At 46.8% G+C, this 56,931-nt stretch overlaps 9 protein-coding genes across 9 annotated transcripts; 4 read left to right on the top strand and 5 right to left on the bottom strand.

Moving 5' to 3' along the window:
- Positions 1–12,273: 12,273 nt before the first annotated feature.
- Positions 12,274–13,398, bottom strand: KVR01_003114 (uncharacterized protein; the record flags this gene model as incomplete). The annotated part of the gene is made up of 1 exon (XM_044782802.1): positions 12,274–13,398. The coding sequence occupies one exon, from the start codon at positions 13,396–13,398 to the stop codon at positions 12,274–12,276; it is 1,125 nt and encodes a 374-aa protein (XP_044648129.1).
- A 331-nt stretch (positions 13,399–13,729) lies between these two features.
- Positions 13,730–22,603, bottom strand: KVR01_002022 (uncharacterized protein). Its single transcript, XM_044789156.1, has 8 exons — positions 21,878–22,603; positions 21,672–21,816; positions 21,352–21,620; positions 20,495–21,284; positions 19,964–20,440; positions 16,506–19,895; positions 14,765–16,401; positions 13,730–14,714 (listed from the first exon to the last, which is right to left on the bottom strand). Exons 1-8 carry the CDS (start codon positions 22,049–22,051, stop codon positions 13,857–13,859), a joined length of 7,740 nt encoding a protein of 2,579 aa, XP_044647037.1. The 5' UTR covers positions 22,052–22,603; the 3' UTR covers positions 13,730–13,856.
- A 1,792-nt stretch (positions 22,604–24,395) lies between these two features.
- KVR01_003343 (uncharacterized protein) lies at positions 24,396–26,333 on the top strand (the record flags this gene model as incomplete). The annotated part of the gene is made up of 7 exons (XM_044789088.1): positions 24,396–24,679; positions 24,823–24,905; positions 24,996–25,021; positions 25,106–25,124; positions 25,459–25,602; positions 25,822–26,122; positions 26,183–26,333. 7 exons carry the CDS (start codon positions 24,396–24,398, stop codon positions 26,331–26,333), a joined length of 1,008 nt encoding a protein of 335 aa, XP_044648358.1.
- A 696-nt stretch (positions 26,334–27,029) lies between these two features.
- KVR01_002187 (uncharacterized protein) lies at positions 27,030–27,791 on the top strand (the record flags this gene model as incomplete). The annotated part of the gene is made up of 1 exon (XM_044783890.1): positions 27,030–27,791. One exon carries the CDS (start codon positions 27,030–27,032, stop codon positions 27,789–27,791), a length of 762 nt encoding a protein of 253 aa, XP_044647202.1.
- Positions 27,792–29,424: 1,633 nt separating this feature from the next.
- Positions 29,425–31,712, bottom strand: KVR01_003555 (uncharacterized protein). The gene is made up of 2 exons (XM_044786237.1): positions 31,210–31,712; positions 29,425–31,146 (listed from the first exon to the last, which is right to left on the bottom strand). The coding sequence occupies exons 1-2, from the start codon at positions 31,211–31,213 to the stop codon at positions 29,642–29,644; spliced, it is 1,509 nt and encodes a 502-aa protein (XP_044648570.1). The 5' UTR covers positions 31,214–31,712; the 3' UTR covers positions 29,425–29,641.
- A 2,120-nt stretch (positions 31,713–33,832) lies between these two features.
- KVR01_002391 (uncharacterized protein) lies at positions 33,833–39,358 on the bottom strand. The gene is made up of 2 exons (XM_044783463.1): positions 37,540–39,358; positions 33,833–37,435 (listed from the first exon to the last, which is right to left on the bottom strand). The coding sequence occupies exons 1-2, from the start codon at positions 37,580–37,582 to the stop codon at positions 34,701–34,703; spliced, it is 2,778 nt and encodes a 925-aa protein (XP_044647406.1). The 5' UTR covers positions 37,583–39,358; the 3' UTR covers positions 33,833–34,700.
- A 2,056-nt stretch (positions 39,359–41,414) lies between these two features.
- KVR01_003549 (uncharacterized protein) lies at positions 41,415–42,518 on the top strand (the record flags this gene model as incomplete). Its single annotated transcript, XM_044789754.1, has 3 exons — positions 41,415–41,561; positions 41,987–42,107; positions 42,181–42,518. 3 exons carry the CDS (start codon positions 41,415–41,417, stop codon positions 42,516–42,518), a joined length of 606 nt encoding a protein of 201 aa, XP_044648564.1.
- Positions 42,519–44,102: 1,584 nt separating this feature from the next.
- KVR01_002883 (uncharacterized protein) lies at positions 44,103–44,414 on the bottom strand (the record flags this gene model as incomplete). The annotated part of the gene is made up of 1 exon (XM_044788201.1): positions 44,103–44,414. The coding sequence occupies one exon, from the start codon at positions 44,412–44,414 to the stop codon at positions 44,103–44,105; it is 312 nt and encodes a 103-aa protein (XP_044647898.1).
- A 1,929-nt stretch (positions 44,415–46,343) lies between these two features.
- On the top strand, positions 46,344–50,693 carry KVR01_002558 (uncharacterized protein). Its single transcript, XM_044783352.1, has 2 exons — positions 46,344–49,371; positions 50,117–50,693. Exons 1-2 carry the CDS (start codon positions 47,033–47,035, stop codon positions 50,286–50,288), a joined length of 2,511 nt encoding a protein of 836 aa, XP_044647573.1. The 5' UTR covers positions 46,344–47,032; the 3' UTR covers positions 50,289–50,693.
- Positions 50,694–56,931: the final 6,238 nt, after the last annotated feature.

The raw sequence follows: 56,931 nt of genomic DNA, 5'->3' as shown, positions 1-56,931 counted from the left end.
GGTAAAACTATTATAAATAATAATAGACTTAGTAATAAAAGAGAAGTTAACTAATTAAAACTTTAAAAAGGTTAAAGGAATAATTAAAAATAAGGGCTATTACTTACTTAATACTATAACTTTAAATTATTAACTTATTAGTTTAAAAGAAGTATTCTATATATAATTAAACTTTATTTATTTATTACTTTAATTTAATTATTAATTTCATTTCTAAAATTAGGTATAAAAATATAATAATTAAAATATTAAATATATTTCCTTAACCTTTAGTTTTTAAAATTATAAATAAACTATTTTAAAGTTTATACTTATTAATTAATTATTTAATAATTAATAATAACTTATCTTATTAAAATAATATAATATATAAATAGTTATTAATAAATATTATATATTTTATTAATATATAATAAATAAAGTATAATATAATATATAATTAAGTTAATACTTAGTTATATATTATAAATAAAAGAGGTTAATATCTTTTATAAAGACTTTTAAATAAGTAAATAAAGTAAATAACCTTATATAATTTTAGTTAATATATATATTATTATAGTTTTTATAAAAATTAGTTTTATAATTTTAAACTTAATTCTATTTATTTAATAATTAGTTAAAGGTTCTTATATATTAAATTATATAATAAAACTATATTTTAATATAATTTAAAAGATATATTATAAAATAATTTATTCTTATAAAGGAAGTTCTTATTAATAAGTAAATTAAAGATTAAAAATAGTAATTACTTTATTTAATAATAAATAGTATAGCTTTAATAATAAAAATTATAATATATTATTAACTTTAATATATTACTACTTTATATAATTATAAATAACTCTCCTATTAAAAAAGATATTTATTTTAAAAGTTATTAATATTACTATAAAATATATAAAGATATTATAACTTTATTAAATATTATAATAAATTATTATTTAAATATTAGGATAATACTATTACTATCCTTATAATAAATATTATATTTAAAAATAACCTATAATTTAATAAGATTTAAATTATTCTTTATAAGCCTTTAGTTTAAACCATACTTATATTATTTTATTTACTATCTTATAATATATAGTAGCTAAAAACATTATTTTCCTTCCTTTAAAATCTAATAAATAAAGACTTTATAATAGAACTTAAAGATATATATATAACTATTTTATAACTTTAATAATAAAGTATAACTCTATTTATATAACCTTTTAATAAAATAATAAAATATAAATAAAGTATATAAGAATATAAATAAAAATATTTTTATAATAAAATAATACTTAATATATAAATTAATAGCTTATTAATTAATATTAATTAAATTTTATAAAGATATTAATTAAATATTATATATATATTTAAGGAAATAATAACTTTTATTATTTTAAAAGATAAAAATAAGTATAATAATAAATAAATCTATTTTTTTAATATAGTATTTAAGTAAATCTAGTAATATATACCTTTATAATCTCTCTCTTTTACTCTATTAATATTTAATTATCTCTTATTATTATAATAGGAATTTATTTTACTATATAAATAATAGAAAATACTAGTTAAATTTATTATTAATAGCTAAATTAAAGGGTGTAATAGCTATTAATATATTATATTTTTACTAATAACTTTTAAAGTATATAACTTATTTTAATATATTAATCTTTAAATAATAGTTAATATATTATATTTAATTACTTTACTATTAACTATATAATTTATATAAATAATATTAAATAAAGCCTTTATTATAGATTTATTTAATTAATATTTATTAATATAATAGTTAATTTAATTATTATATTTATTTATATACCTTTTATATTTAATTAACTTAAGTAGTAACTAACTATTTATATAAGTAAAATAATTAGGTTTTTAATATATTTAAATGCTTTATTATTTAATTACTACTTTTAATTTATATACTTTTCTTATTTAATATAAACTTATATATAATAAAGAGATTAAATTAAAATATTATTAACTTATATATAATATAAATAAGGGAGGATAAACTTATTAACTATATAACTTTTAAATTAATTAAGTATATATTATTTAAATAATAAACTTATAATATTAAATAAATTATATAAATAGCCTTTTATATAAAATTAAGGATAATAGAAACATTTAATTATATATAAGCCTTATAATTATTAATAATAAAGTAATAGTAATTAATAAAACTTATAGTTAAAAGGTTAACTATTTTAGTATAAAATTAGAAATAAAGGTTTATAATATTATAGAGATTTAAAATATTTAGTTTTATAAGGAAGGTAAATCTCTTTAATATATTAGTTTAATTATTAAGTATTAATTTAAGTTTTAAAATTATAAAAGTTATATTAAAGTTTTAAAATATAATATATAATTAAATAAATTAATAATTAAGTTTTAATAAATATTATAATAAAGTTATATTTAATATAAAAGTCTTTTATATAATATAATAAATTATTAATATTATAAACCTTTATATTATATATTTATACTTTATAGTAAATAATAAGGTATAATATAAATATTAAAGAAAGAGGTTAACTTAAATAATAAGTTTAAAAGTAATAAAGTTTTATTTATAGTATAATATTAAATATATAAATATTTTAATTAAAGGGCTAGTAGGGGTTAAAATTATATTAAGGTTATATAATATAATATAATATATTATAGATAGGATTTTATATATAAATAGGGTTACTTATAAATTAATTAAAAGTAAATAATAATTATAGTATTTAAACTATTAGATAGAAATAAAGTAAGTAAAAAGTTAATATTTATTTTATATTATAGACTTTTATTTTATTTTAATAGGGAGTTTATTATTTAAACTTATTATATTAATATTATTTTTAGGTATTTAATTATTAGAATAATAAGAAGTAAGGGTTATAAATTTTTAAAAGTAAAATAAAAGTACTTTATTTAAAATTTAAACTTAAAGCTTTAAAGTTATTAAATTAATATATAAAAATAAGCTATATAACTAACTATTAATAACTTAATTTTATAAAGTAAGATTTAATTTAAAAGAATAGGAAAATTATTAAGTATTATAAATAGTAAAAGTATAAATTAGAGTATAAATTAAGGATAAAGTATATTATTATAAATATTTAATTTAATTTATAATTAATAGTTATAAATATAAGGATTTAAAAGTTTTATTATTTAAGGAATTATAAGATTTAAATTATTAAATATTAGTTATAAATATAAGTTAAATATATAAACTTTACTTTATAATAGTAAGGAGTTTATAAATAAAGATACTATTAATATAGTAAGTTTTTTAATTTAATTAATATATAGTTAAAAGGCTTAAAGAAAGGGTTTGCCTTAAAGGAATGAAAATTTTTAATAAAAGGATAATAAGTTATTAAATCTATTATAAAATTAAGTATTAGTTATTTAAAGAAAGTTAATATTATTAAAAGGATAGGTTAGAAAGGATAAAGAAAGAATAAATTAAAAAAGTAGGTTAAAAGTATTATATAATAAATAAACTAACTAAAAATACTTTTAATAAGTAATTAATATAGATAAATAAATAATATTTAAATAAAGTTTAATTATTAGTTTAATTAAATTATTTACTTAAATAATATAAACTCTTTATTTTAATATAATAAAAGTCTATACTTTATAATATTATAATTTAAAATATTAAAAGTATTATTTATAAGTTTAATATTTTTAAAATAGTTATTAATAATAATAATAATAATAATAATAATAGAAATAATAATTATAATAATAATAATATATTTATATAGTTTTTCCTTTTATAATTTATTTTATAAATTTATAATTAATATTTTTAAATAATATTTAATAATTTTAAAATTATAAAGAGGATAATAATAAAAGAAATAATAAAGTAGGTAGTAATAATTTTAATATATAACTCTTTATAATATATAATATTAAAATTAATTAGTAAACTTTTATTTATTAATAATAAACAATTTATTAATTAAAGTATAAAATATATATTATATTAATTTTTATTTCTATTAATTTTACTAACTTTATTTATAATATTTATATAAAATTATATTAAAATATATATTTTTATTATTAAGAAATATTATTTTATAATAAAGTTAAATAATTAATAAGTTAAAAACTATTAAATTTATTAATAGTTAATATATTTATTAATAATAATTATTATTATATAAAGAGTATAACTTTTATATTAAATAATACCTTTAATATATTACTTATTAATAAAAACTTAATTATAACTTTTATTTAAATTATTAATAATATATTTAACTTAATATATAGTAAATATTAGTTTTAATATAGTTTTTAATAAAGTTATATAGGATTTTAATTATTAAAACTATTTTTAATAGTAAAATATTTATATAAACTATATATATAATAGTTATAATAAAATTTATTTAATTAATATATAATTAACTATTTTATTATTAATATTTTAATTTATTTAATTTATTTAACTTTTATTTTAAATTAAAAGTATTTAATATAGAGAGAAATAAAGAAAAAGTAATATAGTTATAAGTATTAATAATAAGTTTATTAAGTAAATATTATTTTTATTTTCTTTTTTAGTTTTAATAACTTATTATCTTTAAATAATAAAGGTTAAAAGTTTTATTAAATATAAATAGTAAAGAAGTTATAAATATAAATAAGAATAAAAGTTATTTAAACTTAATATTTTAATATTTATAAGGAAGAGGAGTTTCTTTTTTCTTTAGGAAGTAAGTAAAACTTAATAGGTAGGCTACCTATTTTATTAAATATTATAATTTTTAATATATTAAAAGTATAAAAATTATTAATAGATTATAAATAATTATTATTTTTATTATTAAATAAAACTTTAAGTATATATATAGAATATATAGTAACCTATTTTATTTATTTTATTAATAATTTATTATTTTATAAAGTTAAATAAATAAGAAAGTATTAAGTTAATAAATAAATTACTTTTTTTTAAGTAAGATTAAAGCTTTATATTTTAATTTTATATTAAATACTTATATATTATTTTATTATTTTAATATTAAAGAGTTAAAGTATTTAGTATTATATATAGATAGTTTAGTTTTATTAAGTAGTAGTAGTTATTTAAAAGGAGGATTTAATTAGAATTTTATTAAATAATTATAGTTATTTTAATATTTAGTTTATTAAATATATAAAGACTATATAGGGATATATATTATAAAAAAGGTTAATAGTTAAGTTTTTAAGATTATATTTATATAATTATAAAATATAAGTAGTTAAAAATTAAATAATAAACCTTTTATTATAAATAAATAAGAAGTTTATAATATAAATTAATTTAAACTATATAGTTTAAGATTAGAATAATATTAATATAGAAAGTTATAAAAACCTTTAAGTTAATAAAGTATAGTTTCCTTATTATATAAACTTATTTATTATTATTTATATATATAAAAGAAAGGAGATTTTATTATATAGTAATTAATAACTTACTATACTATAAGAATTTTTATAATACTTTAATCTTATAAAATTTTTCCTTTTAATATATTTAATATAATATAACTTTATTCTATCTAGACTATCCTTAAAGATATAAGGGATTAAAATTAATATTTTATAGTAAGTAATATTTACTTAATTAATAAACTTCCTTTTAATATATTTATATATATTACTTTTATAAATACTTTTTTAGTTATAAAAATATCTTTTTATTTATTATATTAATTCTAATAAAGTGAGTAATATAGTTAAGTTTTATTAAAATCTCTTTTATATATAGAATAACTTTAATATTAATAAACTTTTATATATTAAATTTAAATAGGTATACTTAAAACTTTATAAAGTAGAATATCTACTTTTAATTATTTATATAATAAAACTTAAAGGTATAGAAATTTTATTTTTAATTTATAACTCTTTATTTACTTATATACCTTTTATTTAAATTATTTTTAAAGGTATATTTTACTTTTAATATATTATATCTATCTTTCTCTATTGTTTTTATTATTAACTACCTTTTATATCTTTAATAATACTCTTTATATTAATTATTTATATATAAGAGTTTTTATATAATAATAAATAAAATATTAAATAACTATAAAATTATAATAATAATAATAGTAATAACCTTTATTATTTAAACTAAATTAATAAGTAAGTATAGTATTAAAGTATACTTAATTATAAAAACTTTAACTATTAAGGCTTTAATAATTAATAAGTTTTTAATCCTTTTAGGTAATTAAAATTAAAGTAGTAGTTTATAATAGTATAGCTAATCTTTAAGTAGTTATAAAATTTAAAGTAATAACTTAAAGTATAGTAGTTTTTATTATAAAATTATTTTAACTTTAATAATAATAGTTATTTTAAATTTAACTCTAATAGTTATTTAAAGTTAGATATTAATAATTATTAAGTCTTTAAGGTTAGTATTTAATATAGTTTTAATAATAATAATTATTCTAACTTTAACTTTAATAATAATAGTTAAAGAGATTTTTAAATTTAAATTAATTAAAGTTATTTTATAAATATTTAAAGATTAGTGTAAATATTACTTTTATATAATTATAATTATAAAGTTAGTTTTATTTAAATATTTATATTAATAATTTAAAACTTTTTTAATATATACTAGCTAAAAGTAAGTAGTTATCAATAGTTTATTTTATTTAAGTCTTTTAAATTTAATAGTTTTAAGATTTTTAATAAAGTATTATTTATTTTTAATATAATTAACCTTTTTAAATTTAATTAATAAAGTATAAAACGTTTTTAAAAGGATTATATACTTTAATTATAGTAGTTTATAAAGGTTTAGAGTAATTAATAAATAGTTTTATATTTTAAATATTAAAGTATAATATACTATATTAAAAGTTAACTCTATTTAGTAATTTTAATTAATATTATAAAATAAATAGTAACTTTAATAAGTCTATTTATATTAAAATTAATATAAAATATATATTAATAAAAATAGAAATTATTAAATTTTAAAAGTTATATATCCTTAATAACTTAAAGTATCTTTATAAGTTATTTTTATAAAAGCTATTTATTTTATAATAGTTAAAGTAATAATAGTATAAATAAAAGTAGTTATAATAACTAATATAATACTATATAAGTTAAAATATAGAAACTTATTATCTTAAATATTTACTTTAAGTAATAAACTATAATATATAATATAATAATATATATTCTTTAAATTAAATAATAAAATATTTTTAAAATATTATTTTATAAAAACTTTAAAATAATCCTTAATATATATAAGTTTATATATATATTATATAAAGGATTTTAAAGGGAAAATTAATTAAACTATTTTTACTTAATTTAATAAAATCCTTTATTAGTAGTAGTAATATATTAGTATAAATAATAATTAATATAAAAGGTATTAAAGGAGTTACTAAAAGGGTTATAGGTACTTAAATACTTATTTTAATACTTATTAACTATAAAGGTGTTTATATAATATTTATTCATATACTTTTAAGTTTTATACTTAAAATTTTATATTAATTTCCTTTATATATAAAAGAAAAATTAAAAACTTTAATATTAAAATAAAAGTAATATTATAAGTGTAATATATTATAAGAAAGTTTATAATATATATTATTATTATAATTTAATATTATAAACTAATATAAAATTATTAAAAGATAATTATAAAATATATTATAGTTAAATAAATAGACTAAATTTACTTTAATTAGTTATAAATAATAAATTATACTTTTAATAATATAATAAAATATACTTTTAATAATATAATAGTTTTAAAAATTAATAAAGTTTTATTTTATAAATAATTATAGTTTATATTATTTATATAATTACTATAATTACCTTTATACCTTATAAAATATAAGGTATTTAGGGATATTAGCTAATAAATTAAATAGTTATATAATAAATATTATTAAAATAACTATTATAATATAGTAATTAAGTTCTATATAATAAAATTATTAAGTCTTTAATTATAGCTTATAACCTAAAAGTTATAAGTTAAAATAATATTTTAAAAAAAATTAATTAAACTTTTATAGCTTCTTTTTTACTTTATAGTTATTTAAATAGAATAATTATAATATTATTATAATTAAAATAAGTTTCTCTTTTTTTTAATAAACTTTAAAAGTATATTAAATTATAATTCTATAATAATATTATTTTAAGTATTAACCTCTAATTAAGTTATAGTTAAAATAACTTATTAATAACCCTAAAAAGATTTAAACTTATATAGAATATAGTGTTTAGGTCGCTTAGGTGTGGATGGTAGGGTATGCTTACGAAAGTGAGGTTATAAGGTGTGAATCATAGGGTGTGCTCCCGAACGGGTTAGACAAATAGCTCCCAGGGCCCCGAAGGGGCTTCCCACCTGGTTTATTTACAAGGGAATAGCGGGCCTGGTGCCTGACATCAATTGACTCGAGGGCTCGTGGTTGGCTGGCCTCCCGAGGTCCCACCTGGCCTCACTGGTGCATCCCGGGGTTGATAGTGAGCCATAAATGCTTATATGGCGACTTGACCGAGCGAGGGTTCCCAACCTGGATCAACGAGCGGCAACACAGCCAGGCTCGCGATTACTTCTCGTCGATCCGAGACTAGATCACATCGGGCTGGGAGAGAATCGAAACGCGTGCTTCAAGTTGTCTCGCTTAACAGCATGGGAACAAGTGTATGGCCATGGAGGAACGGCTTCCGGTGTCCAAAAGGGAGCAATCATGTCCATATCCGTGACTTTCCTTCTCTTATACCTGGTAGCATGTAAATGATGGATCCAATGTACTCATGGAGGCCAGCGTGACAAAAGGAAACAGAAGCAACTACGATGGCCTAATACCTAGGTATGTTTGAGTTGTGACTAAAGTTTTGGTGCTATGCCTGGCTAATCTCGAGGTCTGGCTCTGGTGAAGAAGGAAAGAGACTAGGGACCGTCGCAGTCCGATTGACTGTTGGCAAGTGGTTGCCATTCGGAATCAATTCGGAATGAACATTTGGGCTGGAGACCGGGCGTGCTGCGGAAGACTCCTCGCTCTGCGGCAACAAGATGGGCGACGGCTGCGACCTTCGGACGAAGCGCGCCCGAAGGCAGAGTCACCATTCCCGCGGTACGATGCCGGAGATTACATCGCACTGGCGGGTTTTGCTTTCCGTGCGAACATGATCAAAAAGATTTTCAGTGACTTCGGTTGGAAATATTCTCGAATAAGAAACTTTGCAGTTCTCTCAGATCACTAAGTATTATTGTCTAACATAAATTACCTGGGTACATAATACATTTCCTTGGCCCCAGCATTGGTCAGAAGTATCAGAATAGGCGGGGTACGAAAATAATAGTGTTCATCAGAAGTTGGCAAGACACTCCTTGATGCGAGTTTTCCAACTTCCACGCAGCAAGTCGTGCTTCGCTTATTCAGGAGGCGACCACACGAAGGCTTCCTAAGTCCACATCGAAAACATATTCAGCCCACCTAGGCACGCCATGCATCATGGCTCACATGACGTGCTCTTCAAAGATTATCCCGATAGAAAATACCCGGCACTGGCTGCAAAAAAGGCTCGGATACCTTGAAGAGATTAGCCCCGGCAACAAGTCCCCAATGCGGTCCTGACAAACCTCCGCTCACCTTAAAATGCCCGGCAATTGCACTTTCTAGAAACCTTAGACCCCAGACTCAAATACACCCCCTGAACGGCATTGGGTTAAGACTTCGCGAAATGAGACTCCTGGGCAGGCTGCAAACTGCAAGTCATGCACAGCAGACACCCCGACCTTTCCTCGACCAGGATCAACGATGTTCATATACGAGAACGAGAACTACCCTTCAGCTGAATGCCTAGGTACTCGACTTCGTATTGAGCTTTGAAAGGTGGAATATCAAACCCAACGCTTATATTGTTTTTGATAACTTGAGTTATTCGGACGCGAGCCGTATTGAAAACAATGTTATTTCCCGTAGTCAATTGCCCATGATGCTACCGTCTTCTTGTATAATATGGATGTCTTGCCACCTCCTTGTCACCGATATCCACTCGGAACCACGAGTCAGAGGATCGACACCCACCGCGCGAAAATCAACATATCCTCCGGACCGTTACGGGGCACACTGGGATCGAATAAACATGTCCCTGGGCTTATGGATCAGAAAGTTCAATTCCGCCCTGTCGTTTCAAGTCACTGACAGAAGCGTGGGGCCGCCAAGTCGGAGATAGATGCTATGCTTGCAGCCGCTCAGACCGCACCTCTACGCGAGCGGCATTCGAACAGTCTCTTTAGAAGGGGAAGATTCTTCCTATAACCCTCCCTCCTGCGGTTCTGCCGCTGCTTCCGATCATACAGCTGGTCTGATGTTTCGCTCGTTTGTCACTCCGCGTGCCAGGTAGTATCATCACCATGGGCGTCAACTTTCCTCTTGAGCGGGCTGAGCAAATAACTGTATTTGCAGTTGCCGTGGCATTTGCTGTGCTATCTGTGGCCGTGGTTGCTCTTCGGCTACTCAGCCGTCAAAAGCTGGGGCGATGGTTGGACGCCAGCGATTACTTGATGATTGCTTCATGTGTAAGCCACAAAATGCTCAGGCAATAGTACGCCCAGACCAAGATATTTGTTCTCTGACGTTCAGCAGGCAGCAACCGTTGGTCTCTCGGTGGTTATTGTCCTCGGTGGGCTCCTCCCAGGATGTTCAAAACGCGCCAGGCAGAGCACTGATATTCCGCATTCCAGCTACACTATACGCAGGCTTAGGCTTCCATGTCTCAGAGATAATAGAAAGGTTCGGTCTCCAAAGTGGACCAGAAACATTTTTGATTGTAAGTTGTACCATACGTTTCCAGGTCGCATCTTTAATACTTTGCCTGGGCAACCAATACTCACTGAGTATGAACTTAGCATCTAGTAGCAGCTCGCATAATGGCCACCTTGAGCCTCGCTCTAAGCAAACTCTCCATCCTCGCTTTGTGCTGCAGAGTCTTCACAGTCAGATGGTTCCGTACAGCAGCATATTGGACAATGGCTCTTATTGTGCTATGGTGAGTCATATACATGGCACCGATGGCAGCCACAGCACCTGATAAATCAAATTCAATAGGACCATTGGAAACCTTTGCATCATATTCCTCGTTTGCCAGCCCCTATCATTTACCTGGGATAAAAATCAAAATGGTAAAGACATGCTACTCTTGTTCGGCCCCCGAGCAAACATACTTATGTTTTACAACGCGCCTCCGGCCAATACGACTTCAGTTGGTTGGAGTAGCGCAGAACATGATGGGGATTGGCCTCCTTGTTGCAATGTACTTTGTGCCCTCAGCTAACCTTGGAACCTTTTCTCTCAAGGTCATTGCGGCCCAAGTACAGAGCTTTGGATTGCAGCTGGATCTTTGAACATTGTCACCGATTTCATTGTTCTCGTCCTGCCCATGCCTTACCTCGTAAAATTGGAGATGGAGATATACAAAAAGGTCACTTTGATGATAACTTTCGGTATGCACTCCCTTCCCCAACACCCGATTCGCTAGGAAGATGGCTAATACATTCCAGGTCTTGGGCTGGTGTAAGTTGAAAGCAGTCGCCTTCGGGATCAATCAGCCTCTGACTCGTTTCTAGGGTCTGCATCATCAGCGCAGTCAAAGTCGCCCTGTTACCCTCTGTCGACACCAGCGATATCACGTTTTCGATTCAACATGCGATGATCCTGACTGTTCTTGAAGCATCACTCGCTATAATTCTTGCTTGTATCCCGGTTCTGCGTCCCCTATTCAGGAGTGCAATCTCTACGCTTCGAACAAAGAGCGCCCTGGGCATCTACGGCACTACGACGAACCGGAAGAGCCAGAAGCCGAAAGGATTTTCAGTAATCGAGGAACAGCCACTGTCTCCAGAAGCTCCTCAGCCCATGCCAAAGCGACCCAATGTCGCTTATTTCAGCGCCGAAGCCGCGAGAGCTAGTTGCGGCGACCACAGAGGAATTGGAAATGGTAGGAATGGGAAGGACGGGGAGGAATTGGAAATGGGAGTTATCACAGTTACCACGGAATTCGTTGCAAGGTATAGCCATGTCAGTTCTCTGCCATAGTATATGGATCATCGGGCATGATTGTGTGAGGAGTTTTGGAAGGACAGGCGGGGATATATTGTACTTCAACAAATCGTTGGGATTGGTCGGCCCATTCATTGCGTCTGAGGCAAGAGAGCTCCATTCGAGGCTACGATGTGACGAGTAATGGCTTCAGTATCTTATGGTTCTTCAAATCATCCAGTGCCAATGCCAGGTCCTCCAGTTTGTAACGCGACAGCAACTGGTCAAAAGGAAATTGTCCGGATCTCCAAAGCTTGATCAGATGAGGTATGAAAGTTTGAGACACGGAGTCGCCTTGATGTGTTCCTCGGTAGGTCAACCCCTTGACGAGCATTTCGGTCACATACAGTGATGCCCGCGTAGGCCCACCACCGACAGAGACCACCGTTCCTCGTTTCTTGGCAGCAACACAACCTTCTGCAACAAGCACGCCGTTTCCAGCACAGTCGAGAGCATAATCAACACCCTCATTATCAGTGATTGCCTTTATCTGCGCAGCGACTGACCCTCGTTCCAACCCCAGCGAGCATATGGTATGAGTAGCAAGTCCCGGAGGTATCAAGCCGAGCTTCTCTTCTGAAATGTCCACGATGATGATCCGAGAAGCTGAACATAGTCGGGCTGCCAGAGCTGCGGCCAGACCAACCGCTCCCGCGCCAAACACCGCGAAAGCAGCACCTGGTGAGGGTTTGCAGACGTTGAGCACCGCGCCGGCTCCAGTCTGAATCCCACAACTGAGGGAAGCGAAGAGTTTCAGTTCTTCGTCCGTAGCATCCACCTTCACTGCGCTGGTCTCCCTGGCAAGGGCAAACTGGCCCATAGAGCTCTGGCCGAAGAAGAAGCAGTTCAGTTGCTGGCCATCCGCCGTCGTGGCGATCCGACCGGAGCCGTCATCTTCGCGTAGGCCTCCAAAGTTCAGCTGCTCCATTTTCTCGCAGTAAGGATCACCGTCTGCGTTACACGCGTCGCAAGACCTGCAGCTGCTGTAGTGCAGAACGACTTTGTCCCCTCTTTTGAATGCCGTAACCTTTGCTCCGACCTCCTCCACAATTCCGGCACCTTCATGGCCAAGTATCATGGGCGGCTTCATGAAGAAAGCGCCCTCTACTGCTTTGACATCCGAAGCGCATAATGAAGTTGCAACCATCTGGACGAGGATTTCGTGGTCGCCTATCCGGTCGTAGTGTATAGTTTCAAGCTTTATTGGCCCGCCCGGCGAGCGGACAATGTAAGATTGGCTAGTCAGAGACATTATCACGGTTAACAATTGATTAGGATGACCACCAGGTGAAAAGAGATAGAGAGAAACTTTTATGAAGCAACCAATTGAGCAAGCTCTGGCTTTGGGGGCGTTTTTATCTGGAATTGCGTTGGCCGACAGTGCGGAGAAACCCGATCGGTTGACACTTTTGGGGAGAACCGGCTATTGTGTCGGCTTTGCAAGATGGCACAAACCCGCAGGTCTGGCGACATGATGAAAAGACGCTGACAATGAGGACATAGAGGCACGGCTTTTGGCTACTTGACACATCTTCCGTTGCCCAATGGGCAAGTACACCTCTATAGCAGAAGAAACCGAAGAGTAGGAATTATCTTTGTTTCATTGACGTCTTCATAACATGTCCCTAATATAAATAAAATCTAGAGGAAAGCTTTCTCAGTCAGTCGCTGAACGCGGAAAACAGAATGCGTTGTATCATCCGTTCATAATTAATCTCCACCGCCCTTCACAACCAGCTTACTCTTCTCCGCCGCCGTTGTAGCCACCTGCGAAATGCTCGACGCGTTAGTCATGTCGAAAACCGAAACATCCGCCTTGAGCTCCTTCGCTATCCACGACCGCAGCTCAACTGCCACCAGCGAGTCGACTCCGTATGCATGCAGCGGCTTCCCTGAATCCAAGTTGGATACGTCGACGCTCAGCACGCGGGATAGTTTGAGGAGGAGCGCCTCTAGAGCCACCTTCTCGGCCTCCTCTAGCGACCCGGCAGCCGAAAGAAGCGCCATGTGGTTGACAGCCTTCTTCGTGTCGGCCGTGCCGCCATCTACGGTCGTGGTAGAGGAACTTGACACGGCGAGGTGGCTGAACAAGGGGTCGAGCCTCCAGGTCGGCAGCTCGTGGCCATCCGATGCGGTCTGCTGCGGGAGCCAGAACCGGGGCAGCACCTGCGCCCGGACGAGGGGTACGGCCCCGTCCACAAGTCGACAGTGGTAGTCCAGCGTGGAATGGAACTCATGCTCCTCCATGAAAGCCCAGCCCGTTGCGCGGAGGTGGTCGAGCAATCCCGGCCGCTCCTCTACGTATCCAACTCCGCGGATGATGGGAAGGTCTATTGAAACGGCATGTCCGCCCCGAGAAGCCAGGTGACGGGCAAGCGCATCTTGGAAGGTGTTTCCTGCGGCATAGTTGGCTTGTTCTGGTCCACCTGTAATGCCAACAGTTGACGAGAGCATGATGAAGAAGTCTAATTTGCCGCCCAGGACATCGTGAAGGTTCCAAGATGCGTTGGCTTTGGGACGGACAGCATCATTCCACTCGTCGAGCGTCATGTTTTCAAGTCGATTATCCTGGTTCGAGTCAGCATGCGTTCAGGCAGTGGATCCAGAAAAGACCTTACCTTGAGAACCATGGAGCCTTGTATGCACCCTCTGACGGGTGGCATCGTTTCCAAGCATTTCTCCATGGCATCCCGAAGTGCTTCGCTATCTGTCACGTCACAAGCCGGCGTTGCTATCCTGTCACAGGTTACTTCGAGCTCCTGAACGAGTTGCTTGGCGGCATCTTGAACGGGGCCACGCCTAGAAAGCAGAATCAAGTTCTTGGCTCCACGCGCAGCCAACCATCGCGCTACAGATCTTCCGAGTCCACCGAGGCCACCAGCAATCACATAAGTCGCCTCGGGCTCAAGGCGGCAATCGGGTGTGCGTCTTGACAAGACAGGAACGACGTCGTGATCGTGCGGTTCCAAGACCACTTTCTCGACTCGATGCCCAGACTGCATCTGATGGAACGCCTCCGGAAGCTGAGAGAACGCATAGTTAGAGATTGACATTCGCTGGATGGTCGACCCTGGGCCCCTTAGGAAAAGCTGCTCAGCCATTCCCTGGAAGCTACGCTGTGTCCGGACGGGATCATGTAGTGCTCGGTATCTGAGATCGTAAGTCTCGTAGCGAATGTTCTTCTTTTGGAGCTCACTCAGAGAGATGCGTGCGTTGGCATTGTTGCCACTTGGAACGAGGTCCACAAGCCGGCTGAACGAGGCGGCACAACCCACCAGCTCCGGAAGTGAATCGCTCCCAACAGTATTCAGCACAATATCAACACCACGACCTTCGGTCATCTGATAAACAAGAGTCTTGAAGGATCCAACCTGGGCAGAGAGAATGTGGTCTTGTGGAACAGCGCACCGTTTCGCAAAGAAAGAATGCGTAAGTTCACCATCAACTGTGACAAACACTTCGGCACCAGCAAGTTGAGCAAGCTGAACGGCAGCTTGGGCTAGGCTGTCTGCACCTGCGTGTACAAGTACCTTGTCTCCCTTACGGACACTGCCCATCTCGTGAAGGACGGAATAGGCCGTAGTGTAAGCGACCGGGATGGAGGCAGCCTCAGTCCATGATACACAATCAGGGAGTTTGGCCAACCAGCCGTCCGAAGACCTGACGTGTGTCTTGAGTGCACCAGTAAGTGCCAGACCGAAGACTCGATCTCCGATCTGGAATTTTGAGGCCGGCCCAGTCCTGGACACAATGCCAGATGCCTCGAGGCCCAAGGGGACGTCTCCCATTTGCCCCCTCACAGATGTTAGGTCCAGGGAGTTAATGCCGCAGACCCGAGTCTGGAACTCGACCTCATCGGCAGACAGCGGTGTGTCATGCACGGGATCATCTTCAAATCTCATGGAGTCAATCTGGCCTGGAGTACCGGGCTTTAGAATAAGAGACCGAGAAGACTCTTTGCCAAGGGTGTTCTGAACCACACCCAGAGCAGCGGTTTGAGATCGTACGTGATCCTCGAGATACTTAGCCCTCACAAGCCGTGGAACATGCGGAACACCGCCAATGATCCTGAAAGAATTCTCTGTACCGTTTGCTAAGCCACGGAGCGCCCGCACGCATTGCTCCACAATGACACCCGGGGCCTCATTTTGCTCGAACGAAAGCGTCACAAACTGGAAATCGGGTCTCTCAGACCGAGCGACTCTGGCCAGTCCAGTGACCAGTTCCATGTCAGGCGCGGGTGCAAGGGAATCTCCTGGTGGTGAGGTTAGTCCTGCTCCGGGTCCTAAAGTATTGTATTCTAGAACATTCTAAAAAATGAAAGACGGGGATTCGTAACAAGTGAGATGTGATGCTTACCACCTTTGGTCACCCATATCAGCGAACTGCATTGACTCGCCATTCGCTTGATAGACGCGAAGATGGAGGCCGTCATGTCTTGAAACAGTGAGGACTTGAGTTCTGCAAGAACCACGCAGGTCGCCCTATTCAGGTCCTTGTCACCCAAGGTCATCAAAGATGTGACATCGCAGGCCGGGCCATTGGCGCCCATAGCCTTTATTATACGTCTAGCGACGTCAACTTGCTGCGCTGACAAGCCATCGGTCACGATGTACGTTGTCCCATCGGTTTGGGTTGCTGCAGTGTCCGGAGGCACGCTTGACACAAGGATGGAACTCATCTGGTGGGCGGAACCGGGAAAGTCCTGGAAGACCGCGTCAAGCCCAGTGAAGCCGCTTTGCGAGAGGTGGTGTCGCCAGCTCTCGGTAGACATCAAAGGCCCCCATCTCCGGTCCTTGTCTTCTGATAGCCACCAGCCTGGGAGTGTACCAAAGCAGAAATGGCTAAGGAGGACCTCGATGTTGGTAATCTCAAAGAGCAGGAGCTTTCCGCCTGGCTTAAGCAACGACCTCGCGTTCGAAAGCGACACATCGATTTTCTTCGTCGCATGCAGCACGTTGGCAGCCACGATAAGGTCGTATCGGCCAGCCTCGAAGCCTTGCTCGACCGGATCATTCTCGACGTTGAGCACGCGGAAGTCCGCGCGTTCCAGCTGGTCCTTGAAAATGGTATCTTTCGCTTGCTCGAAGAACGATGGTGAAATATCGGTGAAGCAGTAGTTCTCATATCGCCTACCCTGAGCCGTCAGTGTCTCCATGACAGGCCTAGTCGCACCACCGGTGCCGGCACCGATTTCCAGAATCTGCATGGCTGGGTTCTTATGTGCCAGGGTATCAACATAGCCGCACAGCTGCTCGTAACATCTCTGTGATCCCAAGCCGTAGCGGTAGACATTCTCAGCGATCTTGTCCTTGAAAATAATATCGAGCGGGTTCAAAGGCCCTCCGATCATCTCATCTAGTGCTTGGCCCACGGCGATGATGAGAACACCTTCTGGCGTGGCTCTTGACCGGACTCTGTCCTCTAGGTCCTCGATGTTGGGCACCGTCCTGTCAGTCGTCTGGCGAGAGATGTGTTGCATCCACGAAACGTACTTCAGGTGGTGCTCTGCCATCCGGCCGATACGGTCCTCTGTAACGGAAACCAGGAATCTCCGGATATACGCCAGACACAAGGCCTCACAATCTTCCATCCAATCTGACGGATTATCATCGGCCTTCATCGGCGCGCCGAAAACCTTGGAGGCTTGTTTGTCGCTCAGGAGCGACGGGTCGGGCTTCCACTCAATATTGAATGCGTCATGAAGCGAATCGGCGGCATCTCGGGACGCTCCTCCAGGGAGCGTCTTGAAAACCAAACCAGATGCATAGACTGAAGGGAGATTCGTCTTTGGGCTGACTGCTGTAAAGGATGATTCAATCTCATTGTCCCCACGAGGAGAGGGCTGACCCGTCATCACCAGATAGGCGTCGTGGGATTCCGGGCTGGCGGATACCCAGAGACTCTCGGCGTAGACTGGCACTCTGGGTTGATCAGAGACCGCGGAGTCCGATACCAGCGGTGCAATGTTGGCATGCACAACACCATCCAGTAGTGTCGGATGGACCAAATGCGGCTGCAAGTAGTGACTCGGCATGACCTCTCGGACCTTTGACAGCGGCGAGTTGACATCTGCCAGCAGTGTGCGGTCTTGACCGAGACGGATATTGTTCAATGTCTGGAAAGTAGGTCCAAAGTCGAGTCCAGACTGCTTGAGCTTCCGATACACTTTGTCAACTGCGATGCCAGCCGTGCACGCTTGCTGAGCATCGCGAACTGCTCTCTTGCATTGATCCTGTATCAAACGCTCATTCTTGATCTCATCCTCCTCGTACTGGCTGTTTACCAGTCCGCGACAATGCTCTCTCCACTCGCCATCGTTGAAGGACCAGAGTTGAAACTCGTTCCAGGCCGAAGAGGAGGGCAAGCTGGTCTCTCGATACGGCCTCAGGTAGAAGTGGGTTTCAACGCCCTCAGCGTCGTCAGGTACACGTAATGCCAGATGGAATGAAACATCCTTGAATCTAAAGCCCTTCAAGGCTTTGCTGCCATCTGCGATTTGTCGACTGGCCTCGATGGCCATGACGAGCATTCCCGCGGCAGGGTACAGTACATCTCCAGAAACCTTGTGATCCTCGATCCAGGGATTCTCTGATAGTCGAATGTAGTTTCGCCAGGTCGCGTTACTCTTATTCCAGTCTGCTATGGGCACGCCAAGAAGATCATGGCGGCCGGTTGGCCGGTGGCGGAAGCTCTTACTCAGACGGCTCTCAAGCCAATATTCCTTCGAATGGTTGAATGGATAACTCGGTAGATCAATTAGCATCAGCGGCTTGCGACCGTCCGATCCACCGGCCTCGTTGACCTCATGTAGGTCGACCTCATAGCCTTGACAAAACAAGGACCCAGCTGCCTCCAGAGCAGTCTGAACAGCAGACGATTTGCGTTTGAGCAGGGAATGGTAATTGATTGCATCCCTGCCAGAGATTTGCTTGGAAATGTTGGCCAAGGGACCCTTAAGGGCAGCGTGCGGGCCAATCTCGAGTATGTCTGTGATGAGTGCCGAAGGAGCAGACGCCGCCCTCTTGGATCCATCGTTCTCTGGCTTGTCGACAGAGTGTTTGAGAAGCTCTGTCACGGATTCGCAGAATCGGACGGGGGAGACGAGGTTGGCGACCCAGTAGGATGGCTTTCGGAGTTCGGCCGATGAGATAGAGGATCCACGGGTCGAGGAGAAGAAAGTCGCCCTGGGCTGTTTCAGACGTGTCCCAGCTTCCAGATTCCCCATGGATTCAAGGTACTCGTCTGCAATGGCCTTCATATATTGGGAATGATAGGCTATCTCGACGTTGAGCTTCCGGGCGAAGACCTTGTCCTGGCTGAGCATCTCCACGAGCGTGTTGATCTTCCTGGCATCGCCACTGACAGTATGGCTCTGCCAACTGTTCATACAGGCGATTTCCAAGGTCCCTTGGCCACCCATCTGGTTCACGCGTTCGATTGCAGCCCAAGTGGCTCTGGTGTCCAAGCCCACTGCGGCCATGCCTGTCTGAGGCAGGGACCCGGACCGAATCAGCTTAGAGCTCAGCTTCCCCCTGAAGTGGGCGACCTTCCAGGCTGCCTCCCTCGATATCGCCCCGGCAGCATAAGCACCTGCCACCTCACCTGAAGAATGGCCAGTGATTGCATGGGGGAATATGCCCCAGCTAGCCAGAAGATCCACGAGGGCGATCTGGAGGGCGGTGCAGATTGGCTGACAGAACTCAGGATCATCCACGCGTGACGAGCCCGCCTGCTTGCAAAGCTCGACTGTGATGAGTTAGTTTAGACAAACTCTCGATGAGCAGAGAAAGTGGGCTTGTGTTCTCTTGACGTACAGGACAGCGACCAGGAACATCCCAAGTCGTTCAAGTATCTGTCAGCGGCCAGGATGCTTTCCTGGAACACCGGATATTGCATGAGCTCGACGCCCATCGCTGGCCACTGCGCGCCTTGTCCCGTGAAGACGAATGCCAAACGAGGCTGGGACTTGGCCCTTGTCGCGCTTGGCAGGTTCCTCAGCGTGTCCTGTAAAGCGCTTGGGCAGTCTGCAATTGCGAAAGCTCGCCACGCATGGTGGGTTCTCTTGGAAGCTAGCGTGTAACCGAGGTCTCTGAGTAACCGATCATCATCCGCGACCGAGTTCGTGCGAGACTTTGACGTCAAGTATCCCTCGAGGGCATCTCGCATACGGAGAACGCCTTGCTGGTCGTTGGTGGATAAGACGAGTAATTGACTGGGGGCTGCGTCGGCGTCCCCATTCACGCCCATGTCTACCCCACTGTCCGCACGACGATGGCTACCATTTGTGTGCCCTGGATTGTTTAACATCAGCGGTGCTTGGAAGGGTGGTTGTGGGGAAGGCATACCGTTTGCGTGCGGTTGGTATGGGAGGCCCTGGGATGTTCCAGGAGTGGCAATAGTCCGGTGGTCACCGACTAGCCGGTACTGCTGTAGGAAATGCAACGCATCATCCATAACTACATGGGCGTTACTGCCGCCAATGCCAAATGAATTTATCGACATGCGGCGGAGGCCGGGCTGGGGCCAGGGTGTTGCCTCAGTGGGGAACTTCAGATGCCATGAGTCTTTGATCTTGGGATTGACCTTTTCCAACCAAATGTTTGGTGGGATGATGCCCTTCTCAAGTGTGAAGACTCCTTTGATGATTGCAGCAACTCCGGCAGCACCTTCAAGGTGTCCCACATTGCTCTTCAAAGCGCCCACATAGAGTGGCTCATCTGGCGACCGGTGCGGCGCGAAGATCTCGGCGATCGCACTGGCTTCGATAGGATCGCCTACTTGTGTCCCCGTGCCGTGTGCCTCAAAGAACCGTGTAACAGAGGGGTCGAGTCCGGCTCTCTCATATACATGCTTGATTAGAGCAGCCTGGCCAGCTTTGGTTGGCTGTGTGATGCCGGGGGACTTGCCGTCCTGGTTCGTTGAGGAATTCCGGATGACGGCACGGATAACGTCGCCATCACGGATTGCATCAGAGACGCGTTTCAGCACCAGAGTGCCGAACCCCTCACCGCGAGCATATCCGTTACCTCTGTGGTCGAAGCTGTAAGACTTCCCATCAGGCCCGAGGACGCCGGCGGCGTCCAGCTTCAGGGTCATCTCGGGCGAGAGCATGAGATTGCAGCCCCCAACAACGGCCTGCAGTGGTTTAGCACATATCACAAAAGCCCTTGGTGGGTATCTCCTCGGCCACGGGCTCACTTACCATATTGATCTCACGGAGCTTCAGGCTCATGCACGCCTCGTGGGCTGCTACCAGACTACTTGAGCAGGCCGTATCGACGGTGATACTCGGGCCACGAAAGTCAAAGAACCATGACACCCTGTTGCTGAGCATGCTCGCGACGGTGCCGGTGGCGGCGTACTTGGAGGGGAGGTCCAAGTCCTTCACTATTATATCATTATAATCATATGCAAAACAACCGACGTAGACGCCGGTTTGGGACCCCGCGGCCTTGGGGATAGGAATGCCAGCTGAATGTTGTTAGGATCACACAAATAGCAACGAGTTGTCAGGCGACGAACCATTCTCGAGTGCCTTGTATACAGATTCCAGCATCCCTCTCTGCTGGGGATCCATCCCATTGGCCTCAGCGGGCGTGATAGAGAAGAAGGGCGCATCGAAGGCCGCAATACTGCCCGTGAGAAAATGTGCATGTCTTGCTCGGGTCTGTGACGTGCTGGCATATTAACACTAGTGACAAGGCCAAGCGCCACGGAAGGGAACTCACCGAGCCGCTCCTCTCGGCGTCAGGGTGCCAGAACGAGTCGACGGCGAACCTCTCCTTGGGGATCTCAGACCTGGCCGACCTCCCTGCCAGCAGCGACTGGTAGAAGCCCTCGGCCGTGTCGCCGTCACCGGGCAGCCTGGCGTCCACGCCGATGATAGCGATGGGCTCATCCATGGTCGATACGCCTTGGTCACTAGAGTATCCGAAGCACGTTGAAGTCTATCGGGTGGATGTGGCGATACGAGGGATGCGGAGGATGCCGTGGCTGATGGACAATTTGTAGAGGAGGGATGGGTGATGATGTATGAGGTCTCTCAAGGGCTTCGCACGAGCACCTGGTCGTCGGCGTCCAGGGCCCCATCAGCCCACCCCGTTCGCTCTCGTGGAGCAGTGCCCCATCGTGCATCAGTGTCGGCGACGGGCTGGCGAGTCCTGGGTAGGCCGTCGGAGTCCTAATCACGCGCCTCACTTGTCCTGTATGTAGGAGGGCGGAGACACCACAGTCTGGCCGTGGCCGCAGACACAGTACACTATACCGCGACTCGATGGAGCGCCGGAGAGCGTCTGGCTCAGGGCCAATGGCAGGACCGCAATGGGTCTGTTGGTGCTTGTGCTTCCAACAGATTGGGACCGAAGCCCACAGGACCCTCCATATTGCAGTAGGTGGTAACGCTATTGAAAGTGTCTGTCGAGCCGATCAGTCGAGCCGATCAGTCGAGCCGATCAATGACTCTGGGCCAGCCTGGAGAGGTTGGAAATCCAGGCGAGGTTTTGCAGGTTGGCCTCGTTGGCCTCGTTGGCCTTGTTGGCTGCATGAGGTGCGCATGACGACCACCGATGTACTGCAGTGTACTGCATGTGGTTCGGTATCGGTCCGCGGTTTCCGTGTCATGTAATAAGCGACCCTGGGACTGGGGCAACCCGTTTTGCCCGTCTACTACTAGTAATACTATGTAGTACTATGTAGTGTAGTGTGGCTCGGTACGTACCGGTACGCCCGTTGGCCCGGACTGCTGGACGCGTGGCTGTTTTGATTTGCGCTTGCGCTTCGGCTGGGGCCAGCTCAGGGGGGAAAGGGTACACTGCACTACTGTCGTACTACTCCGTAAGTGCAAACCGACCTGTCAGTTTGTGAGGGTGGACGTCTTGGATTGGATTCGGGACCAGTTTCAGTGGGTGAACAAGGTGGACTGACGTCAAAGCCATGCTGGGAGTGGGGTGGTGGGGCCGCAAACCCACGTGTCGAGGTCCAACAATATGTCCAGGGCAGCTGGGGACATCTGGGACCCCCCCCCTAAACATTTGAAGGTGGAGCAGGCGGGGCGCCCTCTCCCCTTTCCCAAGCCAATCGGGTCGTGCGGCCTGGTCCGGGCTCGTGTCGTCAGCAACTCTGTCCAGACTTAAGTTCTCACTGCAGGACAAAAGTACGGAGTGCCGAGTCTTGGTATGTAGGCAGGTACTTAAAGGTGTACTATACTTTCTCCCGTGTGGCTGGGCCGTGGACAAGTACACTGCATACGCCACATGCATTGCATATGAGCGGCTGGGCATCACCTGACGCGGGCGTGAACTTGCATGGAACCTTTCTGCGTCAGTCAGTGATAGATAATAGGGTTCCATTTCGCAATATTGCGGCCACCGCAGTACTATGCATTGCGCATAACTGCCGGAAGCTTGCGGTTCTCCTCTTCGGGACAAACAACCGACTGCAGGCCGACCTGAGGCGGCCTTGACCACCCGGATCCTGCTACCGACTTGCACGCTTGCCAAAGAAACCCGGCCCTGGCACACATGGACTACACAGTAGTAGCACTATGATAGACCCGCCCGAAGGTGGGGACCGGTGTGCCAGTGTGCCAGTGTGCCTGAAGGTCGGGCTGGGCCGTCATGGGCTGGCTGGCACGACTGCGAGCGTAACTACACCCAGGTAGCCCAGCCAGCCACGGTCCATCGAATCCGAGGCGGCCGATGTGTCACCCAAGCACACTCCCGCCATGGCCCGGGGCCTGACAGCCACAAAGTCCCGCACACTGCCAGGCTCCCTGCCAGGCTCCTGCTATTACCTGTTACCTATTGCCTATCACCTCATTACCAGGTGGCCGGTTGGCCTGGTGTGGCTTGCAGGCCCGGCCAGGGCGGCCAGGGTGGCAGTGTACACAGTAGTCCAGCGTCCAGTACTCCGTGCTCCGTACTATGGGACGCCTGGACGCGTGGGCGGTAATGGCCGGGGAGCCGGGGGTGTGTGTTAGTTTTGGATTGCCTTGCCCTCCGAAATGAGGCCTGGCCCAGGTCCTGGGTTTTGGGGACCCTGGAATCTCTCGAGGTACTCCGTACTCCGTGCTCCGTACGAGATCCCAAACAATCGAGGCCCGTCCAGCCATCCTGCCGGTGGTTTAAAAACCAAGGAGTACCCAGACTCAGGATGGCCTCGACTATGAGTCCTGTCCCCGATCCCGAGTTCTCAGACCCGACTTAGAGTTTCACGACCCATCAGCCTCTCGGAGCGGCCCGTCGGCCCATGGATTTGAACAAGACTCGCGGCCGTCCAACAAGCGGCAGCGAGGCCAACTCTTCATCGACAAATATGGGACGGCCCTCGACCAACGCCTCCAGCACAAGCAGGAATTCCACCTCGCTCAAGTCGCCCCTCACCGCTACTTCGTCCTCCAACCGGACCTACCCCCACAGCGGCACTGTCGACGATGGCGAGCCGGCCCTGTCCAATGACAATGATATCTGGTCGCGGTCCGACTCTGACGATTCCAACGACGACGCAGAGTCCGCTCCTGCAGCCTCGGAACGGTGAGCCTCGTGCCCCCAGGCCCCTTCACCCCCTATTACGCGCGAGTGGCGCCGCCGCCTGCGTGCCTGATCTCTGGGGGCCAACTGCCGAGTCATGTCAATGCGCCTGTGCTGCAAAATGAAGGCTGACTGGGCCCAATCAGCTCCAGTGCCAAAGGAAGTGGGTCGCGCGCAACAGGATTCTTCCGCTCCCTCGTCCACAGGATCAGCAAGTCCGTCTACAAGCGTCAGTCTCCCGACCCCGTCACCCCTCCCGGGTCTGCATCGATGCAGCAAGATGTGGCTGACTGACTGACTGACCGACTCCTCTCCGCAGGCTACGGCTTCATCCCAAATAACCAGGTGCGACTGTTTGTTCCGACCAGGAAAAGAAAACCCTCGCAACACATGCCGGATTTAGTGGCTGACTTTAAGGTTTGGAACTAGCAAGAACAAGACAGAAACGGTATGCATTCCCGGAAGCATCCCTATTACACCCTATTACACCTCATTAAATCAGAACCGCCACTGACCAACCCATCGCCAAATAGTGCTGCAGCATGAGATAATAAAAGAACTTTTTGACGGAAGATTCCATCTTGCCCCGGCAAGACGGCCAAAAACCGTCCTGGACATTGGCACCGGTCCTGGCATATGGGCTCTAGTACGTCTGGCCACCCACCTTTCCCCCCTTCTGATCTGTCGCATAACGCTAACCAGTTGCAGGAATTTGGCATGTCTCTCTCTGCGCAGACCACCCACCCTGTGTCTCTGGCAGTCTGGCTAACAATGTGACGCAGCCCAGCAAAACCCTCGGAGCTCAGTCTTGGGCATCGATCTCGAGCCGGTCAAGCCACCATATTTAGTGTCAAATTGCCATTTCCAGATAAGAGACGCCACTGAGGACTGGGACCTGAACACGACTTTTGATTTTGTGCACGCCCGCATGCTGGGTGACCTCCCACAAAAGGAACGCCTCGTGCAGGCCGTATACGACAACCTCAACCCGGGAGGATGGGCTGAATTTACCGAGTGGATCGTCTTGCTTCAGTCGCCCAATCACTCCTTTGAAAACACATCTTTCCACAAATGGAACAAGCTCATGTCCCGAGGAAAGTTACTGCCCCAGGCCATCCTTAGCTTTGCTAATTCTGACTCTACAGGCCTCAAAGATCTTGGTAGTTCTTTGTACTATCCGACCCAGTACAAGCCGCTTCTTGAGAAACACGGGTTCGAGAACATCACGGTGACCAAATATGGCGCCCCCACCAATGCCTGCTACCCAGGCAAGAAATTACAAAAGATCGGGACCATGATGACCAAAAACTGGACCAGCATCATTGAGCCGCTCACCCTTTCGGTCTTCATAGACGGGCTGGGCTGGTCAGCAGAGGATGTGAAGAAGTTTCTGATGAACGTGAAGAGGGAGATCCCAGACACCAGATACCACTCCTTTATGACATTGTGAGCGCCTCGCGATGCACGTTGGAAGCGACCACGGCTTGCTAACCCAACACGTCCTAGAATGACAGTCTATTGCAGGAAACCGCGCATCGGCTCAGCTTCTACATCGGTCTCCTCGTTCCAGAGCACGCCTGTTCCGGAACATGCGACGAGGCGGTCCAACGACCAATTGACCCACATAGCCGAGGGTTCGGAGCCGTCTTCGGCATGATTTCTTGTTTACTTTTGAGATACCCCTCAATTTTATGAATACACATCACATCGCCTGAGCATCCGTCGTCAAGAACTGGCCAATGACTCGAGTGGATCTGTCCCTTGCATACCAAGAGCCAATGCCAGGGTGGGGTGGGGGGAGCCATGTCAACGTCGAACCGTAGAGCCCCAGGCGGCTCCATCTACGTGCATAGTGCGGGCACGTCCCTGGTGTGCTGACCTGCGAGCTCTGCGAGCTCTGCCGGAGGGGAGGAGCTGCGATTATGCCGGATATGCAAACTGTATGTATGGATGCACAGTGCGGAAACCTTACCCACTTTCTAATGCAAGGCGGACACTAGGCCGATGCGCACCAACTGACCAGTGAAGACGAGACACGATGGATGCTAATGGAGAATGGGACCAACATGAGAACCAACATGAGAACCAACCTGAAAATAATAGTCATAATAAGAGCCATTATAGGACCAAGATAACATCTCCCTGGGAGCCAGAAACGATTTTCGCCTTTGCGTTGCCGACTGCCAACTTCCTTGAATTCATGCGCCACTTCAAACGAGACAGGCCCACGGACAAGAACTCCCACACCCTGAGATATTGCCAAGCCTGTTGGCAGTAATCCCAGTCCGTCACCAACAGCAACAGCGACACAACCTACTCACTCTGCTGCAAGTCCTCGCCCGGCTCCCACACAATGGCTGACTACGAAACCAACGCCCTGTTCCGCACAGGCAAGGATGCCAACGCCACGGTGTACACCCGCTCCGCCCTGTCCGTCTGGTATGACACCTACGTCCTTGGTTTCAACATGCGCTGCATCTGGGGTTGCCCAACCCCGTCGATCCTGCTGCCCTTCTTCGCCGAGAACTTTTCCCGGCGCCACCTCGACATCGGCGTCGCGACGGGGTACCTGCCCGCCGCCGCGCTGAGCAAGATCTGGCGCAAGGACAGCAGTCACCAGATCACGCTCATGGACCTCAACCCAAACCCGCTGAGGGCCGCCAGGGCGAGAATCATGTCGATGGCCCCGAGGGCCGAGGTCGACCTGGTCGAGGCGGACGCCACCGAGCCGCCAACCAACGAGCTCGCGTCCCGCAGGTACGACTCCATCTCCATGTTCAACCTGTTCCACTGCATGCCCGGTGGGAGGGACAAGTTCAGGGCCATCGGCGCGATGGCGAAGCTCGTGAGCGACGGCGGCGTGCTGTATGGGTGTACCGTCCTGGGGATCAGGCAAACGAAATGGTACCAGTTTCTGACGCGGTTCTACCTGAAATGGTATAACCACTGGTGGGGGATCTTCCGCAACTGGGACGATACCAAAGAGGACGTGGATGCGGCCCTGAGCGAGCACTTTGAGAATGTCGAGACGTGGGTGGTCGGCCAGACGCTGTTGTTCAGGGCGACTGGACCGCGCAGAGGGGAGTCATCCGCAGTGCTGATTGATTTGCCGTAGCCGAATACCACACAGGGAAATCGAATGAAAAGAAATTTAACTTGGCTACAAATGCATCCAAAACTTGCGCGTTTGCAGGTGCACATGTGCAGAACATGATCGCCCATCAGTTTTTTGGCCCAAGTGACCACCTAGGATATTTCATGAAGTATTAACCTCGATTACCGAGAAGGCCCTATCGCCTCAGACTTCGTAGAGTCATTGCCAGTGTTCGGTATCTTCTCAGGCTCTTCCCAGCGACAAGTGGTAGCTCCCAGGATGACCTCCAGGTGTACAGGTGGCTTGGAGGACGCTCGAACGAACCATCGATACACTGCTCAGGGACTTGTAAGAGGCCTTGGCGTGCCCGTCACACTTAGTTACAGAAAGACTGACTGCGCAAAAAGACCGAGCCACGAGACAAAGCAAAAAGACTTTAGAATTGATTCCCCCCCCCCTTTTGTTTTCTCTCAAGCCACTTATATCCCATGGAAGCTTAAATGGCCCTATCCAAGTGTGATGTATGGGGCTTTATCAAGTCGTGCTCGAGACTACGGATATTGAAGCCTCAGGCGTAGGAACGCCGTCAAAACGGTGCCCCTTAGCCTTGTCTGTGTGTCGCAAGGCTAAGGCCACAAGCGCGAACCCATCGTATTTTAACCATAGTTATCAACACTGTATCTTTTTCAAGCGCTGGGTCTTGAGCGTTTACCACCATATGAAGGCGCCATATATGTCCTCGGACGTATACGGAATAGAAGCGAAACCACGCAAACTCCTCTAAGGAAAAGCTGGGCCCCATAGCGAAATGATGTATCTCTAGCTGTGGCAATACTCTAGAGCATGCATTAGTGCCTTCAATGTTGTATTGTTAGGTCAGACTATAACTGCTACCTCTCGCTTCCAAGGGGACAACGTCAGCAAGCTCAGGATAGTGCTAGTATCTCCATTAGCTTCAGAAACATACTTGAGATGGACAAAGTGCAAGCGCGAGTAATGAGTCCCGTTTGGCGCCAATGCCGTAACTACTGTAGTGGAAGCCGATGGGGTCTGCCAACCGTAGCCAATAAAAGATACAGTAACATACGGACTAACTGTAAGATCTGGCCTAACCGTAAGATCTTCCCCTTATAGTATTTTGCTACGGGATTGATTCTGGCCGTTAGAGAATGCTTTTCTCTCTAGATCGTCTATACTATCTACTCTTCTCTCTCTCTCTCTCTTAATTCAAGGTAAGAAGATTACTTAGGTACTGAGTCCTGGCCCTTCCGAGTCCTGGCCCTTCTGAGTCTTGGCCCTTCCGAGTCCTGGCCCTTCCGCTAAGTATATATATGGCCCTTCTCTATTAAGAAGGGAAGGAAGGTATATCTGGCTGGCTTTATAGAGGCTAGCTAATAAGAATCCCTTATTAAAGTGTAAGACTAGATCTAACTGTAAGACATTCTATTATGGTATCTTTTTTGCTAAGGGTTACCAGTCCCCATGGTGATCTAGTACAGTAGTTTCGCTTCTATTCCGAATACGTCTGAGGATATACATGGCGCCTTCACACGAGCGGTGCCGATGCCGTAAAGACCAGGATAAGACTCGGATGATGCCGAGCGGTCCACGACTCATTGCTGCCCGACAATTTGCTTTGAAGAATATACAGCCACACAAGAATAGGATGAGCCTTATTCTACAAATCCATCACCATGATAACACGTTCTGTAGCAGCCTTGTTTCAATACCTAGGTAGCTTTCAGTTTTATGTATCCAAGTAACCATTTGTATCATACCATACATGTGATCTTGCAGGTCATCCAATCATGTATGATACCAATGCTTCCTCATCCCTAAAGTATTTTAAATGCTAGAAAACCGAGACGTGATCACCGCTTTCGCCCGAAAATAGTCCCAAACACCTCACTCTTCTGTCTTCTTAGGGCCGGCACGGCATGCGGTCCATCGTTCTCCTTGTCCTCAAGCCCGGTTTCCTCGTTGGCCGGCGGCGACTGCCCCTCTGTCGCAGAAGTGACTGTATCGGCACGTGCCCTCCTCAGCTGCTTCTCGGCAATGTCGCTGCCCTTGCGAGAGCGCGGCGCGGCCGACGCGCTGCGAGACCGCTTGTGCGGCGTCAGATTCTTGACGATCCTCCTTGCGAAGTTGGCGGCGCTGTCGGCGTCCGAGTCCGAGTCCGAGTCGAAATCAAAGACCGACACGGGCAGCACCGTCTGTTGTGTCTGCGGCGTTGTAGGCCGTGAGTTTCCGGTCGGGTTACGCGGCGCTTGTGCAGCGCCGTTGGTAGGCGATGGTGTTATCCTTAGATTTGAGGGTACCTCATTCGCAGAAATGGACTGTCGCAGCTGCGAGTGAGTTCTTTGGTGTGTTTTTCGGCCACGAGGCACATCTTGAGTCTGGGCTGGTACGGCGAGTTGCGTTGGTGGTGCCTGTGAAATGATGTCTGAGGGCGGGCAGTGGACGATTTTGATATCTGAGTGGGCCCTTGAAAGACTAAAATTTCTCTGAGAGGGAAGGGTCTGTTGACTTCGCCTGGAAAAGGCAACAGCAGTGGGCGATGCTATCAGAAAGGTCGGGGTGCCGGGGGCTGACTGCGTCAATGACGAGCTGTCATAGCGGATGGCTCCATCTGAGGCTGGAAGATGAAGCTTCCTAGGTTTCTTGCGTCTGTTGGGGAGAGGCAACGAGACTGTTGGAGCGAGCTGTTTCAGCGTGTCACGGGGAATTTCATTCCTTCCAGTTTGACCACCGCCTGGCCGCCTAAGTAGTAGACCATGTTGCGGTGCTGCGGTCGGCGGCGGAAACAGAGAGTAGATGGCTTTGGATGGTTTCGGTGTCGGCGCGACGCAGGGATCAGCAGCTACCAGAGGCCAGCATGGCTTTGAATCATTCTCGACGTTATCTACGCTCCTGTGTGGAGCATGCCGACCAGTTTCCGGTGGCAGCGTCCTGCCGCCTTCCTGTTGGGAAGCTGTGGAGTGCGTGGTCGGGCCGATGAGGATTGTGTTGCTTCTCTCTCCAGATTCAATGCCCCAGAAGGCCTCCGAGTCCTCCCAGAACGAATCGAAAGTCTCGTCACATACAATATGAGACTGGTTGGTGTCCTCTGCCGAGATGTCTGACTCCTGGTCATCGACCATCTCAGGCACCGAGCATTCTGAGCCGACCGAAGAGCGACCAGTAAGTGGGTTCTCGCAACGATGTGTTGTAATCGAATCGTGCCTCGGATATGAATAGTTGGATACAGATGGGTAGTATTTGTTGACGAGCTTGAGGTCGGCCAGCCTAGTGGGTTTCTCCATCACGACCGGGGTTCGAGTAAGAAATGGACCATAAAAGATCCAAAGTTGATCAGGCGCCGGCACAGCTGCGGAAGCTTTTCGTAAGGTGAGATGGTACTAGATCCTCGACCGATTCAGGGGACGGGGCAGAGACGGACTCATGACGAAGCTCGAGACCCAGTCAAGGGGGCCGACGAAGGCTTCAAAATGGCAGGATCGGCCATATATGTAATTGATAGCAGCAGACGCTGCTTCGTTGCGCTCATGGGCATCGAAAGGCACATGCCGTGAGAGAAAACAACAACACGGTGTGAGGAATGGAGCAGCCAGGAATGCCAGGAGAAGTACTGTGACCTTGACCACAGCTGGTCTCCCCAGCCAAGGGGACGTACCGAGATCACACGCCCACAACTCCCCTCCATTCCGGTTTACACGTCGGAATAGTAGAAGGGAGGGGAGGAGGTGTCTCGGTTTCGGAATGCAGCAAGGCAGACCTCGTCCCGCGTATGGTGTGCACACAAACGACCGAGGACAGAAGGAAGCAAAGCCGAGAGTAGAAAAAACCCCCAAGCATGCTTGCCCGACATCCTTACTCGGCCAAGTACGTCAGAGGTGCATGAGAGTCAGGAGTTCCGCCAGCGGGAGCCTTTGCGACCCCCTGCGGATTTTTTTATTCTTTTCCTTCCTTTTCCCGATATGTCATTCTGAAGTGGTTGCATGAAACGCAAAGTTGGTGAGACTGATCCGGAAAGCACGGACGACCCTGAGGAAGAAGCAAGTGAGTGCCAGAGCAGAGAGGCTCAATCAGTTTGCAATAGTGACGAATTGACAGTGTAGCATAAAAGTGGCATGCAGAACAGCAGTCAAAAGTTGACAGAAGCTCTGATCGCCTCAACCTTGGATCTGATAGCTCTGATGCAGTAAAACAGAAAGACTACCCGTGTACAACGAGGGCCTGCCGGATGCCAGACAGACACATCAAACGGGTTAAACCACCCCATTTCTCTCACTTCTTCGCGCCCAACCTGTCACGCGAGCTCAACAGCCAAAGTCTAGGCTGTCAGACCCCCGACAGAAAGCGGCACCAGCAGAACCCTGGGCCAGAAGACTCTCCCTTTGAGGAGTCGATCAGTCTATCCAACTGTGTTCGGATGCTGATCTCGGTCGAGGGAGTCTCCCCGTCTGAGCTCCACCGAGCACCGAGACATCGAACCATCCATCAGTTGGGTGACAGCCCTGCTCAACGGCGAGATCGCGCTTGTTGGAGCGCACTTACGGGGCTGATGCGCAAAACCACCTGGCATGGTAGCGTCGATCTCCCGCTCGCGTATCGGGACTTCAACTCTGCTCAGTCGAAGACTGTCTGCAATACCACCTATTTAGTCAAACAAAACGTATAGCGCGCGCCTTGCAGTTCTCGACTTCCCTTTGAAACCCATTCTAACCAAAGTTACAAGTGGAACGGCAAACCTGGTGGCCCCAACAGCCATGAGGCTGACGCTGCCTCCTCAGCTGAGCTTCAACTGTCACCTATCAAACTTGAACGCGCGATTCAGCTGATGATGCACCGTTTGAACAGGCCAGGCAGAGTGTCATCCGACGCTCTCGGCGGCTTCGTGCCTTGGGCCAGGCACGGCGAGGCACAGGAGGCGGAGTCTGGAAGGGTGAAGGGGAGCGAAAGAGACGGTCCAGGCCCAACAAAGACAGAAGACAGATCCCGGGGGGACTTGGCCAGCCACAGAGACAGGGTTCACATCCGAAAGGCGGATGGCATTTGCATCGCGCTACGCCACGCCACGCCGCGTATGATATGCCTTGCAGAGAATGACATGCTGCTCCGCCCTTTCCCCGGACGGGGAACACAAGCCGATTGGATATGGGCCTGCACCCACATGTAGACAGCAAGTATGGGAAGTGCCTACATAATAATCGCGAGAAAGACGGCACAAGCCTGGAAGATCTTAGAGTCTGAAGATGACATGTCTTCGCTGTCTCGTTTGGTTTCGGTTGACGTAAACTTTTGTTGGCACACGCTGGGCCATGATGCCGACTCAGGTTCTGACAGACTGGTACGGGCATGAAGGGGCAAGTGCATGCAGAGGGGCTGGCCTGCATTAATCCATTGTCCATGATCGATACTCCGGTGCCTGCAGCCGCAGCCCCTTTATTGCTCACGCGGGGAGCCAGGAGGACAAGCCGGATCTTGCAGGCTGTGTCCTGCGAGGTGGTCCCCTCGTTTCCGAAAAGGCAGGCTGCATCCTCCGTGATGAATGTGCTGTATCTTGCATGTTCTACCCAGCGGATAGTGACAGAATCGATTATGCCAAGTTGACCATGCCACGCGAGCGGCCCAGGTTTGCCGGACTTGCAGCCTGGTGTTTGCTTGTGAGACGTCAATGTGCGCCACCGTTTACACGACGACAGGTCTGACAAGTGATGGTCTGTTAGAAGACATGATGGCAAAGGCTGCCTTAGTCGTGCATTCGACCATGCCTCGCCTTGAAAACTCCTCACCTGCACGCACTGTTGCGCTTATGCAAGGGCCATTTCGATGACAGATAGACGAATGTAGGTGGTCAGTCCGCGGTGTTCGATGACCAGGGAAGTCCTACGCGATCTGCAGATCGCCTGGGAGCTACTGCAGACCACCTCAGTCCCGCCATGCTTCCCGGCTCAGCATCAATAGACCGAGTCTTCCCTGCAGCCCCAGCCGCGTGGCCGCAGTTTGCCAAGAAGACTCAAAAGCGAGATTTATCTGATGCCCCGTGTGAGGAGAACTCGGATGGCTCAGCAGCAGGGAAATGTATACAAGCACGGCGGCATCTAGGCTACATGCAGCAACGTTGTTGAAAGGGAGCCAGAGGGAACTTGGTCTACTCCCGATGTTGCGTCAGAATGGCTTGTTGAATGCCATGCTGGAAGATTTGCGAGGCCATCTTGCTCCCAGGGGACAGGATGCGGTATTCAGATCATCCCAAGTGGTGACGAAAAGCTCTGAAAGGTCTCGCCGGTGCCTGTTCTTCCACAGCCAGCAACGCCAGCCGGCGGGGGTGTGACAGCGTTTTGCCGGAATGATTCCGACTGCGGGCAATTAGGGCTAAGTCAACTTTCCAGCCACGAATTCCTATCCACAGTTGCGAATCTTGTTGACATTGATTTCGTTTCCAGGAGACACTGACGAATGCACCACCTCGGCAGGCTCGGTGACGGCGTGGTGGTTTTTGAAGCTCTTGTCAGGAATCTTCCATTGCGCCTCGTCGGACAGGCTTACTGCCTGTGTGTTGTTGTTCCCAGTCTGGATTCAATGTGTCGATGTGAGCAGCACAGGGCCCTGGGCGGATATATGGCTATTATTATTACGGCTTTATCGAGCCCTCCACTTTATTATGTCCGCTTTTCCCGCAGAGTCTACCAATCGAGCAAGTCGATCAGAGTTGCCTGAAATCTATGTCTCGTCCCAATTCTGTCCCAAGGTCTTATGAAGCCCCAAAGTCGCTCGTATCGTACGTAATTCTTCGTCACATAAAATCGTTGTCCGAGTTTTAAATCAAATGCAAACCGCGAACGCCGTGCCATGCAAGTAAACTCACCCTCCAGGTCTGCAGGCGCAGAAGAAAGACATCTCCGGACCTATCCATCCGACGACCGTCTAACTGTTGCCAGCAAAAACGTACTGCGGGCTGATGCGGACATCTCTCTCTGCTCTCCTCGCCTCTCTCCTACTGCTGCTCAGTGTGCCCGTGCCTAAACTCGGCGCCCCGGTGCCCCGAGGGCTCATCAGCCTCGCGCTTTCTCCTCTGGACGCACCACCGCGCGGCTCCGTATACTTGCGCACCTTCCGAACACTGAGCCTATCATCTCTCGCGCCCGCGCCGCCGACGCTGAACACCCATCGCGGCTTCACATCGTCTCTCCTGTCCACGCCAAGCTTTCCCACCAGCGTAGTCTTATTCCTGATCATGCCCTGGAAGACCTCATCGCTCATCAAGTCATCGTTCGCAACGAAACTGATGATTTCAGCGAGGCAGGTAGCCTTGTGAGGAAGGCGAAATTGCTTCCTCCTCGGGTACAGTATCACTAAAGCGAGCCAGTAGAGCACGAGGAGGGCTAATGTGAGTGCGAATAGCGGGATCTGAGGAAACACGCGCACGATGTTATCCTCTGGTGTGAGGGCGATGAACATACCTCCCGCGAAGATCGGGAGAAAAACGAAGAGCGTTGAAAAAAGCGATATGTAGGCGAGCCGCCAGTGCCCGTTTCGCAAAGCATGCCATGCGCCCTGGAAGGGGTAACAGCACGCATAATCCGCGAGGATAGACGCCTCCGGAAGGGCTCCCCCGCCGGGCGGTTTGCTCAGTTCGCCCCAGGGCTGGAGAATCCGAAGGCTTAGGTCGATGTCTTGGAAGACCATGAATAGAACCAGCCCCAGAAGTGCTGGAATAAAACTGTACAGAAAGTCTGCTGCTGAAAACGCGCCTTTGATGGGCGCCGCTGAGAGGCGAGGAAGGAAACCATTGGTGATCCTGGTGCTTGGTATGAAGGAAACCACAAAGACAGCGAGAACAATCACCAGGCCAAGGCCGATGAGGCATATGAGCGTGATGTCCATCAAACATAGTGGCATGTATCGGTATCGGACTGTCGGCAAGTCCGGCGAGGCATATTGGATGCCATCCCACAAGAAGCTTCGCCTCTGAGCTTTTCGTTCCGCAGGTGTGAGCTTCTCGTGGTTCTGGGCCATGCCCTTCTCTTCAAAGGTTTCTCTGAAAAGTGCAGGCGAGCCCCATGCATCCTGGTAGCTGCCAGATCCCAAGGCATACCACAAGTCGTGGTGCTTGCTGTGGTCTGCCGAGGTCCAGTAGGCAAGCAGGTCAAATCTCCTGTCTTGCAAGACATGCCTCATGTCATCTCTAGAACCCATAGTCTCCGTGCCCTTGTACTCTGCCAAGGTGTCACTTTGAGAGACGATGGCGATGACGTCCGCAATCGATCTCGGATCCCACATCACTCCAGTTTTCCCCTTCAACCAACGGCTGAGCTCAATGACAATTGCCACAGCTAGCAGTATGTACAAAGCCACCAGCGTCCAGGCAACACCTTGAACTGTAGCCCATCGCCAGTGGCCGTCCACATAAATGACGGTGAACAAGCAGCTCTGAAGCGGGAGAGTGATATTCATGACCCAGGTGATGAACATCGGCACCCGTACATCCCATGTGCCCACCAGTTGTGGGCGGAGGAAAGACGTGGGGTAGAGCTCGTCAAAGATGGCATCTTGGCGCCCCTTTTTCTCAGCTGAAGCTAACCTCGCAAAAGGGCGTATGCGCATCATAGTCGTGGCGATAGCCTGAGCGTAAAAAAGGATGCCGGCGCCTAATATCGCCGGGAACACACGGAACAAGAAGTATTGGCCGCTGTAAATCGAACCAGAGTACTGCCAAAGTCCGGCCGAACGCGCCGAGTAGATTGCGCAGAATCCCAGTGCCCCGATCATCGCGATGCACAGGATCAACAAGGTGATAATGGATGCCGGTCGCAGACTGTTCGGTTTGAAGACCAATTTTGGGTTGATCCTCTCTCGCCCGTCTGTCATGAGCTCTGGCTCGATCGGTCGCCATGCCTCCGGTGATGACTGGGCCGGCAGAGCTGTCACATTTGTATTGTTGCCTCTCACCAAAGTCGACAATGAGGAGCGCTGGGAAGCTGGCGTGAGTTCAGGAGCTGGTTGAAGAAGTGGTGCGCTCTGTTCTTCATTGTGTCCTGTCAGATTTCGCGAGCGAGAAGAGGCTGGCTGCGGCGTGAAGGGGGGGTTTTGGTGCTGGTAGTAGCCGAGGCCGCGGTCGGGGACAGGTCGTTGGCCCTCTGAGATGACAGACGACGGGCTCGACTGTCCTTGTTGCTCCCGGGTCATGGCCTCCAAGGCATACTGTATATAAGGTGTGTCATCAACGCCGGGAGTGACACGGGCGGCCTCGAGGGCCAATTGGTCGCGAAAGACCTCAGCGGGCCTGCCGGCGATGGGAACAACAGGAACTGAGCGGCGACGTTGTGCCTCGGCAATCACGCGCAGCTGTTCTGGGGTGTACTGCGGCTGAGGCCAAGCCTGTGAGGGCTGTCCGGTTTGGTTTGCCATTGCGTGTGGCACCAGAGGAGGTCCGTAGAGCCGCTCAGGGCCGTATATCTCGGACGAAGAGTGTGAGAGCGCGGACGATGACGAGCTCAAGGCGTGAGGTGTGAGCGATGGCTGAGGTGACAGAGATGCTTGTTTGAGTGAAGCATGTTCTGCACCGTCTATTGGACCATGACAGGCAGAGATGGCAGGCAGTGTGGCCGAGGTGGAAGTTGTTGCTGCAGTGAGATATCGGCGGGTGGCGGCTTGGAAGGCTGTCGAGCAAACGAGTGTGAGTCAAGTTGGACGATGTGGAATAAAGGGAGTTTGGTCGGGCGGTAGGAAGGCGAGGAGGACAATGTTGAAGACAGGCACTCACGGGGTGGCTCCACGTAGTCGAAGTTCAGGTTCTGAAAGTTCATGCTTGGCGGGTTGCAGATGTCATGACGGGGCGTTTGGGGCGTTTGGTTCACGAGTGGGTGTGGGTGCGCGTGCGCGTGCGGATGGGTGGTGGCAACCAGGACGGCAGGACGGGGCAGGGCAGTAAACACGAGGCATCCACTTGGAGGCAATGACGGGCCAATTGCTGGCGGGAGATGCAATGCAGGTTAGGAGGGCTGCATGATGTGTGATGCAGTTGGTGACATGTGGTTGGCGACAGCTCGGTGCTGCTGGCAGCCTGGCAGCCAGGAGGTGAGGTGGACGTGAGGTGGTCCACGCCCAACCATGCCGGACCCTGTCGCTGTGATGCCAGCTGCGATGCCACCGACATGACGGCGAGGGTCTCCGGGAAGGAGGCTGGGCTGGCTGGATGAGAGAGGGGCGGATGCGATATCAGAATGCCCGGTGGTTGGGATTGTGGGGTGACAGGGGCTGAGAGGGCAACACCAGCCACCCGAATGCAGCCCTGGCTTCCTATTATGTAGTACGTACCTAGGACCTGTGTAGCAACCAGCACTTGAGGCCAAAAACGCAGGTGCCCGCGCCGGACGACGACCTCCCTAACTCACGATGCTACCCTCTCCTGCCATCTTCACGGCCATGGGCAGAGTCGGTTCCTGGGCTAATTCAGACAACCCCGTGGGGCACGGCCCAGGTGAATTGAGGTGACCTGAGGTGACTTCATCAAGCTTGGAGCTTGGAGCTCGAGCTTGGAGCTGGATTCGGAGAAGTCCACGCTAGCCTACTAGCCTCCATCGGCTGTACGGGCACCATGTGGGGCCGCCGCAGAACGAACCGCCGTTCTGCCGTTCTGCGCCGTTCTGCCGTTCTGCGCCGTTCTGCAAGGGTCCAGGGCTGCCGGCCAGGCACCACCGCAGAAAAGTTATCGTTTGCTGTACAATTCTGTGTGTGGACCAAAAGGCCAGAACTTGAAGTCTGCTTGATAGGAAATGTGGCCTCAGAGTCGTCCATCAATGATAGCATCCTCAACACGTCACTTGCGCTGGAACCAACAAGACAAGTGACACATCTTCGGGAAGATCGTGGTTGGTTAGAAGTCTCCGGCACAGTCCCTGCGATGTGATGTCTTTTATATTGGCCATCCAAATAGACTGTGCTGACCTCGCGATGCAACGTCAAGCTCACCTTGCTGTCCAAGGTTGCCGACCAACCGACCTGGAGATGAGCTTGCCTGTTGTGGCTTCTTCATCTGGGTCGCAGAGCACCCGGCGACACAAACAGTCTTCTTCTGTATTTCAGATTCTCACTCCCAGCACTAGAGCATCACAATATCTGTCGACGTTTCGAAATCGAATTGCTCGCGGAGCCTGTCCGGCATTTTTCTCATCGTGCTGTGGGGCAGACCTCCTCGTCTAGACTGTCAAGCATGGCATCACCGATTGAAGAACTACAATCACGCTTGAATTCGTCTGGAATGCTGAGGCATATCATTGATCCGGGCTGTCTATTGGAAACAGAAGTTGTACCTAGGTAATCAGGTGATCAAATAAGACCGCCCTATGGTGGGTTGGGTGAAAGTCGTGTTGTACAGGAATAAGACTATTGTTCGAGTTTTGTTTTTTTTGGTTTTCTTTTGTGAGGGGAACAGGGCTTCTTTTCTTCAATTTGAGCTTCAGAAGGCAAATGGATGCTATCACAACTTAGCAATGTGGGTTGCGTTTATTTGATACTTGCTCCCATTCAGTAATGACCGGGCCAAGGTCATGCAGTACGCTATTGTTGGTAAAGGCCTTTCCTTATCAGAACCTTGGATCCATTCGACCGTCTTATTATATAGCGTGCATGTAGCTTTCAAAAAACTGTTTTTGGTCATGGTAGCAGATAGAGTGAAGATACCTAGGTATGCGGGTGTGACTAGAGAACGCGTCTCAAGGGCCGGGCTTTTCATGATGTTGCTAAGTTTGATGGTTTTTGATGAATTTTGGAATTGATGAGTTTCGAAACACCATGGTTCAATCACGCGCGATTCATCTATTAGTGATTAAAATTAGAACATTTTGACGTCGTCGCCGCCTGACTTATTAGGGCCGTGAGCACTGGTGCCTTTCCATGCCATTGCCATCCTTGGCATTCAAGCAGCGATTGACCCGGCAACCCTTCTAACCTGCTGGTTTAATCTTGCGGGCTGTGTCTGCCTCGTTCAGGTGTGCATTCCTGCAACATTCGGCTTAGGAAACAAACATCATGCACCCGAAGGCCATTGCAGTTGATCACATGGGCATGCTCTAACAAAAGCGTTGGTGTTGAACAGTTGAAACGGACCGGAACCAAAAGCCATGTCGAGTCCAGGTCACAGACTTCGAAACTATGAGAACAGTCTCCATGCAGGTGATAACGACCCATTGGGACATTCGTAAAGACCCTCGGATGTGTGCAATTGCAAGATCCTGTGGTAAGTTGGGATGAATAATTCGCATTGTTGGCATTGCTCGGCCTACGGAACCCGCTTGACTCGGTTAATTTCGGAAGTTGAGTTACCTTTCACGATTTGACAGAATGACACACGACGTCTAGAAGTGAAGTGGCTTATTACAACAAGCTCATGCGGCTCTGCAGATCAAACGCTGTGAGCTGCGGCACGTTTCCCGTTGTAGAAGAGATAGACTACTCAAGTACGGCTAATAAAAACTCCGACTGCCGAATAACGCTCTTTTGGGAATTGCTCGAGTCAGCCGTCTAGTAAATGGACTTATGGCTGAGGGTCTTGGCCGTTTCAGCCCTTTTGAGGACCCAAGCAAACAACCTGTCAAACTTTCAGGCAACGTCTTTCGCATGGATCGGCACTAAACACCAACCGTTGATGACCGCGGGTAAGAGGCACATACCAAGCGCGCCCGGCAGCCAGAAGCAGCGCGTTCCAGACATCTGGACCTTGCCGTGAGCAGGATCCTGGTTTGTTTCGTGATCCTCCGCCTATGTTTCTACTATGCAGATCACTTGGTGCTCAAAAACTGCATTTCGACTAATGTTTAAAAGTGGTTTTCTAAGAAAAGAATTTTGTCTCAAGGCCGTCTCTCCACGATGCCCAGTGCTTCCTACGAGTACTCAGTGGTTTCGCTTCTATTCCGTATACGTCCGCGAATATCTTTAATGAAGAAGTCCATATTTAAAGCATATGGGTTTTCAGCAGGCCCAAGGTTACACGTTAAACATTGGCCTTGGCACTTCAGCCTTAAAACACACCAGTTGACATGATTGCACCCGGGTAAGCAGCTCAGCCGCAACACATCTAGTAGTTCAGATGAACCATGTGGTCATGCACTCAAAACTGCGAAGTGCGCGCGGACCTCCCTTCAGAAAAGGATGAGTTCGGACGCTGCATGCAATTACAGATGACGCCGAGATTCTGGGACAATTTATGATCCTCGTCTACTGCGATTGGCCTCCCAGGACGCCCGTCAAGGTATTGAAACCTCCACATGCATGTTTACTGCGTCTAACGAACCTATCGCGAGCAAACTTGGCAAAACAAAGACTCCACAGTATGGTAATGTCTTCCTATTGGCGGCCCTTAGCGTGGGCGGTCGAATATACTTCAGGAACTCTGTTTGATTGTTGTCTTCTAAGATTAGACGACATTGTCGAAGAGACAGTAAAAGCCTAGGGCCAAAATGATTTCCAGACACTCTCAAGATAACAATTGATCAGAAATCAACTATAAAGACCAGCCGTCAACCCACTCTGAACATTGAAAGTTGCTTCATCAGACCATCATCATCACACAACTCCAATCTCCTCCTCAAACTTGATTCACAGCATCTCTAGCTCTTTACTACTTTCGCTGCCTTCAAAATGGTTGCTTTCAAGATTTCTCATATCCTGGCCCTGGCCTCCGCCGCAGCCGCAGCTCCTACTGAGCTCCTGGGTGCCCGCGCAACGGTTGCTCACGACTCCATTGCCCCCGTTGAGGAGCGGATTAAAACTGGAGACCTCGGCAACGTAATGAAGACATTCAGTCCTCTACTCCATATTGCCCATGGCTGCCAACCTTGTACGTGAAACCCCCACTACTTAGCGGCCCTTTTATTCCCAATTTCGTTTGACCATACAGACCACCGCTTCGAGTATTGAATCATAACTAACATACCTAATGGTAGACCCCGCCGTTGCGGACAATGGTGACACCAGCGGCGGTCTTCAAGACACTGGCACTAGCACTGGTGGCTGCAAGGACGTAAGTAGCTTCTGGATACAATCTTTACCTCTTCTTCAAGGACAAAATATGCCCCATCTTTGGCCTGGTATCAAAGACCTCCACGGTCTGCGGGTTTAATACAGGTTATGGCCACCTAGTGGCCTGCCTCTCACATGTACACCAAAATTTCCTTTTTTAATTCTTTGATGGCTAACTCCGAATGCTTCAGACCAACAAGGGTCAAACCTACGCTCGAGCTGGCACTGTTGATGGAAAGCCCGTGGTAATGTACGCCTGGTACATGCCCAAAGACCAGCCTCTTGATGGTGATACTGCTGGTGGTCATCGCCGTAAGCATTAACTTCCACAGACTGATACACACGATCCTGGATGTCTAGTGCTTGGACTAACATGATACCACAGATGACTGGGAGAACATAGTGATCCAGGTCGACGACCCGAAGTCGAAAACCCCAAAGATCGTTGCCGCGGCTGCGTCCAGCCATGGCGGCTACAGCAAGGCCGCCGGCGGGGCTCCCCCGATGCAAGGCAACGGCCCCAAGGTCGAATACTTCACCTCGTTCCCCACCAACCATGAGTTGCAGTTCACCGATACCGTGGGCAAGACCTACCCCATCTCTGATTGGGACGCGATGCCTCAGCCAGCCCAGAGAGCACTCCAAGACACCAGCTTCGGCAGCGCCAATGTCCCCTTCAAGGACGGCAACTTCGAGTCCAAGGTTCGCGAGGCTCTGGCTTAAGTCCAGTGGCTTGAGTCCAAGTCGTCATGGTGCGCCTCACAAACGTGGATTCATATGGTTTCTCTCTTCGGTCAGCCATAGATTGGCAGCAATCTTGTTTATGTATTCTAGCTGTTTCCTTTCCTCTTAGCAAATTCTAGCAGACCTACTTTGATCAGCTCTAGTTCTAACTCTGAATCAAGTATTTGTGAATACAAGCATGTATAGCTTTCAGCATAAGCTTACATGCAGCTACTGTAATTGTAGATGTCAAGGATAATGCCCATCTTACAACCTCTATCATAGCATCCATTATAGCGACTATTGTAATGGGGCCTACATGTGCCCTATAAAGGTTTAGATCGGGATAATAGTTGTGCACTATGTAATAGTTAGTAGTCTACATAGTAGATAAATAAACTCTAGTATGAAAGTTATAGTGTTTTAGACAGGCGGTCTAAGGGACGGACTTGATAGTCTCATTATAGCAGTCCTTTATTAGGCTTAGTTAGTAGGAGGGCATTCACTTATATGTGGTTTCGCTTCTATTCTGTATACGTCCGAGGACATACATGGCGCCTTCATACGGTGGTCCTCATTTTATATGCAACCTAGAAGTGGACTGAGGAACAGAAAGCGTCGTAAACGCCGAAGCTCAGGATCATATATTCAATGATAGATGCCTGGTAGATGAATTCCGGGTATGTCTTCTCATGCCCGCCACTTACATTTACATACCCTAGTGTAGCCATTTATATTACCGTCTTGCGCAGCCAGAAATCAGGCTTCTGTTATCCAGCCGGTTCTGGTCTACTCATATTTCGTTAAATCCATGCACCGGCTTTGATGACACCTGGACGCGCTCCTGAGGAGTCGACGTGTCGGATTCCCCAGGTCTATAGACCAGGCGGCATCGGTTCTTTCCAAGCGCTGGGTCTTGAGTGCTTACCACCGTATGAAGGCACCATGTATGTCCTCGGACGTATACGGAATAGAAGCGAAACCACACAGAAACCACACAGAAACCACATACAGGATTTCTCTGCCTCATGATGCCTGCACACATGACCGTAAGGTGCATTCTGCCATGAATGTCATGGTTGTTGACATTGAAGTCGCAAGAAATGTGCTTAAAGCTTTGCTGTGCTTTGGAATCCCGTATTTTGACAACTGTTAATTAGTATTGTATGTTTCTCCAACACTGGGTCTTTGAGCATTTGACACTATATGAAGGTGCTGTGTTTGGCTCCAGACATGTTCTAAATAGAATGGAAACTGGCTGTTACATGAGTGACTGATTTATTTTCAGGCTTGATGATTTTGGTCTTATGGAGTCAGTCGTCAGGGAACCTCAAGTTATCTAAGTAGCCTTTGCCTTAGAACCCGGATTTACAGAAGCCAAGATTTGCTGACTAGAGGATTTTTTTTCAGCCATCCATCCGTACTTAGGTATTGTCATCAAATGGATTTGCTCTCACCCCTGTGCTTATTTAGAGCGCAACTTGTGTATAGTGGCTGGGCAGAGTACATGTTTACATGGACCGGAAAGTACACTACTCGTGATGGCTCTTTGGACACCCAGATGCCCATGGAGTCAGGCGTTGCTCACTCTCCAATAACATAGGTACAGCCCTCCGCTCCCACCCAGACCTCATGTACCTTGTCCGCATCGACGTCCCACCGCTCGCCCACACCAAGTGTCTGCCGGATAGGGTTCTCATCCTTGGGATAGGTGATGGTCAACTGACCCTTGAGGATGAGGTGTGTTGTCACGCCTGCATGAGAGTGCGGTGGGTAGTGGGCATTGGGGCGGTCGGACCATGTAAAGACGTGCTCAAAGCCCCACGATCGGACCTCATTCTCGTGGTCACACTGTGTCTTCTTGTCGGCCATGTTGGGTGAGCAGGAGTTGGGCATGGGTGTCAAGGCTGTGTGAATTCGGTGCCAAGGGCGAGGATGAGGGAGAGGACAAAGGCCCTTGCAGGTGATAGCGCGCAGTGGCTGAAGCTGTCAAAGTCTGGTAGTGCAGAGGGCGCGGGCAAGTCAGCAAGTCTGGTGTGGTGGCACCGTGGATTTGCTGCTGGGCGAGGTGGTGTTGGAGCCAATGACGCTCACTGGCTGCCAGCGGGTCTGCCGGCGTACCTGTTGGCCGGCCAGGGCTGCCAGGGATGCTGGGATGCAAGCTCTGGTGCTCGAAAGCAGCTGCAGCTGCGCCCCCAACTATCATCTCCAGCCATCCCACATCATCTTGTTCCGTGTTTGTGGCCGTCATCTCATTCCAAGCAGCCTCGCCCCCCGCAGCGACAATGCATGACCTCAACAAACAGACTGACAGAGTGACAGCCCCGAAAATAGGATGGCCAGGAGCGCAACCTGAACAGGTGCCGATCGCTCGCTCTCTCCCCACAAATGCCAAACCGGGCTCCCTGGCCTAGGATTCAGGGGCAGCCTTCGCCTTTGGTCGCCAGGCTTGGCCTCTCCAGTGCCCCAAAGTCAAACCACATGGCCCGTGTGCCTATGAGCTCGTCACCTCTGGAGCTCAGAAGGTTTGTCGACTTCTTCAGCTGATGCACTGCACGCAAGCAGCATGCAGGTCATGTTGTGGTGCTGTGGCGCCCGTCCTGCCGTCCTGCCGTTTACACAGTAGGGTCCAAGTGACAGCCGCCCCCACAGACCGGGACGGTTTGATCAGCCCTGCGGCAAGACCGTCCCATCTACCAATCTGCCCATCCGGGAACCCGGACCTAATAATATAATAAAAGGGTACTACTCTATACTTACTAAAGGTAATAGTAAAATAATACTACTTTTATATTAAGTTAATTTATTAATATTAAATTTAATATTCTTTTAAATAAAAATAAATTATTTTTATAAATTATTTTTATTTATTTTCTTATTTATTTTTTTATTTATTTTTTTTATTTTTTTATTTATTTTCTTATTTTATTTTTATATTTATTTTCTTTCTTTATTTTCTTCTTTATTTTTTCTTCATTTTTTTCTTTATTTTTTTTATTTTTTTCTTTATTTTTTCTTTATTTTTTTTTATTTTTTCTTTATTTTTTCTTTATTTTTTTTTATTTTTTTATTTTCTTATAGTTTAAAATAAAAAAATAAATATATAATTTAAATTAAAATTTCTAAATAGTAATTACTTTAACTAATAATATATTAAGTATTTAAGTAGCTAATATGTATAAGGTGGTAGGTATGTGTTGGGAAGCCGGGCTGTAGTATCCACATTGCCACAGGGAACTGCCCTTCTCACGCTCCGCGAAAGCTGTCTCAGGTATTGACCCCGTCCAAGCAGATGGATTCCGCCTCGGGACTTTCCTGGCAGACTACTCAGGAGATCCAATCGCGGGCACAACATTGGGATCCCCTGGCTATTTGTTCCGCAACTCTATTTGCTGAGCGAGCAGAGAGCATGACAGACACACACATGCTTTATAGACAAACAGGCTAACACGATGGCAGGCTGCTGGCAGGCTGGCATGGGGGAGGGCGCCCACTGCTGGCGCGGGCAAGTCTCTGGCATCAGCATTGGCTGCACTACCTACCTACTTACCTAGGTAAGTACCTACCTAGGTACCTAGGCACCCAGGTAGGCATGTGCCGTGACGCGTTTTGTGTTGTGTTCCTGAGTACTTACTTAAGTACCTAGGTACCTAGGTAGGTAGGCACTTAAGTACCCAGGTACGGAGTACCAACGGCCAAGTTGCAGGAGGGCGCCACTCACTGCCTCAGCTGAGGCATCCTCTCGAACTGGTCTCCCTATTCCTTGGCTGAGGAATCCGGGGACGTGAACAATGCTTACCTCTCTCTACCGACCCTCCATATTTCTGACAAACCGTCTGTGCCTTTATACATTTCTTTCGTTCTTCAACCTTCCTCCATATTATGTTATGACTGCTCTCGGTCAACCTTGTGGGGACTTTTTATACGGTGACGCCACGCACGACAACAACCTGCCATGTCCAACGCGGCCAAGTTCCCCAGCCTGGCACCCAAGTAGGAGCGAGACCCGCCTAACCAACACGGGGTTGCAGCTGCCAGCTGCAGCCTGGTCCCCATAAATTCTGCACGCCTCGCAGATCTGGCATATCTCGCAGCCCCCGGTCTTTCCGCCCGTCCCCTGAACAGGCAAGGCCGGATAGACGCCATCGCAAATACGGACCACCCATCATATCATTTTGCCCATGGGTTGCCTCGTAAGTTCTCCGGCCTACAGCAGAGGCAGAAGAAGAAAACAAACAAGAGCAAAGAGCTCCCTCGCCCCCCTGTGTGGAGAGGTCCTGTGCATACCTTACTTTTCGCGCGCACCGTCGACAGCAATAATCATCCCGTAAATCCCGTCCTGCCAGTCCAATTTGCCCTTACCCGAGTCAACCCCTTACGATAGTCGTGTGTCTGCGACGAGAGGAAGAAGGAAAGGAAAAAAAAAACAGAGAGAGAGAGAGAGCTGGACTAACAGCACCTGCCCTTTTCCCCACGAGCAGGGAGCCCGAAAGCGCGCTCAAACCCACCCGGCGATGTGGCCGTATAGGGGGGCCAGAGCTACCGCTAGAATTGAAGACGGAACCGCGGCAAGAATAGGAGGGCCGACGCCGAGCCCAAGGTTCGGTGCGCACACGGCATGGAAGCATTTTTTCCAGATGGTTGCGCTGGGCGGCGGGCCCAACCCTCATCAGCAACAAATCCGCGGCCAACACCAACATAGCAAGTCGGAGCAGCTCAAGACGGACTTTGACTACGAGACGACCACGGCCACCTTTAGCGACGACTTAAGCGAGGCGACCTCTCCGATCGACACCCTACGAGCCGCCCCCTTCTCGCTCAATTACCACCCGGACCTTCCCCTGCTCAAAGAATCGACGCATAGGCATATCGAGCGGATATTCACCTCCCTTCGAGGCCGCGAAGGAGACTACATAACCCGGGAAAGGCTGGAGGAGTTCCTTTCTGAGTCGCAGGGTGGCCTCGTCCGGCCCCTTGACAAGGAGAAATACAGCCTGGGCGACTTCGTATACGTATGGCTGCATGACTATAGCGTCGCCCTTAAGCCAGCCGTGAAGAAGGACCTTTCGAAGCCCATTACGAATTACTTCATCAGCAGCAGCCACAACACATATATCGGACTGGGCAACCAACTCAGCGGCGAGGTCTCTGCGGATGCGTACCGGACCGTTCTGGAGGGTGACTGCCGGTGCGTGGAAATCGATGTCTGGAACGGTGAGGGATACACAGAGAGGCCTAGGACGCCGACCCCCAGCAGGTCGAAATCACCGAGGCGCGATGTGCACAAGCACAAGAGAAACGCTTCCACGCTTTCAACGAGCTCCATCCACTCGCTCCCGGCGGCAGCTCAGTCATTCGCAGACAAGATCGACCAGAAGTGGCACGAGCTCTCATCGAGGAGGCATGACCGTAAGGAAAGCTCCAAAGTGAGCCTCGCCAGCGCCAGCCTGAGTTCACTGCACCTGGCGCTACCTGCAGCGAGCCACAGCTCGACATCTCTCGACCCGAACGACCTGCTAGACCCCAACGACCTTGGCCCACCGCTGCGCCACGTGCGCTCAGCCGAGGGCCTGAGGCTGAAGGCTCAAGAGTCCTCCAGGTCCCGGTCGAGGTCCCGGTCGAGGGAGCCGCGTGGTCGCAAGATAGAACCAGAGGTGACGCACGCGCATACCGTCCAGGGGCTGGGCGATGTCGGCCTCGCAAAGCGGATCCCCTTGCGCGAGGTCTGCCGGGTGATCAAGGAGTCAGCGTTCAAGACAAACAAACTGCCCCTCGTGATCAGCCTGGAGGTTCACGCCACGGGCGAGCAGCAGGACATGATAGTCGACATAATGAAAGAAGAGTGGGGCGACCATCTTCTGGCTGAGCCGCTTGAAGGGTGTGACCCAAATGCGCGGCAGCCGAGGCTCGAGGAGCTCATTGAGAAGATCCTCGTGAAGGTCAAGAAAGCAGCCCCAAAGGGCTACACAATGCAGAAAGGGAGCAGTCAGCTCACAGTGCCCACGAGCACGTTTCACGAGGAGGATGGCTCAGCATCCGAAGATGAGAGACTCTCAGTGGCGGGAGAAATCAGGACAGAGACCGGTGAGCTCGCCCAGGTCGTGAAGGCGTCCAAATCGCTCATCCGCGAGACGCTCGGAAAGCTGGCCATCTACACACACAGCGAACACTACAAGGACTTCTCCGCGCCGGCGGCCAAGTCGCTCTCACACATATTTTCCATCGACGAGTACAAAATCCTGAAGCTTCACCAGAGCAAGCACCGCGAGATGTTCATACACAACCGGGACTACTTCATGCGCGCGTATCCGCACTCGACCCGCGTCAGCTCGACCAACCTTGACCCCTCGATCTACTGGCGCAAGGGGATCCAGATGGTGGCCTTGAACTGGCAGCGGGCGCATGTCGACGAGGCGATCATGCTCAACAGCGCCATGTTCGAGTCCGAGCAGGGCTGGGTGCTCAAGCCCCAGGGTTATCTGAGCGGCGACGAGACGACGTCGCAGGCCGAGGCCGGGAAACGGCGGGCGCTGATGCTCAGCATCAAAATCCTCGCAGGGCAGCTCCTGCCACTACCCGGGGAGCCGGGCGACACCGACAGCAATGCCAGCACTGTGTCGAGCGTCAGCACGTCTGACAGCACCGCCTTCCAGCCACTGGTCAAGTGCGAGCTGCACGTCGAAACGCCCGAGGAGCTCACCGAGAAAAAGGCCATCAAGAGCGGCTACGTCCAGGATGGCCAGTACAAGTTGCAGACCAAGAGCAGAGAGACAGAGAACCCCGACTGGGGCATGGGCCAAGAGCTCAAGTTCCCGCGGATAGACGAGGTCGTGGAAGAACTCAGCTTCGTAAGGTGAGTTATCACTCAGGACGGCCTGCACTTCGCAATACCTTGCAAGGAAGCAGCGCAGCCCCTTTTACCCCTGCAGTCTTTTGCATGTTTCCGCCATTCCGGCTCTTGTCACCTGTCACTTTTTTTTTCTGGGTCTACCGGGACTTTCCTTACCCACACACACCACGGGTAACGTACCCTTGTCAAATCAGGATGCTCCCTTGGACATAGCCATACAAGTCCTCGCCGGGCCCTTGCCGGGGAAAGCACCCTGGGGCAGCCTTCAGTGGCGCCACCGATACGCGAATTGCCAGTCTGGCTTCTAGCGTGGGCTGCTCTGGCAACTTCGATCCTTGCGTACAAGAAGAGCTGCGAGAAACAGGCGCCTGGGCGGGCCACTGCTGTCAGATTTGGGGTGCTCACCGGTGTGGAGAACGGGGGCCCATGGTGCGGCTCGCCTTGTTGCCCACGCACTCAGGATGTGGTGGAACGTCCCTGGGCCACTGCTCCACAAGCGCTGCATGTGTGGCTTGTGCTTGTCAATCATACTGCCCGCCTCATCGTCACTTTCATCAGCAGTTGTCCGAGACGAGATCGTGGCACCGTCTGCCCAGCTCGGCCGCTAGTCTCGACGCGTGTTGGTGTAGCTGTGGTGCCCCGATTAGTGCAGCCAAGTGGCACAGATTCCTTCTGCAAATCAACAACCACCACCGGCGTTCTATGTGTGTGAGATATGTCATATGCTGATGCTTCTCCAAATCACTAGGTTTAAGATCGAGGACGAGGGCCTTGTTAAAGACAGGTTAGCCGCATGGGCCTGCATCAGACTTGATCGATTGCAACCAGGGTATCGATTCATTGACTTGAAGGATGCACATGGCAGGCCCAGTGCTGGGAAACTGTTAGTGAACATCGACAAGAAGTTCCGAGGAGCCTGAGGCTGAAGGCGAATACGCCTGGCCTTTATAATCGCTACCGGCGTGTAACGGTCGCTGTCAGACCTCGTCATTTCTCCACCCACCACCTATTCTAGCAGTGGGCATTGGGCAGTGGGCTAGGAGAAGGTGACCGTGTTTTATCTGGCGGCGTTATTCTAGCTTGGAACCAAAGTTTTACTTTTTGTTTGATCCCAGGAGCCTTTGGCTACGGCTGTGGCCCTGCTGAGTGGTTCTTTTGGGGGGTTCAAGGAGGCACTGGAGCCAGGAAGTCCTTCGCAATGTTACGGCGCTGCTTTGCTATAGAAGCTGACTCCGCAGTAGGGAGAAGATCGGCTGCTCTTCACGTGGGGCGTAGTTATTACCACAACGATACCCAAATATCAGCACAAATGCTGCTAACCTCCACTTATCTCTCCATCCTGTGATCTCGAGCTCTGTGCCGCTAAGGAATGTAGGTATGTAGGTATGTAGGTATGTAGGTATGTAGGTATGTAGGTATGTAGGTATGTAGGTATGTAGGTATGTAGGTATGTAGGTATGTAGGTATGTAGGTATGTAGGTAGGTAGGAAGGTAGGAAGGAAAATAGGAAGGTAGGTAGGTAGGAAGGAAAATAGGAAGGTAGGTAGGTAGGTAGGAAGGTAGGAAGGTAGGTGGGTAGGAAGGTAGGAATGTAGGAAGGTAGGTAGGTGGGTAGGAAGGTAGGAAGGTAGGAAGGTAGGAAGGAAAATAGGAAGGTAGGTAGGTAGGAAGGTAGGTAGGTGGGTAGGAAGGTAGGAAGGTAGGAAGGTAGGAAGGTAGGAAGGTAGGAAGGAAAATAGGAAGGTAGGTAGGTAGGAAGGTAGGTAGGTGGGTAGGAAGGTAGGAAGGTAGGAAGGTAGGAAGGTAGGTAGGTAGGTAGGTAGGTAGGTAGATAGGTAGGTAGGTAGGAAGGTAGGTATATAGGTAGGTATATAGGAAGGTAGGTAGGTAAGTAGATAGATAGATAGGTAGGTAAGTAGGAAGGTAAGAAGGTAAGTATATAAATAAGTATATAAAAAAGTAAGTAAGTAAGTAAGTTATTATATAAATAAAATAAATAACTAACTTATAATTATTAATATTTAATTAATAACTTTTTAAAAAATATTTTATTTTATAATAACTTTTAATTTTAATTAATATTTTTAATAAATTAATTTATAATTAATTATTTATTTATTAAATTATTTATTTATTTATATTTATTTATATTTATTTATATTTATTTATATTTATTTATATTTATTTATATTTATTTATATTTATTTATATTTATTTTTATTTATTTTTCTTTTTTTTCTCTTTTTTTCTTCTTTTTTCTTCTTTTCTTCTTTTCTTCTTTTTTTCCTTTTTTCCTTTTTTCCTTTTTTCTTTTTTACCTTTTTACCTTTTTTTCTTTCTCTTTTTTTCTCTTTTTTTTTCTTTCTTACTCTTTTTTTTCTTTCTTTTTATTTTATTTTTTTAATTAATTAATAAAATTAAATTTAAAAATAATTATATTATATATTAAAATTTATATAATATATAATTAATATAAAATATTATTTAAAGTAAAAATTCTTACTTAAATAAGAAAATTTTAATTCTTAAAGCTAGACTATACTTACTATTTTATCCTAAGTTTATAGTGGTAGAAAAGTATGGAGTAATATCCTAAGTTTATAGTGGTAGAAAAGTATGGAGTAATTGGGTGTTGCTCTTGCGACCCTTGGACACCTGAGATCCCGTCTCCAAGCTACCTGGCAGGGTGGGCCATCATCAAAAGAGCAGAGAAATGGCCAGGCCAATCATGCCGTGTGTTGGCGGGCGTCTGTACTACAGTTTCCCATCGCATTTGCCTCCAAAGGGTCGCCGATTAGCGAGATCGGATCAACGTCGAGCTCAAGGGTTTTTGTTGAGATACGACCCACTGACAACGAGATCCGTGGGTTTCTTGCATATACCCTCGCATTTGAACCGCAGCGCCGGAACAAATGAGCATGCTCCTCGGTGATGGGAACGGCTCGGAAGCCTGCACCTAATAACAGGCTGGCTGCACTCACACCGCCAGATGCAGCTCCACCGGATAGCTTTAGAGAGAAAGAGGAGGCCAGCTCAACTCTGGGGTTCCTCACCGCGGTTTGCTTTCGCTGACGGAACCACCCATATCGGCGATTGAGCCTCAACTTTTCCCATGCACCAATGGAATCACGCCGACGCGAACTGGACTTGAACGCGGAGCCGTTGGAGGCATCTAGCCGTTGTCAAACACCTGCCAGAACTGCAGATATGCACTGTTCAATGAGACAATGGCTTGTCATCCGGTCGCGCATGTCTCACCCGAACCCGCCTCCAGCGTCTACGACGGGACAGCCCGTCGAATGATGTCTTTCCCAACAAAGAGATAATCCCGCTCAGGCTAGGATGCGGACGTTGATCATGCCCCGGGTTGTTCTTCGAGGGCATTTCATGACCGCGTAGCAACTGAAAACTCTACCTGTCTACGTCACCGCCGCCTTCCACCGCTCGAGATCATGCAACTATGTTCCACAGGAACAAGCTGGCATTCCTACCGCGTGAGCTTTGCCAGTTCCGAGTGGACAGGCGGGGGGGCTCGTCATGCGACTTGTGAATAACCGGCCGTGGCTATCGTGAAATGTGGAGTGCGCGACTGCACGATCTGCTCTACAATGGGCCGTATCGCGCCTCTTTTTATCTGCTCTCACATGCGTGGTGGAAGGGGGTCTGTTAACAGTTCTGTTTTCTGATCCGATGCAAAAGCAATCTTGGTGCCGATTGCCCTTCACAGCCGAGGACTTCCTGACGGTGGCATCTTGCAATCAGAGGCATGGAGCTGACGCTGGCCCGTTAACCAGGATTATCGGCCTCACGTGCGATTGAACGTGTTCACCGCACTGCTTTTGTCTTGCAGGAAGAGCTGGGCGGGAAATCCCCGTGAAACACACCGTTCAGCAATGGTGAGTGCATCTCGTCTCATTATGCGGTAGTATTGTAACCCGCCAACACGTCCGTGGCTTCTTTCCCACTTACCTTGTGTCCTAAACCCTGCAGGAAACCTTGTCTCGTGGGGTCTTTAGTCCCATCGGAAGTTATCCCATCGCAGGTTGACATGTTGGAGGCTGTCCCATAGGACTTTGTCTTATAGAAGGTTGTCTAATAGGAGGTTGTCTTACAGTAACTTGTCTTGTAGAAGGTTTTCCCATGGTCTCATAGGAGGTCGTCCCATAGGTTGTTATGCCGTAAGAGAGTGTGCCATACCTAGGTAGGAGGCCATCCTGTAGGGGGTTGTCCCATATGAGGTTAAACCCTATGAGGTTGTCTCATGGCGAATTGTCTCACGGGGGCTTGTCTCGTCGTCCCAAGGAGATGTTTCCACAGAAGGTTGCCCATATGTGCGGTAAGGACTGCCCGGGCGGTCTACCAGTGAACACCCAAGCAAAGCTCGTGATCACTATGAGCAAGGCGTGGGGAGGAACACGGTGGATCAGGATCCCCAGATGGTGGCGTCCCAGAATACCTCGGACACGGCGAATAGTGGCAGGCCGCCGACTACCCTGCGCCATGTGGAACAATCCAGATTAAGATGAGATGTTTGGTGTCCTGTTTGGCGCAGGAGGTCGCCGTCAGTCAGAGGGAGTGAGTCCTGCTGTTTCGAGTCATTGTCATTGTGCCTGATTTCTGCGTGCCCGAATCGACCCATAGCTTCAAGCCCTGAAGTGAGATGTCACAAATGTGACAGGTCGGTGTCTGGTCTTTCGCAAGCACCTCCAATATCCGGCGACTCAAATTGATGTCGGCTTGTCGCGTCACCTGCGGATGTCCCGCAGTGGGCCCCGGCACGACCCACCTGGCTGATCTGTGCGTGGGAGAAGATCTAGTGATTCCGTGCAGGTGCGTGTCCAAATGATGAACAGACGTTGCATTCATAGCTCAGACCAGACTGCAGGTGCTATTTATGCAGACCCTCGGTACGCATTGAGCACTTGGTGATGGGGATCGGGAGTGAGTGAGCCACCAAATTCCGAACGCTGTTCTTCTAATAAGTGTAGGGTTCGTAGCACAACAGGTGCGGCTCTGCTTGCGTACTTGGGTAGGAATGGGCTTTTGACCCAGCGGTCTTCGCCACGTACATTCAATGCGTGCTTGGAAGGTTAAGTGAGTAGGTACCTGGGTATGTAGTTCTTCTGGATGTCATGGGGCTGGCCTCAGACAGGGTTGGAACCCATAATTACTTTGTAAGTCGCGAGCCCACCCACGCCTCGTCTTTCTCAGCGAGAAAATGGAGGAACGAGACGCAGATCTCCAAGTGGTGTATTCCTGCACAGTCGGTCTGGCCGCAAAAAGCAAACTGAGACCATCAAATGCCAAGAAGATGTAGCTGCGTTGCTCACCGCGACAATGGCTTCCTCTGCTGCAAATGGCCCGGACCGGTTGGATTTCCGGAGGAGGTAAGGCAAGGCACAAGAGACGTTTGCATGGCATGGACTCGCAAAGCATGGCTGGTCAGGTAGCTGGCGGGGATGGAGGTCAAGAATAACAGCTCGCCACAGCCTCTCTACAGCAGTCTTGCCCTACGGAGTGTGCTGCAAATACCACAGTCCATGAGACCCCCAATGGTCAAGACCCAGCTCAAGTGCTGCTGAGCCATGAGGTAGGGTGGTATCAGCTGTGGGGAAATCGCAGATTGACGAGGCAGATCCTGGTGCTCGGAATCAGATCATCTCGAGATCAACTGTCAGTCAGGGCGTCGCTGACGGGACAGCCGGGCGGTCGGGACAGCCTCGCTGGTAGTGATCGAGTCAAGGACTCAAGGCTCCAGACTCAGGGAGCAACTGGTACGGGGCAGCGCCGGCTAGTGTATTGATAGTGCTGTGGATGGGGGGGGGGGGGCTGCCGAGACCGCCAGAGCGAACCGAGGTACGACCGGGGAACAAGATGCGACCGTGAATGAGGCTGTCTGCCCGACAGATGAAGACGTGCTGGACACGGGTGTCATGTTGCCCACGACCGCCAAGAGGTGCCCAAGGTCTGGCAGGGAGTCGTCATTTGACCAGGGAGACAGCCCAGGCGGCGGTCGTACTGTGCGGAAGGCAAATGGCTCTCCAGCAGGCGCCAGATGACCAGGTGACAAGCAAGCAGACAGCCGTGCTCGGGTGGATATGTGGAATATTGCTGCCAAATGCGATAGGCAGCACTCATTGCGGATGGCAAAACCAAGATGCTGGGTCGGGAATCGGGAGCGCGCATCAGTGCTGCAAGGGCCGGGGGGGCCAGCAGGTGATGGAGAGATTTGTGAGGGCCCTCTGCGCGGTGGAGAAGAGCTGAGAAAGGAGATGACAAGCGAAAGTCTATTGCTCCATGAAGGCATGCTGTCCAGGAGCAAAGAGCGGTCTGCCCCGGGCACGGCATCACGCGTAGACGGTGGCAGCAAATTGATCGAAGGCGTCCAGGCATCCACGAGAACATACGTGATCATAGACACACCAAGTAGGTAGCCGAGGGTCAGGGTCCTCAAACTCGAGATGGGAATGAAAATAAAAATAGCCCAGACAAACTTCGGAGGTTTGAAAACCCAGACGGGCGAGAGGCACCCACGCAGTGGGTTAAGTGGATAATGGGGCGTGGGCGGTTGGGCGTGTGGGCGTGTGGGCGTGTGAGCGTGTGTGGGCAAGTTTTGCTGCGAACATTTATTTGAATGCGATGGCTTCGAGAAGCAAGTGGGACATACGAGGTGGAGAAGTTCGGGTGGCAGAGATATTTTGGAGTGGTGGAGCTGGAGACCCAGACAAGTCTCCATATCTGATAAACTGCCTTTGCGGTCCCCGTCTTTTTCAGTTTGACAGTGTGCTGCCGCATTCGTGACGCGAATTCCTCGACGTCCACCAGGGAGAACAGCGAGTAAACAGAGCAGAGGGGCGAATCGGAAGTAGAGAAAAGAACAAGGGAGAAACGAGGACTCTGCTGAGCCAGGTAGTTTTATTTTTATTCCACATGGCACGATAGCGAGGGGCGTTTGGAACAGAACAGGAGAAAAGGAGGCACTGCGGGTCGATGGCAGACCGGGACAGCCGGTTGCGCGCAAAGCAACCAGGGGAGGTCGGGGAGCTGGGCAGGACTCCAGGGCTGATGGACTTTGTGACGGACTGAGTTTGTGACTAACTTTGTGACTTTGTGACGGACCGACTGACTTTGTGACTGACTGACTGACTTACATACCACGTCGGTAATAATAACTGACAGAGCGAGATTGTAGCAGATTGTGGTGGACAGCATGTGAGATATGACAGGCAGCCTACCTGGGTACCTAGGTACCTCACCCCGTACCTCACAAGCGAACCTCTGTCTGCTCACCACACCCAAATGTCGGCCGCGCCTCGCCTCGCCCCGTCTCGTCCACACCTTGCCTGCTACTGCTACTGCTACTGCTACTGCTACTGCCACTGCTATTGCTGGTGCTGGTGCTGCTGCTGCTGCCGCCAGCCCGCCCTTGTGTATCAGATCAGACATCAGCCGTCAGCCCCGGAAGCCACACCGTGTGCAGCCAGCCCGTCGAAACCAGTCAATTGGCCAGCCGCATCGCATCCCATCACCCTGCCGCCAGCCTTCATCACCGCCCATGCCCAC

The sequence above is a fragment of the Diaporthe batatas genome, assembly GCF_019321695.1.
Source record: "Diaporthe batatas strain CRI 302-4 chromosome Unknown Contig00003, whole genome shotgun sequence".
NCBI classification, from domain to species: Eukaryota; Fungi; Ascomycota; class Sordariomycetes; order Diaporthales; family Diaporthaceae; genus Diaporthe; species Diaporthe batatas.
This window is presented reverse-complemented; position numbering and strand designations above follow the sequence as displayed.

Coding starts and splice junctions, on each gene's coding strand:
- KVR01_002391 (XM_044783463.1), bottom strand. CDS start 37,582: ATGAACTTTCAGAACCTGAACTTCGACTACGTGGAGCCACCCC. Junction 37,436..37,539: donor CGACTACGTGGAGCCACCCC/GTGAGTGCCTGT, acceptor TTTGCTCGACAG/CCTTCCAAGCCGCCACCCGC.
- KVR01_002558 (XM_044783352.1), top strand. CDS start 47,033: ATGTGGCCGTATAGGGGGGCCAGAGCTACCGCTAGAATTGAAGACGGA. Junction 49,372..50,116: donor GAAGAACTCAGCTTCGTAAG/GTGAGTTATCAC, acceptor CCAAATCACTAG/GTTTAAGATCGAGGACGAGG.
- KVR01_002022 (XM_044789156.1), bottom strand. CDS start 22,051: ATGGATGAGCCCATCGCTATCATCGGCGTGGACGCCAGGCTGCCCGGT. Junction 21,621..21,671: donor ATACAAGGCACTCGAGAATG/GTTCGTCGCCTG, acceptor AACAACATTCAG/CTGGCATTCCTATCCCCAAG. Junction 21,285..21,351: donor AGCTCCGTGAGATCAATATG/GTAAGTGAGCCC, acceptor AAACCACTGCAG/GCCGTTGTTGGGGGCTGCAA.